This window comes from Callospermophilus lateralis, chromosome 3, assembly GCF_048772815.1.
Source record: "Callospermophilus lateralis isolate mCalLat2 chromosome 3, mCalLat2.hap1, whole genome shotgun sequence".
In the NCBI taxonomy this organism is placed as follows: Eukaryota; Metazoa; Chordata; class Mammalia; order Rodentia; family Sciuridae; genus Callospermophilus; species Callospermophilus lateralis.
Window position 1 is genome coordinate 117,528,092 of NC_135307.1, and position 72,089 is coordinate 117,600,180.

The 72,089-nt window shown below is 42.4% G+C and overlaps 1 pseudogene; it reads left to right on the top strand.

The window, feature by feature from the left end:
- The first annotated feature begins 16,321 nt into the window (after positions 1 to 16,321).
- On the top strand, positions 16,322 to 34,901 carry LOC143394790 (acylphosphatase-1 pseudogene; annotated as a pseudogene).
- Positions 34,902 to 72,089: the final 37,188 nt, after the last annotated feature.

A 72,089-nucleotide genomic window follows, 5' to 3' on the forward strand; every position in this document is an offset into this window, starting at 1 on the left:
TATCACTGTTAATTGCCTCAGCTTCTAAACAGTGGGACAGAGGGTTGTTTTTTTTTTTGTTGTTGTTGTTTTTTTGTACTGAGGTTTGAACCCAGGGGTGCTTAACTACTGAGCCATAGCCCCAGCCCTTTTAGAGACAGGGTCTCGCTGAGTTACTTTAAACTTTCTAAGTTGCTGAGACTGGCTTTGAACTCACACTTTTCCTGCTTCAGCTCCCAAACCCCTGGGATTACAGGTGTGTGCCGGGACAGAAGTTTTTATCAAGAGCAGAAGACCATAAGAACAGAATTCTGGGGCTGAGGATGTAGCTCAGTGGTAGAGTGCTTGTCTAGCATATGTGAGGTCCTGGATTTGATCCCCAGCATTGCTCATATAAATTATATTTTTTAAAAAAAGAACAGAACTAGGCACGGTGGCACACACCTGTAATCCCAGTGGCTCGGGAGACTGAGGCAGGAGGATTTCGAATTCAAAGCCAACCTCAGCAACAGTGAGTTGCTAAGCAACTCAGTGAGAACTGTCTCTAAATAAAATACAAAATAGGGCTGGGGATGAGGCTCAGTGGTCGAGTGCCCCTGAGTTCAATCTCCGGTATAAGTGAAGGAGGGAGGGAGGGAGGAAGGAAGGAAGAAAGGAAGGAAGGAAGGCTCTGAAGCACCCCAACTGAACTCTGTTTAAAAAAATTGTGGGGAAATTCAGATGGTTTTGAAAACAATGGAGATATTGATAAGCAATTAAGAGAAGGCTGAAACCTCGAGGATGCCACAGGCTGAGCTGAGCCTTAGACCTGCCAGGAGTTTACCAGAAAGAACCAAGGAAAGAGAACAAGAATAGCCCTTTGGGGGTCAGAACAGACCTGAGACTAGCATCAGAGACTATTCTTGCAAAGGGGCTTGAGTTTTATTTGAATTGTAGAGAAATTTATGCATCAGGTCGTTGTTGAAAACATTCGAGCAATCAGTCAGCAATTACTGTGGCCTGGCAGGTGGGTGTGATACCAACAGAGACAGCTTAATGGAAGACCCAGTAAAGAGAAAGCAGAAGAAAGTCCTCTTTTTTTTTTTTTTTTTTTTCTTTTTAACTAGGGATTGAACCAGGGGTACCTTACCACTGACCTATACCCCCAGTCCTTTTTTTAAATTAATTTATTTGTTTAAATTAGTCATACCCCAGTCTTTTTTATTTTTTATTTTGAGACAGGGTCTTTCTAAGTTGCAGAGGCTGGCCTCAAACTTGTGATGCTCCTGCCTCGGTGTCTAAGTATGTTGGGGTTTCAGGAGTGTGCCAAAGTGCCTGGCAGAATGCTATTTTTGTGGTTGAATAACATTTCATTGAGTATGTATACCACATTGGCTTTATCCATTTATCTGTGAGTGAACACTTAGGTTGGTTTCATTTCTTGGCTATTGTGAATAATGCTTTGACATTCTGATTTTATTTCCTTTGGATATATACCCACTAGAGGGATAGCTGGATCATATAGTTGTTCTAATTCTAGGATTGGTTTTTTTCAGCATTAGGGATTAAACCTAGGGGTGCTTAACCACTGAGCCACATTCCCACCCCCTTTTTATTGTTTATTTTGATATACGGTCTCACTGAGTTGTTTAGGTCCTCACTAAGTTGCTGAGACTGGCTTTGAACTCATGATCTTCCTGCCTCAGATTCCTGAGCTGCTGGGATTACAGGCATGTACTACCAAGCCTAGACCTATTTTCTAGTTTTTTGAGGAACCTCCATACTGTTTTTAATAATGGCTTTACTGATTTAAATTGCCAACAGCAGTGTGTAATGGTTTCTCTTTCTCCAAATCTTCAACATCTGCATATGTATGTATGTATGTATGTATGTATATGTATGTGTGTGTGTGTGTGTGTGTGTGTGTATTTTCCCCCTCAACAGTTGGTGGATTGAACCCAGGGGTGCTCCTCCACTCAATTACATCTCTAGACTTAAAAACAATTTTTTTTTAGTTGTAGATGGACAGAATACCTTTATATTATTTATTCATTTTTACGTGGTGCTGAGGATCGAACCTAGTGCCTCACACATGCTAGACAAGAGCTCTAACACTGAGCCACAATCGCAGCCTCATCCCTAGACTATTTTATATTTCATTTTGAGATAGGATCTCGATAAATTGGCAGGATGGCCTAGAACTTGTTATCCTCCTGCCTCAGCCTCCCAAGTAGCTGCAATTAGAGGTGTGTGTGTGCACGGTGTCTTTTCATTTATTTATTTTTTCTTTTTTTATAATAGTCATTCTAACTGGGGTGAGATGGTATCTCATTGTGGGTTTTCTGTTTTGTTTTGTTTTTAAGGTGCTAGGGATTGAACCCAGGGATTCACACATGCTAGGCAAGCACTCTACCTCAGAGCCACATCCCCAGCTCTCACTGTGGTTTTTATTTGCATTTCCCTGGTGATTAGTAATATTGAGCATTTCTTCATATACTTGTTGGCCATTTGTATATCCTCTTTTGAGAAATGTCTACTCAGGTCATTCACCTATTTTTAAACTAGATTGATGATTTTTTTTGCTGTCAAGTTGTTTGAATTCCCTATATTCTGTAAATTAATCCCTTGTCAGATGAATAGTTTGCAAATATTTTCTCCCATTCTGTAGGCTGTCTCTTCATTCTGTTGAATATTTCCTTTGCTATACATAGCTTTTTAGTTTGTAATAATTCCATTTATCAAATTTTGCATTTATTGCTTGTGCTTTGGGGATCATATCCAGAAAATGTTTGCCCACACCATTGTCCTGAAGCATTTCTCCTGTATCTTCTTCTAATAGTTTCAAAATTTTAGGTCTGACATTTAAATATTTTTGTTGTTGTTATTGTAGATGGACACAATACCTTTATTTATTTATTTATTTTTATGTGGTGCTGAAGATCGAACCCAGTGCCTCACACATGCCAAGCAAGTGCTCTACCACTGAGCCACAACCCCAACTCCTAACATTTAAGTCTTGAGTTGATTTTTTAATATGATGAGAGGGATCTGATTCTTTCTTCTGCATATGAATACCCAGCTTCCTCAGCACCATTTAATTAATTAACTAATTATGTTTTTATTCCAAATATATATGACAACAGAATTATTTTTTTAAATTCTAAATATATATGACAACAGAATGCAATTCAATTCATATTACACAAATATAGCATAAATTTTCATGTCTTTGGTTGTATACAAAGTAGAATCACACCATTCATTTTTTCATACATGTACTTAGGATAATGGTGTCCTTCTCATTCCAACATCTTTCCTACTCCCATGCCCCCTCCTTTCCCCTCCCTCCCCTTTGCCCTATCTAAAGTTTGTCATTTCTCAAACGCTGCACACCCCCATCCCTATTATGAATCAGCCTCCTTATATCAGAGAAAACATTTGGCATTTGGTTTTTAGGGACTGGCTAGCTTCACTTAGCATTATATTCTCCAACTCCATCCATTTACCTGCAAATGCCATGATTTTAATGCTTTTAATGCTGAGTAATATTCCATTACCCAGCACAATTTATTGAAAAGGCTTTTTTTTTTTCTGCAGTGTCTATACTTACTACCTTTTTGAAAATCAATTGACTGTAAATATGTGGGTTTGTTTCTGGGTTTTCCATTCTGTTCCATTGGTCTATGTGTCTGTTTTTTTTTTTTTTTTTTTTCCAGTACCATGCTACCATGCTGTTTTGGTTCTATCACATTGCAGTTTGTTTTGCTTTTTTTTGGTTTTGGTACTGGGGATTGAACCCAGGGCCTTGTGCATGCTCTAGGTGAGCACTCTACCACTGAACCACATCCCAGGCCTTTTTATTTATTTATTTGGTACTGGGGATTGAACTCAGGAGCACTCGAACACTGAGCCACATCCGCAGCCCTATTTTATATTTCATTAAGAGACAGGGTCTCACTGAGTTGCTTAGTGCTTTGATTTTGCTGAGGCTGGCTTTTAACTCAAGATCCTTTTGCCTCAGCCTCCTGAGTGCCTGGGATATCAGTCATGCACCACCACACCTGGCCTAGACCTTTTTATTTTATTTTGAGACAGATTCTTGATGAATTGCCTAGGCTGGCCTTGAATTTTTAATCTGTCTGCTCAGCTTCCCAAGTAGGTGGGCGTATAGGCATAGGACACCACACCCTACAATTTGTTTATTTCTAATAGTTGAGTGTACATCTTTCATATGACCCAGACATTCAACTCCTACATATTTTACCAAGGGAAATTAAAATATATGTCCATACAAAGACTTGTATACCAATTTTTACAGCAGCTTTATTTTTAACGGCCCCAAACTAGAAAAAATCCAAATGTCCATCAATAAGTCAATAAATAAAAATATTGTGGTGCCGGGACTGTGGCTCAGTGGTATAGCACTTACCTAGTACGGGTGAGGCACGGGGTTTGATCTTCAGCACCACATAAAAATAAACAAATAAAATAAAGGCATCCTGTCCATCTTTAACTACAAAAAAAAATTTAAAAATTGTGGTATATTCATGCAATGGGATATTACTCACCAATAAAAAGGAATGAATTATTGTGAATAGTGTATATCACTAGAGTGCTATACAAATATGGATGAATCTCAGAATGAATGACTTTCGAAACATTTATGACTGCATGTGGTGGTACACACCTGTAATCCCAGGAGGGATTACAACTCAGGAGGCTGAAGCAGGAGAATCATAAATTTGAAGCTAACCTGGGCAACTTGGCAAAAACCCATCTCAAAAATGAAAAGGGAATGTAAACTAATTAGAACAAATAAAAATTTTTTAATTAAATTTAATGTTAAAAAGGGGATGTAATTTGGTGCTAAAACATCCCTGGGTTCAATCCCCAGTACTGGAAAAAAATTATGCTAATTAAAAAAATTAGCAGACAAGAATACCATACACTATGATTCCATTTATATAAAATTCTGGAAAATGTGGTGGTAGAAAGTAGAACAGTGTTTGCTTGGGAACAGATTGAGAAAATAAGCTATAAATGAACAAAGAAGCACAAGGATAGTTCAGTGGTGATGAATATAATCATCATCTTCATTGTGATTATTGGTATGCATATGCAGAAATTTATCAACTGTATATTTCAAATATGTTCAACTTATTGTGTATTAATTATACTTCTGTAATGCTACCTTTTTATTTTTTGCAGTGCTGGGTATCAAACCCAAGTCTCTGCATATGCCAGGCAAATGTTCTATCACTAAGCCACATCCCCAGCTCTTAGTAGAGCTATTTTTTTGGTACTGGGGATTGAACTCAGGTGCACTCAACCACTGAGCCACATTATCAGACTCTTTATAGACAGGGTCTCACTGAGTTGTTAGGACCTCATTAAATTGCTGGGGCTGGCTTTGAACTCTCATTCCTCCTGCCTCAGCCTCCCGAGCTGCTGGGATTGTAGGCATGCACTACTGCGCCTGGCAGAAAAACTTATTTTTAATTTTTCTGATTGTGAGACTGTAACAAAAATGATCTTATTTATTTTTTAAAAATTGAGGAAGGATTCAGGGGGCTCCAAAGTGAGCTACGTAAATGGCCCTTTAGCTAACTTCCCACATCACAGCCAGCCAGAGGTGACCCTGCTCTAGCCTGCAGGTCTCCAACTTGTCCAATCCTGTCTTCTTGGAGATGAGAAAACAAAAACTCAATTTTTCTGCCTTCCCTGAAAATGTCCTTGTGAGACAGACTGAATTTGGGAGCCCCCATGTGAATCTAAGAGCAGCTTCTTCATGCTGCAATCCCCCGACTCTCACAGCGCCAAGGAAGCTGAGCAGAGATGCCCCTCCTCAGAACTGTGTAGCCCAGGCTAATTGAATCAATTCACGCACATGTCCTGCCCTTTGTCTCATAGGCTGCCTCACCTTGCTTCCTCTTTATTTCTTTATTTTTTGTACTAGGGATTGAATCCAGGGGTACTCAACTTATGAGTCACAACCCCAGTGCACCTGCCCCTGCTCTTTTAAATTTTTAGTTTGAGACCGGGTCTCGCTAAATTTGTTGATGCTTGTTTTGAATTGTGATCTGGGAGGCTGTGGCTGGCTTTGAACTATCAATCCTCCTGCCTCAGCCTCCTGAGTAGCTGGGATTACAGGCATTCACCACCACACTCAGCAAATGATTCCTCTTTTTTTTTTTTTTTTTTTTAAGAGAGAGAAAGAGAGAGAGAGAGGGATTGAACCCAGTGCCCTGCGTATGCCAGGCCAGCGCGCTACTGCTTGAGCCACATCCCCAGCCCCATAAATGCTTCCTCTTTAAAAGTCTGGCTTGCCTTCAGAGATTTTTAAAATGGAAATTGTGAAGCAGTAAATTTCTTCCATCTTTCCTCAAGAAAGTTGGTTTTAGCTGTAATCCCAATGGCTCAGGAAGCTGAGGCAGGAGGGTTGTGAGTTCAAAGCCAGCCTCAGCAATTTAGTGAGGCCCTGAACAGTTTAGCAAGACTCTGTATCAAAATAGAAAGTAACATTTGACCAAAAAAAAAAAAAAAAAGAATATATGAAGAATACCTACAAATTAATAATGAGACCAACAACTTGATTTTGTAAATTAATTATTTTTGTGGAACTAGAATTTGACACCCGAGGTGCTCTACCACTGAGCTGCATCCTCAGCAATTTATTTTTTATTTAGAGACAGGGTCTCACTACATTTCCCAGCCTGATCTGGAATTTGTGATATTCTTATCACAGCCTCCCAGTGACTTGGATTACAGGTGTGCACCATTCTGCCCCACAATAACTTGATTTTTAAAAAACAGGCAAAAGTCTTGTCAGGCATGGTAGCCCATACCTGTAATCCCAGTGACTTGGGAGGCTGAAGCAAAAGGATCAAAGTTCAAGGCCAGCCTGAGAAATTTAGTGGGGACCTAAGCCATTTAATGAGAACCTGTCTCTAAATAGAAAATACAAAAAAGGGACTGGGGTTGTGGCTCAGTGGTAGAGCACATGTCTTGCATGTGTGAGGCACTGGGTTCGATCCTCAGTACCACATACAAATAAATAAAGGTATTATGTTCATCTACAACTAAAAAAAATTTTTAAAAAAGAAAATACAAAAAGCTGGGGATGTGACTCAGTGGTTAAGCACCCCTGAGTTCAATACCTGGTACCAAATAAATAAATGAAAGATAAAAAGGGCTGGGTATTCGGCTCAGTGGTTAAGTACCAGTAGAGGGGCATGGTGGGGGAGGCAAATGTCTTGAACAGGGCTTTACAAAAGAATTTAAATGGCTAATTTTAAAATACTCAGCATCCTAAGTCATCAGGAAAATGCAAATAAAAGCCACAAATAGATACCACTACACACCTACCAGAATGACTAATATGAAGAGAATGAACAACTATAGCACTTCTTGGCAAGGCTGTGGAGCAACTGAACTCTCATACACTGCTGATGTGCATGTAAGATTGCACAACCCTAGAGACCTGTTTAGCAGCTGAGTATGAAGTTAAACATACATCTGCCGCCTTATCACTTAGCAATTCTGTTCCTAGGTATGTATCCAAGGGCAATGAAGGTGTAGGTCCTCAGAATATTCATCTTCAGGACCACAAGGAAAAAAAAAGAATGACCATAGAAAATCTACTCATAATGGCCAAAAATGACAACCAAAATGTCTATCATTAGGAGAATAAGCAGAGTATGTTATATTCATATAATGGTGTACTACTTAGCAAGTGACAAGAACAAACTGCTACAGATGCATAAATAATGTCAATGAGTCACAAACATTGTTGAGTAAAAGAAGCTGGATGTAGAGTTCATACTGTATATCATTTTTATGAAGTTCAAGAACAGATAAAACTACTAGATAGTTATGAAAGTTAGAATCATGGTTAGCTCTGGGTTAAGAAAATTGAGTGGTAAAGGTAGAAGAGAATTTCCTGATATGATGGAAATGGTCTATATCTTGAGCTGCGTGTCAATAACATGGTGTGTACAAATGATAAAATTTACTGTAACACACTCAATATTTGTGTACTTAGCAAAATTGAGAGATAGAAATTTAATATCCAATAAATAAACATTTAATGACTTTATAAACATCATGAAGTCAGAAAATGCAATTTAAAATTTATGATAGCAACAAAAAATAAAGGTATGATTCATGTGAATTAATTTAATAAAAGATGTTCAAGACTTTCAGCCAGGCACTGTTGGTGCATGTCTATAATTGCAGTGACTCAAGAGGCTGAGGCAGGAGGATTACAAGTTCAAAATCATCCTCAGCAATTTAGTGTGGTCCTAAGCAACTCAGTGAGACCCTGTCTCAAAATAAAACATTAAAAGGGCTGGGGATGTGACTCAGTGGTTAAGCGCCCCTGGGTTCAATTCTTGGTAGCAAAAATAAGTAAATAAATAAAATTTAATAAATAAAAATAAAAAAGGGCTGGAGGTGTAGCTCATTAATAGAATGCTTGTCTAACATGTGCAAGGGCCTGGGTTCAACCCCTAGTACTGGTGGGGGGAGTATAGGAAAGAGGAGAAAGAAAAATCTTAAAAAATAGGAACAGACATTTTACAGAGGAGAAAACACAAATGACCTGTTAAATATATGAAAATATACCCAACATCATTAATAAAAAGAGAAAGGCAAATAAATCCACAAGTTGCCATTTCATATCTACTAGTTTGGAAAAAATTAGGAGACAACATGTTAGTGAAATGTTACTACTAAACTGCATTAGGACTAGAAGTTAGTAAACCACACACTTTAGAGAAGACTTCTGCATTATTTTGTTCTTATGCCCTATGACCAATAATTCTACTTTGGAAACATGTACAGAATATACACAGAGCACATTTATAATAGCAAAAAAAAAAAAAAAAAAAAAAAAGAAAGAAAGAAAGAAAGAAAAAGAAAAAAAGAGAAAAGAAAGAAAGAAAACAGCTAAATGTCTATTAAAATAGAGTAAATGAATTGTTATTCAGTCATACAGTAGAATACTATTCTGTAGTGAAATAGAAAACCACAGCTCCAGATCTGGGGTTATAACTCAGTTGGTAGAACGCTTCTCTAGCATGTGTGAGGCACTGAATTTGATCCTCAGAACCACAAAAAAAGTAAAATAAAAGTATTGTGTTCATCTACTATAAAAAATTTTAAAAATAAACAAACCACAGTTCCATGCATCAACATGAATGCAGCTGATTATGTTTTCCAAAGATGGCCACTATAATATATCCCATTTCAGATGGTCTTGTCACTTTTTTTCCCCTGTTCTTTTTCTCAGTACTCAGGATCAAATCCAGGGGCACTCTACCACTGAACCAAATCCATAGCCTTTTTAAAAATTTTTCATTTTGAGACAAGGTCTCACTAAATTGCTAAGGCTGGCCTCAAACAACAGCGTCCTAAATAGCTGGAATTACACATGTGGAGATTCTGGATCTGATTTAACCTTCTCTCTTAGCTGGCTCCCACTGACACTGCTCCAGCAGAAGGCAAAGCGGCCACTTCATTACTGTGAGTGAGAAAGGGAAGGAGTTACTTCATTACATTCAGTACCCCACTCGATGGTACTGCATCTGCTGACCCTTTCTGTCTTTCTTATCTCCTTCCTTTGGATTGAACACAGGACCTCATGCATACTAGGCAAGCTCTCTACCACTGAGCTACATCTAGGCATACAGACCCTTACAGGCACTGATCTCTGCGGGGAGGGGATGGCCTTGAGGCTTCCACAAGCCCTCCACTGGCTGGGAGGGGAGGAAGGTCTCCTTGCTGCTCTCTGCTAGATTCCCATGTACACTATGCTATTCAGAATGCTTCTTCTGTGGAGAGAGAGGATGATTTGGGAGGAGATGCCGGAGGCTTCAGAGAATGTTTAATTTTTTCTTGAGTGATAGGTATGCAAGCGTTAGTTTTATTCTTTTTTTTTTTAAGAGAGAGAGAGAGGAGAGAGAGAGAGAGAATTTTTTAATATTTATTTTTTAATTATTGGCGGACACAACATCTTTGTTTGTATGTGATGCTGAGGATCGAACCCGGGCCGCATGCATGCTAGGCGAGCGTGCTACCGCTTGAGCCACATCCCCAGCCCAAAGTTTTATTATTTAAACTATATGTACAAGAGATACTCTTCTATATTTGACATATTACAGTATTAAATAGAAAAACTCAACTACAGCAAAACAGAAATATGGTCTCCAAACTTAGAATATTAATAAAGTAGTTGAGTTCCTCAAATAACAAATAGATAACTGGGTGTAGAGGCACATACCTGTAATCCAAGTTACTGGGGAGGCTGAAGCAGAAGACCCACAAATTCAAGGTCAGCCTGGGCAACTTATGCAAGACTCTGTCTCAAAATAAAATTTATAAAGGGCTAGGGGTGTAGCTAAGTGGTTGAACAACCCTGGGTTCAATCCCAGGGCCACAAAACAAACAAACAAAAACAATAGCCTGTCGGGTTTCTGATCTTACGATTGACTAAAAGGCTCAGGGGTCACTCCAGTTAAACTGGGCTAACTGGGCTGCAGGAAATAACCACACAAGGGACACAATACCTTTTTGTTTGGGGTGGCTATGAGGCTCCTCTGATCTTAAGGATCCACAGAAAGAAAGAGAGTGAGAGCACACGCTGACCCCTTTTATTGAGGAGAAGTTATTTAAATGAGGCAAGGGGTCAGGTTTCAGGGGGCTAAGTCTATCTTCATGATGTCCACTGTCAGCAGGTTGATTGACACCTGGGTAAGCCACACCCAAGGGCACAGTAAGAGAAGGGGACACACACAAGGCACTTCCATGGAAGATTCTATCCTAAACAGGACAAGGGGTTATATTACAAAGGAACTGGTGAGTGTAGCTTCACCCATGGGGCTGTAGCAAGACACACCCATGCATGAGACACTGACCCTCAGACCCAAGAAGGGTAGGGAAAGCTCTGCCACATTTCTGCGACTGAGCGCCTCAGCACCCAGCCATGGAGTGTGACTCAGTCACGTGTAAGGATGGTCTCCCACAATAGCCACCATGTGTAGTATTAAGCATTATTTTTGTGTTGGGCCTTGTGCTAAGCACTTCCATTTATCGTCTTATTTACTCCTATAATACTCTTTTAAGGGGTAGATATTAACCCATTTTTCAGATGAAGAAGTTCAGGTTCAAAGAAGTTAATTCACTTTCTCATAATCAGGAAGTAGTATGTGGCAGTGATGGTTTGGGGGCCCAGGCCTGTCTGCAGAGCCCAATCTCTTCAACTCAACATCTAGCCTTCTGGATGAGGTTGAAACGAATGATCATTTATTGTAATCATCACATGCCAGGCACCAGCCACAGCTGGTACAATCTGACAGATAACATAGGACTCAGACAGGAAGGTAATGTCCTTTGGGAAAACCTATGGTCAACATAAATACAACTGGTAGCTATATCCAAACTGTTAGGATCCACCCAGGTGAGCAGGGCTCTGGACTAACAGTCAGGTTAAGAGCGATGGATGAGGCCTGTCAAACCATATGCTGTTTTGCCTTCTGTTTTAGAGTAAGGGATGTCATGAGCGAGGCAGGAGCTGTTGGAGCTGGAGAGATGGAATGGCCTCTGGAGAAGGAGGAAAACATCAGAGCAACTGAGGCAGGGGCCAGAACCCATGGTCACAGAAAGTGGGGCCTACCCTATGCCACCACTTTTTCTGTGGCATAGAAGTTGAGTCATGATGTATTGAGGTTTATAACTCATGAACTGTGGCCTTCTCAGGGAGCTGTAGGCCCCGCCCTACACAGCCTGTCCAACAGTGGGTGACAAACACCTGCCTATCCCCCATAGGGACTCAGAAGCCCACGTGGTCACTATGCATGGATGGTGGCAAGGCCAATAAGATGGGATTTCCTAGGAGGGATTGTCAACTCCTACTGCAGGGCCACAAACCTGGGCTGGGAATCCCAAGTGGCCTGCAGCTCACAGGCAAACTCAGAGTATTTATGACCTCAGATCAAGCTTCATCCCCACTGCTAAGAGCCTGAGTAGGATGTGGGAGCATGGTCAGGCACCCCTGCATTCCTTTTCAGACACCAAAACCCTGGGAAGGCAGGAGCAAAGAAGAGAGAGTGGTCAGGATGGCAGGAGCCCCACACTTTTTCCTTCCTGGATGCTGAAAGGGCAGCTCTGCCAGCCCCAGCATGTCCAGGGATAGGAAAGGGTAATCCACAAGTGGTAGTGGCCTGTAATGTGGTCTGGCTATGGACGCTGGGCCAAATAGATGGTGCCTTTGGGATTTATTATAAAATATTACACTTTTCTTGTTAATGTTTTTTTTTCCTCCTCCTCCTTCTCCTGCTCCTCCTCCTCTTCTTCTGTTTTTTTTTTTTTTTTTTTTTTTTTTTTTGTACCAGGGATTGCCCATGGGCCACATCCCCAGCCCTTTTTAATGTTTTATTTTGAGACAGGGTCTTGCTGAGTTGCTGAGGCTGGCTTTGAACTTGTGATCCTTCTGCCTCAGCCTCCCAGCCGCTGAGTTTACAGGCATGCACCACTGCACCCAGCTCATAATGCTTCTTCTCTTTTATTATTATTATTATTATTATTATTATTATTATTATTATTATTATTATTTTTAAAGACTTTAAATTAGGGCTGGGGTTGTGGCTTAGTGGTAGAGCTCTTGCCTAGCATGCATGAGGCATTGGGTTCTATCCTTAGCATCACATAAAAATAAAATAAAGATATTATGTCCATCTAAACCTAAAAAATAAATACTAAAAAGACTTTAAAATTAATTAATCATTTAAATTGTCTCCATTTCCATGTTTTTATTGGTGTATTATAACTATACATAATAGTGGGAATGCATACAATATTACAATATATATAATTTGGTCAATATTTTTCCCAGTATTTTCCCTTTTCCTCTCCTCCTCTCCTTCTTGTCTTCAGGTCTGTATTTCTAATTTTAATGTGTCCTTATCGATTTTCTTTAGATAAGTGTTTACATGATATATTGCTTTCTAGCCTTTTGCCTTCACCTTTTTATATCCCATTTAAATTATGCCTTGGACACAGCAGGGTTTGATTTGTTTTATAACTTGTCTGATGATATTTGTGTTTTAATTGGTGTATTTATGGTATATACATTAATTGCAATTACTGATATAGTTGAGTTTATTTGCTCTTTTCTTTCTGTTTATCTTTTTTATTCCCTTATTCCTCCTTTTACACCTTCCTTTGGATTAGGCAAGGGTATACACACATACACACAGACAGACTAACACATACCAGGGATTAAACCCAGGGGCACTTAACCACTGAGTTACCTCCCCAGCCTTTTTATTTTTTATTTTGGAAAAAAAAAAAAAAAAGGGTCTCACTAAGTTGCTTAGAGCCTTGCTAAATTTTCGAAGCTGACCTTGAACTTGGGATCCTCCTGCCTCAGCCTCCCAATCCCTGTGATTACAGGTGTGTGCCACCACACCCAACTCAACCAAGTATATTTTTAATACATTATTTCATTTTGTGCTACCATTAGCATGTTAGAGGAAAGTGCTATACCCATGATCTATATCTCATGGCTTTTTTGTTTTATTTTGACTGGACTTGAGCTTGTGATCCTCCAACCTCAGCTTCCTGAGTCACTAGGATTATAAAAATACCACATCCAGTACTTTGTTGCTGTTTAAAATATTTGAAATTCATAATTAGATACATTTTTACATTTTCAACACCCTTCATTCTGCCTACAGTTCCATCAGGGACCATTTTCCTTCACCTGAAGAATTCCCTTAAGTATTTCCTTCAGTGCAAATGTGTACTAGTAACAAACCAAATTCTTAGTTTTTGTCCGTCTGAAAACATGTTTATCTTACCTTCTTACTTGAAAGATTTTTTGGTGACATAAAAATATAAATGTAGATTGGTAAGTTTTTTTTATTTTTTTATTTAGCACTTTAAAGAATCATTTCATTGTCTTCTGGCTTCTGTAGTCAGACACATGAATTGTGTTGTTTCTTCTCTCTCAATCTCTCTTTCTCCTGTGGCACTGGGAATTGAACCCAGGGTGCTCTACCTATGAACTACATCCCTAGCCCTTTTTATGTTTTTATTTTGATACAGGGTCTCCCTAAATTGCCAAGGCTGGCCTTGAACTTGTGATTCTCCTGCCTCAGCCTTCCAAGTAGCTGGGATTACAGGCATATGCACTTGGCCATATCTAGTGATTCTATATATCCTTGATTGTAGCTACATTTTAGAATCTCTAAATTGTATTATCATCCTGTAAAGAGTGCTAGGTCTTGTTCTAGTAGGCATTTAAATTGCCAATGGGTCCCCTTCATCTGTGAATATTTGATTTTAGGCTTCACTAGGGTGGGTCATTTTCCCTTTGCCCTTTCTCCTAGGGGAGAGGCTTTACCCTGGTATCCCTGAAGGATTGATTCCAGGACTCCTCAGATACTAAATTCCATGGAAGGTCAAATCCCTTGTGTAAGATGGTGCAGTAATTGCATCTAACCTGCACACATCCTCCAGGGTACTCTAAATCATCTCTATATTGCTTATAGATATAAATGCAATGCAAATAGTTATTATATTGTATTGTTTAGGGAATAACGATGAGGAAAAAGAAATCAGCACATGTTTAGTACAGATGCAAACATCAGAGGCTTAACTGCATTTGTGATTCAGTTTGTGGTTGAATTTGGGGACGCAGAACCTGCACAAGGAGGCCACCTGCACTCTGAGGGTGCTGCCTTTTTGGAACCCTAACTGAGGCCCTGAGGTCTCCACAAAGACCTCTACTCTTTGCCTAAGGATGAATTCCATGTCCCTCTAGCACTCTCCCAAGTCCGTGCCCAGCTCCCAGCTTCTCCATGGTCATTCTCTGCAGGATCTTTCAAAGTCTCACTCTAAACATGTATGGTTAGGAGTCAGCCAAGGAACCAAATGGAAACTTCACACAGATTTTTGTATCCTGCTCTCCAAACCAATTGCAGATACCTATTATTTTGGCCAGTGAGACTGTCACTTCCTGCTTATCTACATCCCTGAACCTCTGCTTAGAATCTGGCCTGAGGGAGAGCACTAGTTAAATGTGGGCTCACCTCACGTGTGCTCCTCTCAAGGGCCATGGTGCTGCATTGGCTGCCGTCCAATGCCTACAAACTGTTGCTCTATTTATTTTGCACACTTAGTTGCTCACCATGGAAGGGTAAATCTAAAATCAATGACTCCACCATAGCTGGAATCAAGTTCCTCCCTTAGGGATTCAAGAGGTTGAGGCCAAGTCAAAAGGGTGTGTATCAGGGAGGCCATGAGATGTCTGGACTCTGAGGTCATGCCCAGGGAGCTAAAAGCTGAGGAAATGGAAACAATGAATTTGCGGAAGTTTGAGGAAGAAAAAAGCTGAACAAGGGTGGTGGTGAGAGAAGGGAACAGACCACGAGGGAACTCAGGAAGCGCCAGCCCTAGGACCACCCACCAGGCCCTGTGTGCCCACTCCATGATGCCCTACACCCAGTAGCACCCTCCAGCCCCTGGGTCCCTGCCTGGTCAAGGTACAGATCCCACTTTTATCTCCCTTACTAGCTATAATTTCCCAGATTCGAGGAACCTGGTGGGAGCCGACTATCCTAAAAGACTCAACTTGTCTACAGCCATACCACCCTGAAAGTGTCCAATCTTATCTGATCTTGGAAGCTGAACAGGGTCAGGTCTGGTTAGTTCTTTGGTGGGAGTCAAAAAGACTCAACTTGCCAGGCACGGTGGCACATACCTGTAATCCCAGCGGTTCAGGAGGCTGAGACAGGAGGATCTCAAGTTTAAAATTGGCTCAGCAAAAAGTGAGGCACTAAGCAACTCAGTGAGACCCTGTCTCTAAATAAAATACAAAATAGGGCTAGGGATGTGGCTTGGTGGTTGAGTGCCCCTGAATTCAATCCCTAGTACCAAAAAAAAAAAAAAAAAAAGACTCGACTCAACTGCTCATCACCCCAACAACTAAAGAAATCAAGATACAGAGAGGTTAGTCGGCCTTTTGAGCACCACACAGTAATAAACTGAATAGGCAGGATGAGTACCTAGATGATCTAAACTGGCTCTCCTACCTTCTATGAACAAGCACCATGCCAGTTTCTTCTGAAAGAAGACCCCCTGGATTTACCACTCCTCAGAAGCTGCCTCTGAGATGGAACTTCTTGTGTTTCTTCATTCTTGAAAGGCATGGGCTGCCATGGGCCTAGACATGAGAGGGAGAGGTTATAACAGGCAGCTGCAGGCCTGGTTATGGTTCCCGTTTTGTTGATGATCTGCTAGGCAACCCCAAGAAAGTCCTTCCTCAAATACCTGCAAGGCTATTGTGAGTTGCTGATAAACCCACATGGGCAAGAGCCCTGAGGGGCTGCTGATGCCCAGAAGCACAGGGCCTGCCACTGACATTGCCCTGGATGATTCCACAAGAGTATGGTGGGCAGCCAGAAAGCCTCTGGCCTGCAACAAGGAGAGCAGCCTGGCTGGGCAGCAGCAGGGGTATGAAGTGCCAAGCCTCAGGGACCCCGGGGAGGGTGGGGCTCAGTAGGTGACTGGGAAAAGGGAATTGGAAAAAGACACACTCTTTTGACCTGGGTCTTGCAACCAGAAAGACTGTGAGGGAAACACGGGGAGGAGGACTGGGTCTATGAAAGGACAAGGGTCCATGTCCACCAAGGAGCAGCAGGACCCTTGATACTGTTCTCTCTTCTGTTTATTTACATCTTTTTGGGTGCCATTTGTCATTCAAGTGGGGTTTCATTAAATAACAAAACAAATAAGAAAACAGGAGAATTTTGGAACCTCCCAGAAGGACGACTCCACAGTGACATGAGTCTTCACTGCTCTACGCTCCTTCAGTTTTCTTATTGCTTTGTCCAAAGCATTAGACCATCTTTGAGGAAGGTGTAAAAGAAGTCTAAAGGCATTTTCTTTGCTTGTTCTGTTTTGTTTTGTTTTAAACTCTCATTGTATACAGCTGAGGATTGAAAATTTTTCATTTTCCTACAGATGAAAGAGAAGAAGACTGACAGAGGGAGACATTTCACAGTTGGAGGAACCAGGAGACAGATGTAGTGTGACAGCAGACTCTAGACCGTCATGAAGATGGTAAAATTATCAGATGAGCAGCATCACACACTGTGAGTCTTCAGATGATGATATCATAGGTGAATTTTATCAAACTCAAGAATTACCTGTGGCCAGGCTTGGTGCGCCCACCTGTAATCCCAGGGACTTGGGAGCCTGAAGCAGGAGGATCGTGTTTGAGGCCAGCTTTAGCAACTTAGTGAGACCCTGTTTCAAAATAAAAAAGGAAAAAAGGGCTGGGGATGTAGCTCAGTGGTTGAGAACTTGCCTTCAATCAAGAGGCCCTGGATTACATCCCCAGCATAGAGCTGGGGCAGGAGTGAAAGAGAGAGAGAAGCAAGAAGGATAAAGAAATAAATAATAATTATCCCCATTTTTTTTTTCTATAGGGAGTGGTGGGGTAGCAGAGAGGGACGGTTCTTTGCCAAAGATCATCTAGCTCTTGCTCTGTCCTGTTGCACTGAGTCAGTCTTTCCTGTGGTGTATAGTAGGTGCTGCCCCTACAGGGTAGGACCCTGGGCTGGACCTTAGCTGAGGAGGAGTCCAAATCCCCACTCCCCTCCTCAGTGCTTGCTCTTGGCTCAGCTCACCTGTCACCTTTCTTTGGGCCTTGGGCTCCTGAAGTTGTGGTTTTCCCCTGGGTGGTGACTCAGTGCCCACAGCCTGCCCTGCATGCCATCCTCCCCTCCCCTGGGCCTCACTGACTGCCCTGAGCAAGAGGCAGCTGCGCTTCCCCTGAAACGGCAACCACAAACTGCCAAGTGTACTCACCTACCCTCTACCCCCACCCCACCCTTCAGTTGGGGTTGTCCTCACCCCAACCCTGGGCATCAATTAAAAGAGAACAGGGGGTTTTTCATACATCCATGGGCTTGGTGAAGTTTTGTTTTGTTTTGTTTTCTGGTACTGAGGATTTACCCCAGTGGTGCTCTACCACTGAGCACTGTCCCCAGTCCTTTTTGTTTTGAGACATGGTTTCATTATGTTAGCCAGGCTGGTCTCAAACTTGCAATCTTCTTGCTTCAGCCTCACCAATTGCTAGATTACAAGCATATGGCACCCTGGTGTTTATGAGCTCAGCCTTCCCAGCATGAGGGTAGAAGATATTCCCATTTCATTGATGGGGAGAGTGAGGCCAACATGTTTTAGGGGCTATTTTCAGAGTCATTCATTCATTCATTCATTCACAAGTATTCCTCAAAGCTTTTTGAAACCCAGGATGGGGGACACAGAGACACAATGTCCAGGTGTTCCTCAGGGAAGGACTCATTGTTCTACCTGTGGGAGAGCCATGGGTCTCCACCCTCCAGTATTGCCTCTGCTGCAGGGATTACCTCCAGGGATTGCCTCTGCTCCTTACCAGAGCTCCTGCCCTTCCTTGGATGGCCTATATCCTAGGCCTAATCCAGGTGGGATATAAAGGCCCGGCTAGGAGTTGGGGATGTGGCTCAAGTGGTAGCATGCTCGCCTAGCATGCGTGAGGCACTGGGTTCGATTTTCAGCACCACATAAAAAACAAAATAAAGATATTGTGTCCACCTAAAACTAAAAAATAAATTAGGCTATTCCTGCTTCAGAGCTCCCATGAGGCAAGCAAGGCTAGGCTGAGCCTGCACCACAGCTCAGCTTTTGCCTCTGCTCAGTTCTGCCTCTTCCCTTCTTCAGGCTGTGATCACCACAGTTCCCCCCATAACCATCCTGCATGCTACTTCCAAGCCAGAGTCCTCTTCCCAGAGAACCCGCCCTGCAACTCCAAAACACTGTCATAGCAGAGAGGCACCGAAACAACCACAGTGGGGAAGAATGGTGACACAGCCCCTAGAAGTCCAAGAAGCGGTTTTCTTGTCTCATTGGGTGCATGGGCCACAGCATTCAGGACTGGGGATCAGCACCAAGGCAAGAGCTCATGTGCCTGTTTCCATCTGAATGCTATAGCCCATCATCCTTGGTTAGAGGAAGAACAGGCTCTCCCCTTGTCTGCCATGAAGCTCTCATACCCAGATGGCTCCTATAAGCCCCCATGAGACTGCACCCTCCCCAGTTTCTTCTCTAAATACATACCCTGACTGTGGGTCTAGACGCCATCTGCATTCTGAGCGACCAAGTGCCATCCAGAGGCAGTTGCACCCCTGGGGTTGCCCAAGAGAGTTGCTCTGGATCTGGAGGGCTCTGAAGGGAGAGCAGATGCTTAGGCTAAGTAAGGAACCCCAAGATTGTGAGGGACACATCTGGGTTCCAGACCCACAAAGGAAAACATTTCTAAGACAGCCACCAATCTCCACCCACCATGGGGCTGACCAGGCAGCCGCTCTATACTAGGTTCTGGATTGTGCTTGCTATGCCTCTGGTGATGAGGAACTCATCACCCTATGCCCCTCCAAGAGGTCCCTGGTTGGATACTTGATAATTAGGGAGATCTTCATCCCTGGAACCCCATTCCTGTGTGTCCCTGGGCCTTCCCAGGCTCCTCCTCTGGAACTTGGACCCACGGGGCATGCTCCCTTTGTCCAAAGCTGTTTTTGAGCACCAGACATCCATACATGGAGAGATCACCATGGGAACTTACCATGGGGTCTTAGGAAAGTTCCTCTGCCAGGGCCTCAGTTCTCCATCTGTCCAGCTAGGGGGAGGGGGAGGGCTCATTTTTCCGCTTCCTGCCTGTCCTGACATTTGATGGCTCAGCAATAAAGCAATGCCATGATCCTCTGCTTGTCTCTACTGCCCTACTTTACCCTTGTCTTCTCCCCTCCAGGTCACCCAGCCCCAGTACCCTCCATTATCCTCCTGACCTGCCACCTCTCCTGGGCTGATGAGAGGTGAGAAGTAGGCCTTGATTCCCACCTGTCTGGGGAGGCCTGCCTGGTGCAGGTGCTACTCACTGAGCCAGGCAGCGGCTGCAACAAGCCAACATATGGCAGGACTTGGAAATCACATTGTAGAAAGCCTGGCCTGGCCAGGGGCAGGAAGGAAGGGTCCAGTGCAGGGAGCAGCCAGTTCAAAGCTGTGCCTACAAGTTTGGATTGGAGGAGCTTCTCACTTGCGGTAGAGAAGCCAGGACAAGTGCCAGCCATGCAGACTGCTGCATTCTGAGCAAGAGTGACTCATCGCAGACAATCTGCACAAAGTGCCCATTACTGCAAAACCCCCACTGGCACAAAGTCAGGTAATGGGAGTCAGACAGACTGAGCACAGGTTGTAGCTTTGAGTCTGGTAGAGGATGGAGGGAAACTGTCGGAGAATTTAGCCAGGCCACAGTCATGCAAATTCTGCCCCCAGAGACAGAATTTATGCAGCACTGGGGAGGGACAGCACCCAGTCATCCACATCCTCTGGGCCAGTCCAACCTATGTTCAAGTTTATATAATATTAAGGGAGTTGGTGGCAAGGGAGTGGGGCTCAGACTACAACCAAGTTTAGCACCTCATCTAGAATAAGGATCAGGGTTCAGTCTGTCACTCAGTTAAGCTCACTCTCCAGATGGGATTGAAAGCCAATGCTTGGGTAGCATCATGGTGGGGAGGGGAGGGGATAAAGAGAGATAGGGAAGCATGAGAGCTAAGAAGTCCCTGGGTCTGAGGATAGCTGAGGACAGAGAATCAGAAATCCAACTGTGCCACTAACTACTTATGTGATTTTGGAGGATTCTCCCTTTTGGGTGGAAGGGCGGGGGTGTCTCTCTTTTCTTGTGTATAAAATGTAATATTTACTCATGTCCTGCCTGATAACAATCATATAACTTCATATTTCACAAAGCACCTTCTCTTTGACCTTCACAAGAACCCTTATCAATACCATCACCCAGGACCACCTAAGAGGATGAGACTGCATTTCAGGTGATGCCTGAAGAAGTGGACAGGGTTATTTGCTGAATTCATTGGGTTTTTGTTGTTGTTTGTTTGTTTGTTTGCTTTTGGTACCAGTGATTGAACCTAGGGGCGCTTAACCACTGAGCCACATCCCCAGCCCTTTTTTATATTTTATTTAGAGACAGGATTTCACTGAATTTCTTAGGGCCTCACTAAGTTGCTGAGGCTGGCTTTGAACTTGCGATCCTCCTGCCTCACCCTCCCTAGTCACTGGGATTACAGGCATGAGCCACGCACATGGCTATTTGCTGAATTCTTAAAGGGGAATTGCTTCAGCAGATGGAAAAATCTGAAAAAGAAGAACCCTAGAGTTGTCATGGTTTCTCCTCATCTGTCTTTAATTTTTATTTACCAAAGTAATGCAGGCAAATCACTTACAGAGTCTGTGTGCATATGGATTATAGCAAAAATAGCACTCTTCCTCTCTCCCTCCAGCCTGCTCTCCCAAAAGCAACTGCTCAACATCCTTTATTTTTTCTTCTGGTTTTTACCTTCTGCATAAAGCAGTCATCACTATTACGCCTCTCATACTGTCTCTTGACCTTCCTATGGTGATGGGCGAAGTTGTACCCTGTCTCCTGCCCTGGCATCAGCATCGTATCTCCACATTTTCTGTTTCTTCTTTAATCATAATAGTGTCCACAGCTAGCCAATGGCTATGCTGTGACCACCTTTCCTTTCTTTTTTCAGCTACTTTTCCCCCTCAGATTTCCTCTTGTCCTTTAATTTCCATCATTTTAACATTTTCACCTATGGGTTATTTAGAAGTGCCTGGTTTAATTTTTTCTAATTTAATTCAGTTGTGTGGAGGGAACATACTCTGAATGTTTTCACTCTTTAAATTTATGTAGTCTTGGTTAATGGTTTAGTATTTTTGTTGTCCTAGAGAATATCCCATTTTGGCTTGAAAATAATGTATAATCCAGTGTTATTGAATTGAATGTTCTTTTTTAAAAAAAAGAAAAAGATTTATTTTGAGACAGGATCTTGCTAAATTGCTGAGGCTGGCCTCCAACTTTCGATCTCTTGCCTCAGCCTCCTGAGCCCCTGAGATTGTAGGCATGCACTACCATGCCTGCCTTGCTCATTTCTTTCTGGGGATTTGAGTTATTTCCTTTCAGCATGAGGAACTTTTAATATTATTTCTAATAGGGTGGACTGCAGACAGTGAATTCTCTGAGGGTTTTTTAATTTGTTTTTAATCTTAAAAAGTCTTTGGTTTTACCTCATTTTTGAAGAATACTTTTGCTGGTATGGAATTAGTGGTTGGGGTAGTTGCCTCACACACCTTGTCCTCTTGCTGCCTCTGAGCTCTGCCATTTCCAGGAGGTCAGCTGTTATTTGTGTTGTTTTCTTCTCTATACACAGGAGTTACTTTTCTCTTCCAGTGGTCACCATTTCCAGCTTTCAGCAGTTTGACATGATGTATCTTGGTGAGGACCTCTGGCTTTATCCTACTTGGGGTTTGTTGAGCTTCTTGGATCTGTAGATTGATATTGCATGGATTTGGCAGTTTTCAGCCATTATTTCTTCAAACATTTTTTTCTGACCTTTCTTTCACTCCTCTCCTGAGAATTCCACTACATGTGTGTTCACATGTTGGATGTGGTCCCACAAAATCTCTGAAACTTTGTTCATTTTTCTTCATTATGGCCTCCCTCATGCCTACCCCCCAAGATTACATCATTTCTATTGACCTATTTTCTTTTCTTTCTTTCTTTCTTTTTTTTTTTTTGTAATACTGTGGATGAAAACCAGGGACACTACCACTGAGCCACATCCCCAGCCCTTTTTATTTAGTTTTTATTTTGAGACAGAGTTTTGCTAAATTGCCAAGATTGGCCTGGAACTTTCCATCCTCCTGCCTCAGTCTCCCAAATCCCTGGGATTATGGGTGTGAACCACTGCACCTGGCTCTTATTTTCAAATTCATCATTTTTTCTGCTATCTGAAATCTGTAGTTTAGTCTTTATAACAATCAATTTTTTCAGTTTTTATCCTATTAAACTATAAAATCAACATTTCATTTTTAAGTTTCAATTTCTGTATTGAGAGTCACTGTTGAATTGTTGTCATCATATTTTCCTTTAGTTTTTTAAAAATATATACAGTAGGAGCTTTAGCTTGGTGCTAAATTGGTGCTAAATCTGACATTTGCACCAATCAGTTCTTAACGATTTCTATTTTCTTCAGTGTGATTCTCATTTCCATGCTTCTTTTCTTACCTTATAATTTTTATTGATCGTATTTTATAGTGTATCATCCTTAAAGAAAAAGGGGACAGTAAAACACATGTCCCTGATTGCCACCTTTGTGTCCCAAAAACCTAGCCAAGTTAAGGAAATAGTGAGATGGAGCCTGGGCCAGAATGTCCAGACACCTATTATCTTGAAGGACACTGGCTTTCTCTTATGCCTACCGGGAGCTAGGGCGAGTTGATGTTATCTGTAGACAGCTACTCCCTCCTTGTACACCAGCTCCTTGGGATGCTGGCCTTATTCACAGAGTAAGGAAGCTAATGCTGATGGTGTCACTGCTTCTGCAGCCTAACATACAAAACTCCTCTCTCTGTGGCAACTGGTGTGTAACTGAGGGCACTGTGGGAAGGATTCTGTCACTCATTCAGCTGGCTGCCATGGGACAGAACACCCTGAGTGAGGGAAAGGAGGCACTGCTTGGTGAAGCTCCATGAGGAGCGGGGTGCTATCTGTCCAGCCTGTCGCCACCGAGCTCTTCTTGGAGCAGCCACTGATGTCTTGCAGGTTTTCTCCAATAAATCACACGTCTCATGTGCTGACTTTGGGCACTTTCTTTGGCTTCTCCCACCTACCCCACAGCTCTGGCACAACTGGACTATGCTGTGGATATGACAATAGAAATTTAAATTATGATTTTATTTTTATTTATTTATTTTTTTTAATTGACCTGGACTTAAACTTCAGATCCTGTCTCCTCTGTGACATACTTCCACTGGTATCTCTAATTAGTTTCTTCTTCTTTTTTTTCTTTCTATTTTTTTTTTTCTTTTCTGTTTTCTTCATGGGTGAGCGCGTGCATGATGCTGGAAACAAACACAGGGCCTTGTACATGCCAGACCAGCGGCACTCTACTGCCGAAGAGCCTCCTCCCTGACTCTTTATTTACATTTTTATCCTAGCTTCCTGGAGATTGCCCTGAGTCGGCATAGCTCTGTGTTCAGTCAATGATTTGGGAACAGTGTTCTAAATATTTACAGGCTTTTGCTTATAAGCTGTCCACTCTCTGCCAGTTGATCTGTGTGTGAGGTGTGGGTTTGCACAAAATTCATCCAGTGTTCAAGGATCCCTTGGCTGTCACATTCCAAAGGTTCCTGTGGATCTCTCCTTTGCACTTGTGTAGTTTCCCAGCCAGAAAATCCCGTACAGATGACTCACTTAGTCCTTCTATGCCTCTCATTTCTAGGCTGTTCCCCTGTTCCCGAGGGGCTTGTGTATACTATGTAACTACTCTACCACTGAAGTACATACCCAGCCCTTCTAAAAATGTTGAGATGGGGTCTCATTAAGTCATCCAAGCTGGCCTCAAACTTATGATTCTCCTGCCTCTGCCTCCTGAGTTGCTGGGATTACAAACACGTGCCACCATGCTGGCTTGTTTTCTACTTTTACTGGTGCTGCTGCTGGCTTAAGTTTTCAGCTTCTTCCTCAGTTCAAGTATATCTTCTTTCATGAATTCACTTCTGGTTTTCACATTGAGCCTCTCTTAGTCATTATCAGTGACCAAGCTGGGAGACAATAGGGACAAGACAAGATAAGCCTGCAAAATTCCACTATTCTTTGATATCTTGTAGTAGGGGTTCACTTGATGCTTTGACTAAAACCCTTATAGCTTTGAAACTTACATGTTTTTTTTTCTTTTTCCCAATCTTCTTATCCCTAAACTTCTTTTTTTTTAATCGATACCATTATCTTTTAAAAAAAATTTTTTTAATATTTATTTTTTAGTTTTCAGCGGACACAACATCTTTGTTTGTATGTGGTGTAGAGGATCGAACCTGGGCCGCATGCATGCCAGGCGAGCGCACTACCACTTGAGCCACATCCCCAGCCCTTCCCTAAACTTCTTATCCCTGATCTTTTCCCTAAAATTCTGTCCTCTTATATTCTTGTTCCTAAACTTTTCCTCCATGATCTTCTTTTCCCTGATCTTCTCCTTCCTGATCCTTTCTCCCTAATCTCATTTTTTTCTGAATTACCTCTAGAAAAGCCTCCTATTCCTATGGATGGGCAGAATCTTGAGGTGTCTCTCTGGAGAGTGGCCAAAAGTCAAGATAACTACTTTCCAGGAGAGCCCTCACTGGGAGAGTTGGTTCAGGGGTGCTGGCCAGATGAGATACAAAGGAGTTGGCAAAAGAAAAGACACAGGAAATAACAGAAGCATTTTGTTACTGACAGAGAGAAAAGGTGTGTCCATGAGAGCCAACAGAAAGTCTGAAGACAGCAGGGTGCTCAACCAGCAGCGTGTGTGGTGGGCTAGGCCTGTGGACCAGTGCCTTACTGGCAACCAGGGCATTACTCGTGCAGGTATCCCACAGGATGTTCCAGTTGGTGGGTTTAGAGCACAGAGTAAACAGGGCTCAAGATCTGTGGAATTACACTGTGACGACATTACCATTTCATATCTTAGCAGATCATGCAGGGCTTCAGAGAGTCAAGTGGGCTCTATTTGCCTGTCCCATGGGGAGGTGGTCACCACAAACAGCTGAATAAGGTAGATAATAGAATGGGCCACACCAAAGACCTGGGCAAAGGCAAAAAAACAGGAAATGGTGTCAAAGTGACCAAGCTCTGCTTCTGTATGAGAAAGTCCAACTTATATCCAAAATGGCTGCTGAGACACCATAAAAGTATACAAATTAACTATAGTCGTTTTTGAAAAGTTTGTCCAGTGTTATACTTTTTTGTGTGGGCGGGGAGGGAATATTTGACAACCGCTTCATGCCATCTCTACTGTCACTGCTGCAAGTCCCTGGCCTACAACTATGCTTTTTTTCTTTTTTACAACTTTTGAGAATTCTTTATGTATTGAGATACTTAGTCCTTTATTATGCCCATATTTTCACCCAGTCATGGCTTGCCTTTTCATCTACTTAATAACTTAATAGTGTATTTTGAAGAGCAAAACTTTTAACTTTAACTTTTTTTTTTTTTTTTTAAACAGGTGATTGAACCCAGGGGCACCTACCCACTGAGCCACATCCCCAGCCCTTTGTATTTTTTATTTTGAGACAGTATCTGTGCTGTTGCTTAGGGCTGTTATAAGTTGCTGATGCTGGCTTTGAACCTGTGATCCTACAGCTTCAGCCTCCCAAGCAGCTGGGATTACAGATATGCGCAACTTCACCCTGCTGTCTAGTAATAATGTCTGTTCCTTTCTATTCTTCCTATCCCCACATCCCCTCCCCTCCTCTCCTTTCACTTCCCTCTATCTAATCTAAGGTAACTCCATTCCTCTCTAGTGCCCCGCCCCCCTTATTGTGAATTAGCATCTGCCTGTTAGAGAAAACATTCAGCCTTTGGGTTTTTGGGATTGATTTATTTCACTTTGCATGATATTCTCCAACTCCATCCATTTACTGGCAAATGCCATACCCACTTGATCATGGTACACTGTCTTTTTAATATGTTTTTCTATGCAATTTACCAGAATTTTATTGAGAATTTTTGCAGAAGTTTTCTTTCTTTCTTTGAGATGGGGTCTCATTATGTTGCCAGGCTGGCCTTGAACTTCTTGGCTCAAGTGATCTTCCTGACCCATCTTCCAGAGTTGCTGGGACTACAGATTCATACCACCACTGCAGCTTCTTCTTCCTTTTTTTTTTTTTTAGTGAATGTCCAATTGTTCCAGTACAATTTTTTGAAAAATATTAGTGTTGCTCCATTGAATTAACTTAGCATCTTTGTCAAAAATCAATTTATGGGGGCTGGGGTTGTGGCTCAGTGGTAGAGCGCTCACCTAGCACGTGTGAGGCCCTGGGTTCGATCCTTAGCATCACATAAAAATAAATAAATAAATAAAGCTATTGAGTCCAACTACAAATAAAAATAAATTTTAAAAAATAAATATTAAAAAATCTATTTATATGATTGATATATGTGTGATTCTGATTCTGGACTTTCAATTCTGTTCCATTGATTTATGTGTCTATATTTTTTTAATTAATTTTTATTGTTGGTTGTTCAAAACATTACATAGTTCTTGATATATTATATTTCACACTTTGATTCAAGTGGGATATGAACTCCCATTTTTACCCCGTATACAGATTGCAGAATCACATCAGTTACACATCCATTGATTTACATATTGCCATACTAGTGTCTGTTGTATTCTGCTGCCTTTCCTATCCTCTACTATCCCCCCTCCCCCGCTCCCCTCTTCTCTCTCTACCCCCTCTACTGTAATTCATTTCTCCCCCTTATATTTTTTTCCCTTTCCCCTCACTTCCTCTTGTATGTAATTTTGTATACCCCTGAGGGTCTCCTTCCATTTCCATGCAATTTCCCTTCTCTCTCCCTTTCCCTCCCACCTCTCATCCCTGTTTAATGTTAATCTTCTTCTCATGCTCTTCGTCCCTACTCTGTTCTTAGTTACTCTCCTTATATCAAAGAAGACATTTGGCATTTGTTTTTCAGGGATTGGCTAGCTTCACTTAGCATAATCTGCTCTAATGCCATCCATTTCCCTGCAAATTCTATGACTTTGTCATTTTTTAATGCAGAGTAATACTCCATTGTATATAAATGCCACATTTTTTTTTATCCATTTGTCTATTGAAGGGCATCTAGGTTGGTTCCACAGTCTTGCTATTGTGAATTGTGCTGCTATGAACATGGATGTAGCAGTGTCCCTGTAGTATGCTCTTTTTAGGTCTTTAGGGAACAGACCAAGAAGGGGAATAGCTGGGTCAAATGGTGGTTCCATTCCCAGCTTTCCAAGAAATCTCCATACTGCTTTCCAAATTGGCCGCACCAGTTTGCAGTCCCACCAGCAATGTACAAGTGAACCCTTTTCCCCACATCCTCGCCAGCACTTGTTGTTGTTTGACTTCCTAATGGCTGCCAATCTTACTGGAGTGAGATGGTATCTTAGGGTGGTTTTGATTTGTATTTCTCTGACTGCTAGAGATGGAGAGCATTTTTTCATGTACTTGTTGATTGATTGTATGTCCTCCTCTGAGAAATGTCTGTTCAGGTCCTTGGCCCATTTGTTGATTGGGTTATTTGTTATCTTATTATCTAATTTTTTGAGTTCTTTGTATATTCTGGATATTAGGGCTCTGTCTGAAGTGTGAGGAGTAAAGATTTGTTCCCAGGATGTTTCTTTTGCTGAGAAAAAACTTTTTAGTTTGAGTAAGTCCCATTTGTTGATTCTAGTTATTAACTCTTGTGCTATGGGTGTCCTATTGAGGAATTTGAAGCCCAACCCCACAGTATGTAGATCGTAGCCAACTTTTTCTTCTATCAGGCGCTGTGTCTCTGATTTGATATCAAGTTCCTTGATCCACTTTGAGTTAACTTTTGTGCATGGTGAGAGAAAGGGATTCAGTTTCATTTTGTTGCATATGGATTTCCAGTTTTCCCAGCACCATTTGTTGAAGATGCTATCCTTCCTCCATTGCATGCTTTTAGCCCCTTTGTCAAATATAAGATAGTTGTAGTTTTGTGGATTGGTTTCTGTGTCCTCTATTCTGTACCATTGGTCCACCCTCCTGTTTTGGTACCAGTACCATGCTGTTTTTGTTACTATTGCTCTGTAGTATAGTTTGAAGTCTGGTATCGCTATACCGCCTGATTCACACTTCCTGCTTAGCATTGTTTTTGCTATTCTGGGTCTTTTATTTTTCCATATGAATTTCATGATTGCTTTCTCTATTTCTACAAGAAATGCCGTTGGGATTTTGATTGGCATTGCATTAAACCTATAGAGAACTTTTGGTAATATCGCCATTTTGATGATGTTAGTTCTACCTATCCATGAACAGGGTATATTTTTCCATCTTCTAAGATCTTCTTCTATTTCTCTCTTTAGGGTTCTGTAGTTTTCATTGTATAAGTCTTTCACCTCTTTTGTTAGGTTGATTCCCAAGTATTTTATTTTTTTTGAGAATATTGTGAATGGAGTAGTTGTCCTCATTTCCATTTCAGAGGATTTGTTGCTGATATATAGGAATGCCTTTGATTTATGCGTGTTGATTTTATATCCTGTCACTTTGCTGAATTCATTTATTAGCTCTAATAGTTTCTTTGTAGACCCTTTTGGGTCTGCTAGGTATAGAATCATGTCATCTGCAAATAGTGATAATTTGAGTTCTTCTTTTCCTATTTTTATGCCTTTAATTTCTTTCGTCTGTCTAATTGCTCTGGCCAGTGATTCGAGAACTATGTTGAGCAGAAGTGGTGAGAGAGGGCATCCCTGTCTTGTTCCAGATTTTAGAGGGAATGCCTTCAGTTTTTCTCCATTCAGAATGATGCTAGCCTGAGGCTTAGCATAGATTGCTTTTACAATATTGAGGTATGTTCCTGTTATCCCTAGTTTTTCTAGAGTTTTGAACATAAAGGGATGCTGTACTTTGTCAAATGCTTTTTCTGCATCTATCGAGATGATCATATGGTTCTTATTTTTAAGCCTATAGATGTGGTGAATAACATTTATTGATTTCCATATATTGAACCAGCCTTGCATCCCAGGGATAAATCCTACCTGATCATGGTGCACAATTTTTATGGTATGTTTTTGTATCTGATTCGCCAGAAGTTTATTGAGGATTTTTGCATCTAGGTTCATTAGAGATATTGGTCTGTAGTTTTCTTTCTTTGAAGTGTCTTTGTCTGGTTTAGGAATCAGGGTGATGTTGGCCTCGTAGAATGAATTTGGAAGTTCTCCCTCTTTTTCTATTTCCTGAAATAGCTTGAAAAGAATTGGTATTAGTTCCTCTTTAAATGTTTTTTAAAACTCTGCTGTATACCCATCCGGTCCTGGGCTTTTCTTAGTTGGTAGTCTTTTGATGGTTTCTTCTATTTCCTCAATTGATATTGGTCTGTTTAGGTTGTCAATATCCTCCTGACTCAATTTGGGCAGATCATATGACTTAAGAAATTTATCAATGCCTTCACTATCTTCTATTTTATTGGAGTATAAAGATTCAAAATAATTTCTGATAATCTTCTGTATTTCTGAAGTGTCTGTTGTGATATTGCCTTTTTCATCCCGTATGCTAGTAATTTGAGTTCTCTCTCTTCATCTCTTCGTTAGCATGGCTAAGGGTCTGTCAATTTTATTTATTTTTTCAAAGAACCAACTTTTAGTTTTGTCAATTTTTTCAATTGTTTCTTTTGTTTCGATTTCATTAATTTCAGCTCTGATTTTAATTATTTCTTGCCTTCTACTTCTTTTGCTGTTGTTTTGCTCTTCTTTTTCTAGGATTTTGAGATGAAGTATTAGATCATTTATTTGTTGGTTTTTTCTTTTTTTAAGGAATGAACTCCAAGCAATGAATTTTCCTCTTAGAACTGCTTTCAATGTGTCCCATAGATTCCGATATGTTGTGTCTGTGTTTTCATTTATCTCTAAGAATTTTTTAATTTCCTCCTTGATGTCTTCTATAACCCATTGATCATTCAGTAACCTATTGTTCATTCTCCAAGTGATGCATGATTTTTCCTTACTTCTTTTATCGTTGATTTTCAGTTTCATTCCATTATGATCAGATAAGATGCATGGTATTATCTCTACTCCTTTATATTGTCTAAGAGTTGCCCTGTGACATAATATATGATCTATTTTTGAGAAGGATCCATGTGCTGCTGAGAAAAAAGTGTAACTGCTTGATGTTGCGTGGTATATTCTATATATGTCAATTAAGTCTAGGTTATTAATTATGTTATTGAGTTCTATAGTTTCCTTATTCAACTTTTGTTTGGAAGATCTGTCCAGTGGTGAGAGAGGTGTGTTGAAGTCTCCCATGATTATTGTATGGTGGTCTATTAGACTCTTGAACTTGAGAAGAGTTTGTTTGATGAACATAGCTGCACCATTGTTTGGGGCATATATATTTATGATTGTTATGTCTTGTTGGTGTATGGTTCCCTTGAGCAGTATGTAGTGTCCCTCTTTATCCCTTTTGATTAACTTTGGCTTGAAATCTATTTTATTTGATATGAGTATGGACACTCCTGCTTGTTTATGAAGTCCATATGAGTGATATGATTTTTCCCAACCTTTCACCTTCAGTCTATGTATGTCTTTTCCTATCAAATGCGTCTCCTGAAGGCAGCATATTGTTGGGTCTTGTTTTGTGATCCATTCTACTAGCCTGTGTCTCTTAATTGGTGAGTTTAAGCCATTAACATTTAGGGTTATTATTGAGATATGGGTTGTTCTTCCAGCCATATTTGTTTATTTATGTTACTAAACATGGTTTGTTTTCCTCTTTGATTATTTCCCCCCCCCTTTACTGTACTACCTCCCGCTGTTGGTTTTCATTGATATTTTCCATTTCCTCTTCCTGTAATATTTTGCCGAGGATGTTTTGAAGAGATGGTTTTCTAGCTGCAAATTCTTTTAACTTTTGTTTATCGTGGAAGGTTTTAATTTCATCTTCCATCCTGAAACTTAATTTCGCTGGATACACAATTCTTGGTTGGAACCCATTTTCTTTCAGTGTTTGAAATATGTTATTACAGGATCTTCTAGCTTTCAGAGTCTGTGTTGAAAGATCAGCTGTTATCCTGATTGGTTTACCCCTAAATGTAATCTGCTTCCTTTCTCTTGTAGCTTTTAAAATTCTCTCCTTATTCTGTATGTTGGGCATCTTCATTATAATGTGTCTAGGTGTGGATCTCTTATGATTTTGCACATTCGGCGTCCTGTAGGCTTCTAGGATTTGGGATTCTGTCTCATTCTTCAAGTCTGGGAAGTTTACTCATATTATTTCATTGAATAGATTGCTCATTCCTTTGGTTTGGACCTCTATACCTTCCTGTATCCCAATGACTCTTAAGTTTGGTCTCTTTATGTTATCCCATATTTCTTGGACGTTCTGCTCATGGTTTCTTAACTGTCTTGCTGAGCTGTCTATGTTCTTTTCAAGTTGAAATACTTTGTCTTCATTGTCTGATGTTCTATCTTCTAAGTGTTCTACTCTGCTGGTAGTATTCTCAATTGAGTTTTTAAGTTGGTTTATTGCTTCCTGCATTTCTAGGATTTCTATTTGTTTGTTTTTTATAACCTCTATCTCCCTGTATAATTGATCTTTTGCTTCTTGGATTTGTTTATGTAATTCATTGTCGAAGTGGTCGAAGTGGTCTTTGATTGTCTGATTTTGCTGTCTAATGTCTTCCTTGAGACTCCAGATCATCTGAAGCATGTATATCCTGAATTCTTTATCTGACATTCCATCTGCTGCAGATATTACCTCTTCTAAAGTTGAGTTGACCTGCATTGCTTGTGGTCCTTTCTTTCCTTGTCTTTTCATACTGTTCACATTTCTTTCTGCTTGGTGAAACTGTTGTGTTATTGATTTTTCCCCCTATGTATTTATATTGCTCTTGTATAGTTGCAAAGTCTCCCTCGCAGGCGCTGGCGGTGGCTCTGCCCCTCCTCCAATTGGGGCAATGTGCCTACCATGCCAGCAGGCTGCTGGGCCTGTTCTTTCGGTGGTCGCAGGTCTGCCTACCTTGCAGGCGCGGGCAGTGGTTCTGCCCCTCCGCGGGCCGCTAGGCCTGTTCTGTCTGTCGGTTGCAGGTCTGTCTACCTAGCAGGCGCTGGTGGCGGCTCTGCCCCTCCCCCAACCGGGGCGATGGCGGGCCACTGGGCCTGTTCTGCAGGTGGGTTGCAGGTCCGCCTACCTTGCAGGAGGACCTGTGGCTCTGCCCCTCCACGGGTTTCTGGGCCAGTTCTGCTGGTGGGTCGCAGGTCCGCCTACCTTGCAGGCGCATGGGGCGGCTCTGCCCCTCCGTGGGTTTCTGGGCCTGTTCTGCCGGTGGGTCGCAGGTCAGCCTACCTTGCAAGCGTGTGGGGCGGCTCTGCCCCTCTGTGGGTTTCTGGGCCTGTTCTGTCGGTGGGTCGCAGGTCCGCCTACCTTGCAGGTGTGGGGGGTGGCTCTGCTGCTCGCGAGTTGCTAGGCCTGTTCTGCTGGTGGGTCGCAGGTCCGCCTACCTTGCAGGCGCCCAGCGGCTCTGCCCCTCCCCCAACCGGGCTGATGTGTCTGGCAGGCCACTGGGCCTGTTCTGTCAGTTGTCACGGTTCCGCCTACCTTGCAGGCGTGTGGGGCAGCTGTGCCCCTCCGTGTGTTGCTGGGCCTGACCTGCCGGTGGGTCGCAGGTCCGCCTACCTTGCAGGTGCGGGGGGTGGCTCTGCTGCTCCGTGGGTTGCTAGGCCTGTTCTGCTGGTGGGTCACAGGTCCGCCTACCTTGCAGGCGCGCGGCGGCTCTGCCCCTCCCCCAACCGGGGCGATGTATCTGGCAGGCCGCTGGGCCTGTTCTGTCGGTGAACATGATTCCGCCTACCTTGCAGGTGCGTGGGGCAGCGTGCCCCTCCGCGGGTTGCTGGGTCTGAACTGCCGTTGGGTCGCAGGTCCGCCTACCTTGCAGGGGCGGGGAGCGGGGGGGCGGCTCAACCCCTCCGCAGGCCGCTGGGCCTGTTCTGTCTGTCGGTTGCACGTCTGTCTACCTTGCAGGCGCTGGTGGCGGCTCTGCCCCTCCCCCAACCGGGGCGATGGCGGGCCGCTGGGCCTGTTCTTTCGGTGGTCGCAGGTCCACCTACCTTGCTGGCAGGGGCTCTGACCCTCTGCAGGACGCTGGGCCTGTTCTGCTGGTGGGTCGCAGATCCGCCTAACTTGCAGGCGCGTGGGGCGGCTCTGCCCCTCCTCGGGTTTCTGGGCCTGTTCTGCCGGTGGGTCGCAGGTCAGCCTACCTTGCAGGCGCGTGGGGCGGCTCTCTATGTGTCTATATTTTGTTAACACTATACTGTCTTAAATATCATGTCTCTGTTGTAAGAGTAGAAATCAAGTAGTGTGAGTCTTCCAACTTTTTTTTTTTCAAAAGTCATTTTGGATATTCTGTTTTCTAAAATATTTTGAAATCAGCTGTATTGATCGGTATGAAAAATCCTGCTAAGGTTTTGATTAGGGTTGCATTAAATCTATTAATCAAGTTGGGGAGAAATGGCCATTTAAGAACACAGATTTTCCTGGCTGGGCATGGCGGTGCACACTGGTAATCCCAGTGGCTCAGGAGGCTAAGGCAGGAGAATCATGAGTTCAAAGCCAGGTTCAGCAATTTAACAAGGCCTTAAGCAACTTAGTAAGACCTTATCTTAAAATAAAACATAATAAAGACTTCTGGGAGGGCTGGGGCTGTGGCTCAGTGGTAGAGCACTTGCCTAGCATGTGTGAGGTGCTGGATTCTTTATGCCATTGTAAGTGGTATTATTTTTTAATTTTACATTTTATTTATTATTATCCTCAGCATCACATAAAAATAAACAAATAAAATAAAGGCATTCTGTCCGCCTACAACTGTAAAAAAAAAAAAAAAAAAAAACTTCTGGGAGCGGCCATTTTCGTGACTGTGGGTGGTTGGCTTGGTGGCCACCAGTGTAATTCAGCCCACTGTTGGCGGAACAAAGAAGGTTTCAGCATGGCAGAAGGGACAACTTGATATCAATGGATTATGACATTTTTGGGAAGGTGTAAGGGGTGTTTTTCTGCAAGTACACTCAGGCTGAGGGTACAAAGCTAGGATTGGTAGACTGGGTCCAGAACACTGACCGAGGCACAGTGCAAGGTTGATTGCAAGGTCCCATCTCCAAGATGTATACATGCAGGGATGGCTTGAGATAAGAGGAAGTCCCATATCATACACTGACAGAGCAAATTTCAACAATGAGAAAGTCATCTTGAAGTTGGATTACTTTGATTTCCAAGTTGTGAAATAATGGCCTGAATTTCAATTTTCCAAGAAAAACTCAGTTTGGGTTTTATTACTAATAGAGATAGAACTATTCTGTGTTAAATATTAGAATCAGTTATTTTTATGTCAGTGCTGGGAGCCATCAGCCAAGTAGGTATGACAATTTCCTTGCCAACGTACCCCCATGTTTCTTTAGTGGAAGGACTCGTGGAAATAGGACATTTTGCAGCGACATTGCATGTAAGGTGACCTTGCTCAAGGACCAGGGCGGATCCGTGTTTAGGGTGTTCCCGGTTTAGCATAATATATCCTGCTGCCTGAGTTCCTCTTGAGTTCTTAGGGTCAGACAATATATTTGGGAGACAGAAGCCCAGTGGAGGTGTGGATTTGGGCAGAGAACGTGGATTTCCCCAGAATGTGTTTGTAGAAGGCCGGTGTGAGATCGAGAATAAAGAATTGCTGCTTGAATCTACAAGCTGTGTGGAGGCTTGTGATTTGTGCCCAGTCAGAGACTGCGGCATTTGGCGGTCCGTACGGGGAACATCTGAAAAGAAGGTAAGTGAAATTGTTCGCCCCTGAGGAAGTGTGAAAGAATGGGTGAGCATTTCAAAAAACAATGCGTTCTTGTTTTGATTTATTTTGTTTTTATTTCAAGTTGCCTGTTCCTAGAACTTTCTCAGGCAAACTGGGGAAAATGGTTGACTCAAGGTTTTAAGTTGTTCGCCTCCGAGGAAGAGAAATTGTTAGAGAAAAAAGGCACCCCATTAAGACCAAGAACAGCTAGGGCATATGTTGATACAATACAAAAATGCAGCCCATGGCTTTTAAACGAGAAGTTGTTAAATATATCAATGGGACCATCATGGTATCCTGTAGAAGGATTTTTCTTCAACAAGAAAGAGATGGCTAATTCTGTTTACTACATTTGTCTAAGATCTTGGTTTTTACAGACATCTGATTAATTTACAAAGCTAAAGTGTTAAAATATCAACCACTAAATATAAAATCAAGTACTCTTTACTTATTAAGTTCCATAAGGTAATATATTTAAACATTATGTGTGTTTTCATAAATTGGTAAATGGAAAAAAGTTTAATATTGCTTTGGTCTGTATCTTTGCTGACACAAGGTTACTAAGTGTTAAGATTCTATCAGGTGTAATTTATATACAAAGAGTATAAGAAGTTTCAGTTGGGTTTCAATTACAGTATTATAGTACCATAAAAAACATGAAAGTATATCATCCTATTAAGTGGAGTAATTTGTCTAAATCAGAAATTTTATAAGAGTTGTTTCAGAATGTAAATTTATAAAAAGGGTTAATGGTCAGAAAAGAGATATTAAAAGATTGAAGATGTGAAAATATATTTTAATATGGAAGGTTAAAAGAAAAAGAAATGTTTCTAGATGAGATAATCTCTGTTTTAAAGTAAAAAGTTGTAAAATGCCATTTAAAAAGATTTTGAGGAAACTAGACTTACCTTAAAAGCTTGAGAAAGGAAGTAAGAAGAAAAAGGTATTTGTACATGGCAGATTGAGACAAAGCTTCTTAATGGAGTAAAAAAGGCCTTTGGTTGAAGGGCAGCCATGTAAAATAACATTAAAGTGATTTAAACAGAATCTAAGACTCATTTAAATAAGAGTGAAAAAGTACATTTAAAAGTACAGTATAGATGATAATTGTAAGACTTTAAAAGGTTAAATTGAAGGTGGTTAAGATGCCTTCATGAAGGAGGAAAGATTGTGTCATTCGAAGCCTAGTTAATCTTAAAAGCATTACTTAAAAAAAATAAATAAATAAAAAACACGAAAATGGGAAGATAATAGGATAAAAGATATTTAGATAAAGAAGATTAAAAATTTGAAGTGAAAAACTTTAAAGACAGAAGTATAGAAAGTTAAAAAGAAAAAAGTTAGAAAAGATGTAGGAAGACAAAAATTAGAAAATGGTTAAAAATGTCAAGTAAAGGTATTTCAGATAAAAAATACAAAAAGCTAAGACAACTATTAGATACAGATATTCAAGATAGAATTAAAATGTACTTATTAAAGCAAAAGAGGGAATTGGAAAGGGGTATATATCCCCCAAAGATAAACTTAAAATAACCTTTTTTTACTCTAAACTTTTTAAATTTGGATTCATCAGGACTTAGTGCTGCGGAAAGACATATGTATCCAAAAAATGTTCATAAGCCTAAGGTACTTTGGAAAGATATTCTAACAGGACAATGGAAAGGTCCTGACCCAGTGATTGTCTGGAGTCAGGGTTCTGTTTTTGTTTTTCCACAGGAAGAACAGCAGCCAATTTGGATTCCAGAAAGACTAACTAAAGCAATTTCTACAGATCGAAAAGAAGATGATTTGACTCAAACCCATAACAGCTGATATCCAGAACTCCAGCTTGGCCATTCTTACATCTGCGACAGTGATTAACCAGGGTGCTTTTTTCAATATCTATTTTATTATTGCATTTTTCCACATCATAAGGTTCTATTTTTATTTTTTGAGCTCATACAAATCTAGGTTAATGTTTTTCTGATCAGTTTTATTTTTTGACTGGAGTTTTTAAACATTGCAATGGAGATTTCACCTAGGTAAAGCTACAAGGCCTTTATTATTATCTTATGTGTTGTACGTTTGTTTGCACATTTGTGTTTTGTGTTGTATGTCTGTGTGTGCGTATGTCCATATTTCATACATGAGGAGCGCTCATGAAAAATGGATCCAAATTATTTTTTTTTTATTCACGTGATTTAAATGGCTTAATTTAAATTAGGTAAACAGCTGTTAAGGATTGTTTTTAAAGGTGGTTAACAGATCTGTTTGTTTACTAATTTAAATCAGGTAAACAGCTGTTAAGGATTATTTTTAAAGGAAGTTAACAGATCTGTTTGTTTACTTTCACCTTTCCTTTTCATTACATTTAATAATTCTTTTCAGGATAATGTCTCTTTAGCATCATTGCCAGAATTCCTATCTTCATCCCAGTGCCAGTGAAGACAAAGATAAAACCAAACTACAGCTTCTATATTAGCTATCACAGTAAACTGTATAAACTGATGCATCAATGAATATAACTCAACAAGTAATGCTCAATCAAGGAGTCAACTTACTTTGGGAGGAAAACGGACTTTGGGAGGAGACGGACATATTGATAGATTCCTCCACTTTGAACTGCTTACAGAACTTGCCTGGACTATGTAACTATCCTTTGGTGCAGAGAATTGTGGTAATGCTGGCATATCTTTGCTGATGGTGTCACCAGTGATGCAATTTTTCCAAAGGAGCTGTCAATTGGCTTGGTGTCATGGCATTTCTGTATCCTCCTCCCTTCTGCTAGTGATGGTCTAAAATTTGGGGGCCAATGGCTATATGCTGGACCGGTAGTCAGTGAAGGGTATGATCTAATTGCAGTGGTATCAACCTAAGACAGGAGGCTGACGCCTAAAGGTCAGTTTTCCGATGACGGGTAAGAACCATATGTTGAATTGGACAACCTACCAGGCACGGTCCTTAAGCCACATTAACCTCACTCCCCCACTGGCACTAAGGCCAAATTTGGGGGCCAACAGAGGTGAGGCAAAGAACCTCATCCCCCCACTGGTGCATAGACCTATCCACAAGTATGGCTGTATGCTGGACCGGTAGTCAGTGACGGGTATGATCCAGTTGCAGTGGTATCAACCTAAGACAGGAGGCTGACGCCTAAAGGTCAGTTTTCCCATGACAGGTAAGAACCATATGTTGAATTGGACAACCTACCAGGCACGGTCCTTAAGCCACATTACTTGTTGTTTAATTAATCAGAAGGGGGAGATGCTGGGAGCCATCAGCCAAGTAGGTATGACAATTTCCTTGCCAGCGTACCCCCATGTTTCTTTAGTGGAAGGACTCGTGGAAATAGGACATTTTGCAGCGACATTGCATGTAAGGTGACCTTGCTCAAGGACCAGGGTGGATCCGTGTTTAGGGTGTTCCCGGTTTAGCATAATATATCCTGCTGCCTGAGTTCCTCTTGAGTTCTTAGGATCAGACAATATATTTGGGAGACAGAAGCCCAGTGGAGGTGTGGATTTGGGCAGAGAACGTGGATTTCCCCAGAATGTGTTTGTAGAAGGCCGGTGTGAGATCGGGAATAAAGAATTGCTGCTTGAATCTACAAGCTGTGTGGAGGCTTGTGATTTGTGCCCAGTCAGAGACTGCGGCATGTCAGATATTTAGTACTGCATGTTACATGTGTGATATAACACAACTTTACACAATTCTAATGAACAAAAACACATTAGAAAAAATAAATAAATAAATAAAAAGGGCTGGGGATGTGGGGATGTGGTTCTGTGTTTAGGCACCCCTGGGTTTAATCCCTGGTACCAAAAAATAAATAAATAAAATAAATACATATTTTCCAATCCACAAATACTATGTAGATATCTTTTAGTCAATATTTTGTTGTTTTAGCATACCGATCTTAAGTGTTTTATTAAATTTGTACAAAGTATTTCATGTTCTTTATGCCATTGTAATTGGTATTATTTTTAATTTTCCATTTTATTTATTATTATTATCTTTTTAAATCAGGCTTTTTTTAGTATAGTTATAGATGGACAGAACGCTTTTATTTTATTTTATTGTTTTGCTTTGTTTTTTCATTTTTATGTGGTGCTAAGAATCAAACCCAGTGCCTTATGCATGATAGGCAAGTGCTCTGCCACTGAGCTATAGCCCCAGCCCCCTTCTTTATTATTTTTTAGGAAATTTTTCTAATCGTAGATGGACACAATACCTTTATTTTATTTCTTTGTTTTTATGTGATGCTGAGGATTGAACCCAGGGCCTCACACATGCTAGGCGTGCTCTGCCACTGAGCTATATAACCCCAGTCCCCCATTTTATTTATTTATTTATTTATTTATTTCATTTTTTCATTGTACTGGGGATTGAAACTAGGGCCACATGTATGCTAGGCCAGTGCTCTAACATGGAGCTACATCCCCAGCCTTTTTAAATTTTATTTTTGAATTTTAAGACAGGGTCTTGCTAAATTGTCCAGGGTTGGCCTAAAACTTGAGATCCTCCTGCCACAGCCTTCCAAGTAGCTGGTATTAAAGGCATGCAGCTTCATGCCCAGCTAAAATTTTTCATTTTAGTTGTTCATTGCTAATTATAGGAATATAATTGATTTGTTTTTCTGTGTTGACCTTGTATCCTGTAACCTTGCTAAGGTCATTTATTATGGTAGCTTTTTTTACAGTCTTTGTGATTTTCTATGTAGACAATTATATGTTCTGCTAGCAGAAATAGCCTTTCTTTTTCTCTTTCCACTTTTTTAAATTAGTGCATTGTAGTTATACATAATTATGGGATTTGTTGTTTCATGTTTGTAGATGTATATATATACCAATATAATTTGGCCAATATCATTCCTCAGCACTTGCCCCTTCCTTCCCCACATCTTACTATCTGGTCCCTTTCCTCTACCCATTTCCCTTTGTTTTTCATCAGATCCTTGCCCCCTCCACCTGACACATATCCTTCTTTTCCTTTTTCCTGTCTAGCTTCCATATGAGAGAAAACATACAACTCCCGACCTTTTGAGATTGGCTTATTTTACTTACCATAATAGTTTCTAGTTCCATCCATTTTCCTACAAATGACATAATTTCATTTTCTTCATGACTGAGTTAAACTCCATTGTATATGAATACCACATCTTCTTTATCCATTTATCCATTGGTGGACACTTGGGCTGGTACCATAGTTTGGCTATTGTGAATTGTGCTGCTATAAACATGGGTAGCGTGTATCAGTGTGATGACTTTAATTCTTCAGGATCAATACCAAGCAGTGGCATAGCTATGCCCATATGGTGGTTCCCTGCCTCGTCCTTTGAGGTTTTGAGGAGCAGAGACTGTCTTTTTTCTTCCCTTACACTCTGTCAGTCCTTTCATTTATTGTTCTTGACTCAGGCACTGTTTAGGACTTCCAGTAAATGCTGAGTAGTGTGGTGAGAGTGGACATCTATGCTTGTTCCTGAACATGAGTGAAAGCATTCAGTCTTTTACCAGAAATATGGCAATAGATGTAGGATTATTGTTGTTGGGGGTTTTTGTTTGTTTTGTTTTGTGACTGTCTTTCATTGAGTTGAGGAAGTTCTATTCAATTCTCAGTTTACTGAGAGGTTTTATCATCAATAAATGTTGAATTTTTTTCCATGCCTCTTAACTTCTCTTTCATAGTTCATCTTTTTTAAAAATCTTTTTTGCTGAATTCTTGGTAATTCCTTAAACTTTACATTTCTTTTTTTTTCTTTTTTTTTTTTAAAGAGAGAATGAGAGAGGGAGAGAGAGAATTTTTTTTAATATTTATTTTTTAGTATTCGGCGGACATAACATCTCTGTTTGTACGTGGTGCTGAGGATCGAACCCGGGCCGCACGCATGGCAGGCGAGCGCGCTACCGCTTGAGCCACATCCCCAGCCCTTTACATTTCAATTTACTATTCTCTCTTCAACTTTGTCTATTCTGTTTTTGACTTCTCTTTTGAAGGTTTTAATTTTAATTACTTCAGTGTCATTTCTAGGAGTTTTGTCTGGTTTATCTTCAAATATGCCTACCTAATTTTATTAGTTTCTTTTTCTGACTTCATATTTTCATCATCCTCTTTCACTTCTTTATAAACATATTAAAATACTTTCTTTTCTATTCTGTCTCATCATTCTATTTTATGTGGTATTTGCGGGTCTTATCTTGTCATTCGTTGTTTCAGCTAATTCATGTACTCTGTGGTTTATTTCCTCATGAGCTTATTGATCTTTTATTATGAGCTCATGTTCCTTGTAATTCTTTGTGGGACTTCTTTGAATCTGTGTTTAAAATAGATTCTTCCGCAGAGGATTTTTGTTTACCTCTGCCAGGTGTCTAGGAGCAAGAGGGGAGATATCTTTGATAACCTCTTTTCTGGGGTCAGATCTGAGGCCTTTTCTCCCCTTTCCCGATTTCTTTTCATTCCCCTAAAAGCAAAGCCTCGGGCAAAAGTTCCATGTAATTAATTTGGGAAGTGATCTCAAGGAGCAAGAGTGAAAAATGGACAGAAAGAAACAAAGAATGAGGAAAAACCAGTACAAGATTGTCTTATCAAGGAGATCTTTGATAGGTCTGTAAGGCTGTAAGCAACCTAGTGAGACCCTGTCTCAAAATAAGAAATAAAAAGGGCTGGGATGTGGCTCAGTGGTAAAGTGCCCCTGGGTTCAGTCCCTGGTACCAATAAATAAATAAAAATAAGATAAAAATAAAAATAATAAATGAAAAGAGCTGAGGATATAGCTCAGGGGTAAAATGCTCCTGGGTTCAATCCCCCAGTCCTCCCTTTCACCAAAAAATAAAAATATAAAATAAAACAGTGCCTAGGAGTTACCTGACAACATGACCATCTATCACTCAGACTTTCAAGAGAGCATGGACTCTCCTATAGGCATACCCTGAAGGATCCTGCTCTATTGTTATTCTGGTTTCTGAATGACTGCTTATATAGCACCAACTGGGCTGAGCATGGTGGCCACGCCTATAATCCCAGCTACTCAGGAGGCTACTAAGGAGGTCAGCCTTAGCAATGCAACAAGACCCTGTCTTAAAACAAACAAACAAATAAACAAACTTAAAAAAATACACAACAACAGTAACAACAAAACCTCCAGTTTGTCTGTGCTTTAACATTATATAGTTTGTGAAGGATATGGAAACATACATATGATATGAAATGATAACATACCCTCCCACACACTGAAAGATAGTGTGTGATCCACAAGGAGGGAGCAGAGAGAAGCCAAAACTTTGATCCTTCCAATAAATAATTTCTCAATGACAAAACACAAACCCTGGAAAGGAGATAACTATCAATCCAAAGATAGCAGTCCCTGGGAAGATGGATCCTTTCCCAAGTAAATTCTCTCCCAGTGACAGTGAAACTACACATCAATCTTGTCCCTGTGACAATACAATGACCCCTGAAGGTCACTTGAGCACTGGTCCCTGAACTCTGAACCCTCCGTCACTGCCTTGTAAAAACACTGCCTAATAAAAATCCGTGCCTAGTAAAAACAAATTCCAGATGTTTACAACCTTTTGCCCACGTCCTGTTAAAGTCTTCAAAGACTAGGTCGCCTCCCAATGTAACTTATATAAACCCTTACCTCTCCTGTAATCAGGGGCCATTTTCTTTCTTTCTTTCTTTCTTTTTTTTTAATTTTTTTAGTTGCCAATGGACCTTTATTTTATTTACTTATATGCAGTGCTGAGAATTGAACCCAGTGCCTCACACATGCTTGGCAAGCTGTCTACCACTGAGCTACACCCTCAACCCTCAGGGGCCATTTTCTACCAGAAAGTGAGCCCCTCCAATGCCTGACTCCACTACTGAATAAAAAGCATTGCTGATCCATGAAGTCTGCTCCCGTTCCTATTGTTTGTATTTTCATTATGGTGCCAAGACTGTTTTGGTTATTTTTGCTTACAGTTTGAATCTGGAATGTTCCTCAATGGCCCACATGTTAAATGCTTGGTTCCCAGTTTGGCACAATTAAGAGTCAGTAGAAACTTGAAGAGCTATGTTCTAGTATGAGGCTTTAGGTCATTTGAGGATGTGTCCTCGAAGGAGATAATGGGACTCCAGACCCTTCATTCCCAGCCATGGGTGAATGGTTTTCCTCCACTACACACCTCTACCATGATGTGCTGCCTAACCACAGACCCAACTGACCATAGACTGAAATCTCCAAAACTGTGAGTTATCATAAGCCTCTCTCTCTCTCACCAAGGATTGAACCCAGGGGCACTTAACCACTGAGCCACGTCACCATCCCTTTTTTATATTTTATTTAGAGACAGGGTCTCACTGAGTTGCTTAGGGCCTCTCTAAGTTCCTGAGGCTGGCTTTGAATTTGAAATCATCCTGCTTCAGCCTCCTGAGCTGCTGGGATTCATGGCACCCAGCTAAGCTTAACTGTTTATAAGTTAATTATCTCAGGAGTTTTGTTACAGTAATGTTTCCATTACTGTATCTGACTAATACAGACAAGTTTTTGATGTTTTGGTATTTTAGGGAGTAGTTTCTCTACTCAGACAATTTGCATATTATCAGGTACAGGGAAAAAAATGGTCATTTAAAAAAATATTTGATTTTTAGTTGTAGGTAGACACAATGTCTGTATTTTTATGTGGTACTGAGGATCAAAACCCAGTGCCTCACTCATGTTAGGTAAGCGCTGTATCTCTGAGCCACAACCCCAGCCCCAAATGGTCATTATTATCAAAATGCTTACACATGCACTTTAATAATTTAAAATTATTTTTCAAATTTTCCTGAGTATTGAAATCAAACGTCCCTTTTGCAGAATTCACTTTTATGTACTGTTTTGCAATATAGGCCCGTTAATCATAATAACAGCAGCAGCAGCAGCTACAAGCTTTTGAACACCTACTATGTGTCAGACACTTGCTGTATTTTTCATAGTCACTATCTCAGTGAGTCCTCAGGATCATCACAGGATAGTCACTCTGGTTCTCACTTTACAGATGAGGAAACTTTGCCCTAGGGAGGTTGCCCAAGGCCACAAAGCATGTAAATTGTTCAGCCAGGATTTATTCCAAACCTTCCCTACTTTCACTGGGTAGTATGCTTTTCTTTGGAAAAACCCTCCCTTCTCCTTTATCTTTACAGAGTTGGTGACTGTCTCTGCTGGTGCTTTGTAGAAGTGGGTAGAAACCCAGGCCTAATCACAGGTTACCAAGTCAGAGCTATCTGCCCCTGTTTCCCAGCCTGGGGGCCACCCAGTGGGCATTTCACTCTTTTTAATTTTTTTTTTTTTTTTTTTTTTGGTGTGTGTGTGTGTAGTGGTGGTGCTGGGTATTGAACCCAGGGCCTGTGCATGCAAGGCAAGCACTCTTCCAACTGAGCTATATCCCTAGCCCTTAAAAAAAAAAAAAAAAGTTAATATATATTTTTAGTTGTTGATTTACCTTTATTTTATTCATTTATATGTGGTACTGAGAATGGAACTCAGTGCCTCACACATGCTAGGTAAGTGCTCTACCGCTAAGCCACAGCCTTGAGTGCTATAGGTAAAAAGCAAGTTGTAGTCTAAGGGCATCCAGAAAATATAGGGTTTCTTTTGGTTAAAATGTGGGGGATGGGGAGGCTGGGAAGAGGTCTCTCCAAGACTCTGGGGGAACTGGGCATAGCTGGCATAGTCCTTTTGCAGGACGATTGAGTAGGTGCACCTATTGTCAGCATGGACAAGGATCCTGGAGACAGAGGAACATCAAGGCCAACATCTTGTTTAATAAATTAGTGAACTGAGGTCCAGAGATGGGTGGCCTAGTGAAAGAACCCAGATTCAACACAGGTCTTCTCTGCTCAATGCAGGGCCAAATCTTCTCTTCTGTTAGCTCTGTGTGCCTGGGTTAGGTGTCTGCTGTGTGTCACTGCATATGTAAATGTGCTTATTTATTTGAGCCCATGCACTGTGCTTTCCATGAGCAAGTACCCAAGTGTGTGTATGTGGGGCTCTAGGGGTTGCATTCACAGGCTGAGCAGCCTGCAGCAAGAGGACACACATGGACTAGGGATGTAGCTCAGTGGTAGAGCACTTGCCTAGCAGGCAAGAGATCCTGGGTTTGAGTCACAGTACTGTAAAAATAAAATAAATAAATAATAAAATTTTAAAAATAAATAAATAAATAAATAAAAGGCATACATTCCTCATCTGGCCACATCCATTTTTGCAGAAGACAGGCGTTTTCTCATGCAGAGGCACAGAGGGAGGAAAGTGACCCCATGATTCTGCTAACTTGTGCCTTGAACTGTGCGAAAGCTTGAGGTTGGCTGGGTCCTTGGTAGTGTCATTGTCTTTAGACACCCATGGCTACCAGCAGCAATGTTGATTATCCTTCCTGTGTGCTGGGGCTGCACTACTAAAGTCCCCAAGGCCCTGTAGAATGGCCAAAATTGTCTGCCCTCGCCTGGTACCCTCCACGTCTTCTCCCGCCATGCTCTTATCATTTCAGAAGGAGGAACTCATCTGTCCACCTCAGAAGCTCTCAGAAGCCAGAGAACTTCTCTTATGGCCCCACAGACCTGCATTTTACCCAGGATGTGTTGATAAAATTGTACAGAACAAGGGGGCAAGGGCAAGTGGAGCTGCAGAGACACCAGGCAGAATCTTCTCCAGGCACCTGGGCCTCATTGAAAATCCCTAATCTGCAAGTGACATCACGATCTGTGTGGCTCTGCAAGACTCAACAGGAAGTCAACATTTTTCCCACTACCGATGAACTTCCACCAGTCACCAAGCACTCATGGTGCAAAAATGACTTCAGAATGTGGATAAGGAAATATAGTGAATGAGTCCTAGATATCCTGTTATACCATGAAACAGGATGCCAAGAAACACTGAGAGGACGTGTCAAAAGGACACAGGAAACAGTTTCACCAGCTAAAGGCAGAATTATTTGAGCATTAGCAAAATTAATAACTGCAATAGATTGACACCCATCAAACAGGTTTAAATCCACTAGTTCATATACATTTAAAGGAATAACTCACTTGTCATCTCAGGAGTAAGCAACCAGTAAGTAAGGGAAAGCATTAAGTACTCATTCTTTTATCAGGGTAACTAACTAATTATGAGGAAAAGTTTCACTTTGCAGAAGTATGCAGGCTAGCAAAAGATACAGCTGGGAATGTTGCTCAGTGGTAGAATACCTTGGGTTCAATCCCCAGTACCGCCAAAGGAGACAGAGAGAGAGGGGGGGGGAAGAGAATGCAGCTAAATATTATTTTGCAACCCTTTCTGAAGCTAGGCAATAGCTGTGAACATTGCAAAAAGAGACACGATCAAAAATTACATGTCCCCCATGGAAGCACATCACCCCTAGGAAGCTTGAGTTTGCTTCAAAATAACCCAAGGGTTGAGGGATGAGTGGGTGACACAGAGATAAATAAGGCTGATCATGTGACACACAGGTACTCAGAGATTCATTGTATTATTCTCCATTTTTGTTTATGCCTGAGATTTTCTGTAATAAAGTTTTCCAATGCCCCTGTCTCTGGGCAGGACATATGGCCTGTTCCTGAAGTCTCATTCCTTGACGCAGGCTAAAGGGGCAGCAGTTCTGTAGTTCTGCAGAACAGTTCTGCAGCCTGTTCTCACTCTGGCAGGCTGCTGCTGGGTGTGAGGGCTTGACTGACTGATCAACCACATTTCAAAGCCTCAAGAATTTCCTACAGGCCAAAACAAATCACATGGCTAAGTGCAAAGTCAAAAGGTGGAAAAATTTGGTCCACCCACCCTGATAAGGGAGTGGGTGGATAATTCTATCGCTGGGGAGCAAAGATTTAAACCAGCAACTGTATCGCAACCTTTTCAGCCCCATGCCACTGCCTTGATTGAGTCTCAGCATTTTTTGCCAGGATGACAGGAGCATCCTGCTAGGGGACCCCTCTATCTCTGGTCTGCTCCCTCCAAATCTCACTGTGACCATGATGACCTTCCCTCCCTCTCAGCTAGCTTTCCTCCAGTTTCATATGTGTGTGTGTGTGTGTGTGTGTGTGTGTGTGTGTGTGTGTTTAATATATACAACATAAAATTTATCTTTTTCTTATTTTTTTAGAAATATTTATTTATTTATTTTTTAGGTGTAGATGGACACAACACAATGCCTTTATTTTTATGTCGTGCTGAGGATTGAACCCGGGTCCCACCGGTGGTAGGCGAGCACTCTACTGCTGAGCCACAATCCCAGCCCCTGTATTTCTTATTTTAATTTTTTTGAGGGTCTGGGGATTAAACTCAAGTCCTCATGCATACTAGGTGAGTGCCCTAACATTGAGCTACGTCCCCAGCCAAAGTTTATCCAATTAACCATTTCTGAGGATACAGTTCAGTAGTGTCAAGTATATTCACATCATTGTGCAACAGATCTCCGGAACTTTTAAATATTGCATAAGTGAAACTTGATACCTGTTGAACAACTCCCCATCTCCCACTTCCTCCAGCCCTGGCAACCACTATTCTATGTTCTGTTCCCATGAATTTACTTTAGATATGAATGGAACCATAACATTTGTCTTTTGGGGGTTTTGTTTGTTTGTTTAAAGCCATTTTTCTAAAAACACGTTTTTATTTTAATGTCTACACACACAGCACACACACGTATATATTGTATTTGTCTTTGTGACTGGCTTATTTCACTTAGTAAATGTCCATGTTGTGCCATATGTCCGAATTTCCTTCCTTTCTAAGGCTGAGCAATATTCTATTGTGTGTGTATGTTGCATTTACTTATCCATTTATCCCTTGATGGGCACCTGCATTACTTTCTGGTCTTGGCCATCACAAAGAGTGCTGCTGTGAACATGGTGTGCAAATATCTCTTCAAGTCTTGCTTTCAGTTCTTTTGGATTATGCATCCAGAAGTGGTATTGCTGGATCATATGATTATTCTGTATTTAGTGGTTTTTCTCCCCTCAGTGAAGGAGGTTGACCTTAGGGCCACTATACCACTGACCTATAGCCTCAGCCATTTTTATTTTTTTATCTTGAGACAGGGTGTCACTAAGTTGCTGAGGCTGGCCTCCAACTTGTGATCCTCCTTCCTCAGCCTCCCAAGTGGCTGGGATTACAGATGTGCACCATCCAGCCCACCTCTATATTTAATTTTTGGGGAACAGCCACATTGTTTCTTATAGTGGCTGCACCATCTTACATTCTCATCAACAGTGCAGAAACAGTCCAATTTCTCCACTTCCTCACCAACACTTGTTATTTTGATAATAACTTCTTACTGGGAGTCAGTTTTTTTAATTAAGCTTTTTGTGTTGGAATAATTATAGATTCACTTGCAGTTACACAAACTGGAAAAAAAAGAAAGAAAGTATAAACCTGGAACTTTGGTACACATCTGTACCAAAGTGACTTGGGAGACTGAGGCAGGAGGATCACAAGTTTGAGGCTAGCCTCAGAAACTTAGCAAGTCCCTGTCTCAAAATAAAATTGAAAAAAGTGAGGGGGTGCTGGGGATGTAGTTTATTGGAAGAGTGCCCCTGGGTTCAATTTCCTGGGTTTAATCAGCAGTACTTCATGAAAGAAAGAGAAAGAGGGAAGGAAGGAGGGAAGGAAGGAGGGAAGGAAGGCGGGAAAGAAGGAAGGGAGGAAGGAAGGAAGGAAGGAAGGAAGGAAGGAAGGAAGGAAGGAAGGAAGGAAGGAAGGAAAGGGAATATAGAGAGATCCTGTGTACCCTTCACCTGGTTTCCCTCTTGTTTTCTCTAAAATAGTACAATATCCACAACCAGGAAATTGACATTGATCCAACCCACAGATCTTCTTTGGATTGCAGCAGTTCACATGTTCAGAGAGACCTTTTGAACAAACAGATATGAAGATATCACTTACCTGCTTATAGTTTTTCCAAAGATGCCCATTGCATCATTGTTTGAATTAGTTAAAAGAAATCAAAAAAGCTGAAATGTTCAGCAAGAGAGTAATGGTTTAATAGATTACATTATATTTATATAATTGGCACATTTGCATGTTGGGGAGGCTGAGGCAGAAGGATCCCAAGTTCAAGGCCAGCCTGGGCAATGCAGCAAAACTCTGTCTCAAAATAAAACATAAAAAGGACTGGAAATGGAGCTCAGTGGTCAAGTACCTCTGAGTTCAATCCCCATTACTGCAAAAACTAAACTAAAATTAAAATAAAAGGAAACCAATGACATTTATATTATCTGACATTAAAACCTATCATCTTGGGGGGCTGGGATTGTGGCTAAGTGGTGAGTGCTCACCTAGCATGTGCGAGGACCTGGGTTCAATCCTCAGCACCGCATAAAAATAAATAAAATAAAGGTATTGTGTCAACTACAACTAAAAAATACTTAAAAAAAAAAAACTATCATCTTGGGACTGTAGATGTACTTCAATAGTAGAGAGCTTGCCTAGCATGTTTGAGGCCCTGGGTTTGATCCCCCGTACTACAAAAACAGACAGACAAAACAACCACAAACTATTGTCTGTCTATACTTTGTGTGAATCTTTTATGTGTGCATGATTTTATAACATCATACATTTGTCATTTGGAAAGTTTTGATTGACTAAGTTATGCAAATCTTACAAATTTTGACACATTTCAGTATACAATATTGAAAAATCACATATGTTAATATCACTACTAATCACAAAGTCTTTCAGTATTGGGAAGCTTGTCAAGTTCACAGTGATGGATACAGTGTTCCAAAGTTTTGACTTTTGCTTGAAAGCTCAGATTTTTGTTATCGGCATCCAGTACTACCTGTTCTTTCACATGAAGTGACAGGTGTACTTCATTCATTGTTGAGAAAATATCTGCTAACTATCTGAAAATATATCTGAATTACCATATTTTGTCAGTCTTTCAGATAAAAATGATAATGGTGTTCCTTCAAAAAAGCAGCCATAGGGCTGGGGATGTGGCTCAAGTGGTAGTGCGCTCACCTAGCATGCATAAGGCACTGGGTTCGATTCTCAGCACCACATAAAAATAAAAATAAAGATATTGTGTCCACCTAAAACTAAAAAATATTAAAAAAAAAAAAAAAAGCAGCCATACACTGGGTGTAGTGGTACATGTCTGTAATCCCAGTGGCTCAGGAGACTGATGCGGGAGGACTGTGAGTTCAAAGCCAGACTCAGCAACTTAGCAAGGCCCCGTCTGAAAATAAAAAATGAAAAGGGTTGGGGACATAGTTCAGTGGTAAAGCACCATATTTGGTACCAAAAGAAAAGACAAAAGCAGACAGTTCAGGTGATATCTTAGCCAATCACAGAGGCACTTTTCCTGGAGCCCATCATCCTCCTTTGGTAAACAGAAGTGCATACTTCTCCTTTTGTCACTCAAAATATTAAAATAACAAAGGTGTATACATCTTATAGGTTAAGAGTTAATAAAATTAATACTTTTTACTGCTCTGTCAAGGTCATTCATAAACTAAACTTTTCTAAAAATTGCAAACACATGGCAATGAAAAGTACTAGTACTTGGCACTCTGCCCATAATTCCAGCAACTCAGGAGACTGAAGCAGGATGATTGCAAGTTCAAGGCCAGCCTCAGCAACTTAGTGAGGCCCTAAGCAACTTAGCAAGACCCTGTCTCAAATTTAAAAAAAAAAAGGGCTGGGGGTGGTGGTGCTGGAATTGTGGCTCAATGGCAGAGCACTTGCCTAGCATGTGTGAGGTCCTGGATTCGATCCTCAGCACCACGTAAAAATAAATAAATAAAATAAAGATATTGTGTCCAGCTACAGCTAAAAAATAAATATCAAAAAAAAAAAAGGTCAGCTTATTTTTTTAAAAGGGGGGTGGGGGTGTGGCTCAGTGGTTAAGTGCCCCTAGGTTCTCCCACCCCACCCCACCCACCCCCCAAAAAAAGAAATGAAAAATAGAAAAGTACTAGAGACTACTAGTACAATTTGGTGTCAGGGGAGAAAGACTTTTATTACCCACTTAGGGTCATTAATGAAGACCTACAAATAAAACTAATAAAAGACAAATTAACAGGGGAACACAGCTTCATTAATATTTATGTGCATGGGCATTCACAGAACAGAACTGAGGCTCTATGAAGTGACTGGTCTTGGGGACTTATACCACTGAGACAAAGGAAAGAGAGTTTGGGCTACAAGGGTGATAATTTGTGGGAAGTGGCCAGGACATCTATGGGGGACCCAATGGAAGATAAGGGCTATTTTACTAAGGACTGTTTATGCAAACTCATCTCACTGCCTGCTCTCCATCCCTGTGGGGAACTGCTTTTCCCTTTCTGGTACAGGGACAAACATCTTCACAGAGGGAAATTTATGCCTGGTATTTTGACATATAAGAGAGCAGAGAACTCTTCCTGTAGCAGTTGGTTGTTCATTGCCTTCAGCTGGAAATAATCCTCATGCCGATTGGCTTATTTTGACCCCCTTCAGGTGCTACTGTCTTAACTTGTGCTAAAGTGATAACACATTCACTATTACTTTAGAGCCATCAGTCAAGTGAGAAGAGTATATAGGGTCTCAGTATTACTATGAAAATAGTTTTGACATTGCAGATCGCCTCAAAGTATCTTGGGGACTTTCAGGTTCCACTTAGAGAACACTGCGCTCGGGGCTGGGGATGTGGCTCATGTGTGTGGCCGGGGTTTGATCCTCAGCACCACATACAAACAAAGATGTTGTGTCCGCCGAAAACTAAAATTAAATAAATATTTAAAAAAAAATTTCTCTTTCTCTCTCTCTCTCAAAAAAAAAAAAAAAGAGAGAGAGAGAGAGAACACTGCCCTCTCTCTTGATTTACTTGTTTACCTGAACCAACAAATTTACCATTTAAAAGAATCCTCTCAGTCCAGTATGGTGGCACATGACTGTAATCCTGGCAGCTTAGAGGCTGAGGCAGGAGGACTCAAGTTCAAAGCTAGCCTCAGAACTTAGTGAGGCCCTAAAGCAACTCAGCAAGACCCTATCTCTAAATAAAATATAAAAAAGGGCTGGAGATGTGGCTCAGTGTTTAAGCACCCCTGGGTTCAATCCCTGGTACCAATAAAACAAATAAACAAACAACAACATCAAAAAAAAAAACAAAACAAAACAACCAAACCCAAAGCCAGCCTCATCAATTTAGCAAGGCCTTAAGCAACTTACTGAGACCCTGTTTCAAAATAAAACATAAAAAACGCTGGGATGGCTCAGTGATAAAGCACCCCTAGTTCAACAGGGGTACCCCCAGAAAAAAGAAAAAAATTCCCTTCTACAATTCCCCACTGTTTCGTGTAAAGTACAAAAACCACTTTGGCCTAATATCCAAAGCCCTAAGAACCCGGCCTTGGCCTCCCTGCTCCTGTATCACCCTGTATTCAAACACCAGGCCTGCAAGGAAGTTACTTGGGATTCCCAGAATAGAGGGGCATTTTCTCCCAAGCATTCTTTTTTTGCACTACTAAGAATCAAAGCCAGGGCCTTGCACATGCTGGGCAAACACTCTGCCCTGAGCTATTCCTGAGCCCCTCCCAAGCATTCTTTTTTAAAAATTTTTTAGTTGTAGTTGGACACAATACCTTTACTTTATTTATTTTTATGTGATGCTGAAGATCAAACCCAGTGCCTCACACGTATGAGGCAAGCGCTCTACCACTGAGCCACAACCCCAGCCTCCTCCCAAGCATTCTTTAAGCCCAACCCCACAAGCCTCTCCCCTGACCTCCACCTGGATAAGTGTTGTCAGTGGATGGCTGTGTGTGCTAGTGGGGAGGGATACCGAGCAATTGGCCAAGCATTCTGGGCTTAGTTTGCCTTAGGATCCCTGGTGTCAGATCTAGAATTTTGTGCAAGGGGAATGGTGGGGTTAGGGAGACAGACTGTTAGAAAGCAGTTAGATATAAGCAGTGGGTCAGGAGTTTAAGAAAATACTTACCATAGAGCAAATCAGTTCATCAACAATCCTGCCTCAGGGGCACCTCAAGGTCAGACAAGATAACTGTTGCAGACCCTTGTCTGATCTCAGCCCTACAAACTATTCCTCTTACAACAGGAGGAAGATGGATAAATTCAGGGGGTAAGAAGCAAAGGACAGGATATGTTTGCTCAGAGTGGCATAAACGCTAAAAAACAAGACCCTATGCAAACAACACAGACCAGAATCTCAGACCTAGGAAAGCACGATGATTAAGACTGGAGCCCACTGACCATAAATTCTGAAAAACCAGTTTCAATTAGGACCTGTCAGCCAGGCCAAGATGATCGAGAGTTGCCCTTAGGTTCTTAGCAATGTAGTCTGCCCATCCAGAGCCCAGAGGTGATACTTGAGTGGGACCTTATAACAATTTCCCTCCAACTGCAGTAAAAACTGAGACATAAAGAAGTGAGTTGTCCCCCTCGTCTCTGAGGGACCTGTTCACTCCTTTGGTGCACACACCCTCTCTCCCCGCTTTCCACTGCCATCTTCTTTATCACTTTTTTAAAAAGATTTGTTTATATTTTAGTTGCACACAATACCTCTATTTATATGTGGTGCTGAGGATTGAACCCAGGGCCTCACACATGCTAGGCAAGTGCTCTATCGCTTAGCCACAACCCCAGCCCTCCTTCTTTCTTTTTTAATAAACCTTGCTATACTTTGAAATCTCTTGCTTGAAATCCTCTCCTAGGAAGATTTCAGCAATCTCTGGTAAGATCTAATCTCAAGTATGATCTTATCTCTGTTATCAGGGGGACCTGTCAGGCCTATACTGGCAAATTTAATTAAAAGTCCCATATTTTTGTTTGCTAAATCTGGTAACCTTAGACAGGTTCCTTTCTGTTGTCAAGATCCTGGCTCTGTTTTCAGGGATGGACTTGAGAATGTCCACTGGGACCATAGTGGGACAAGCCTAGGGATGTCTGATAAAATGTAAAAGCTCAGTTAAAATTGAATTTAAAGATAAACAACAAATAGAAGCTCCAGTTGGGCAAGCAGTTAGCACATGGTTTTTATAAGATGAACAACAATTTTTTAGTATTAACTTGACCCACATATTTCATGGAATGGGACATAGTTATATTTACAAAAAATTCATTGTTTAGCTGAAAGTCAAATTTAATTGAAAGTCCCATATTTTTGTTTGCTAAGTCTGGTAACTTTAGACAGGCCATTACTATTCAGCATTGGAAACAAAGTAAGCCCCTTTCCACTCACCTAGCCACCTGCCTGCCTTTCTCAGACGGAGTCCCTACTGCCTGCAAAAAGCTTATACAACTCAGGAAATTTGCCCTTTCAGTCCCAAAGCTGCCAGGGTAGGAGCAGAAGCAATCTGTGGGGTGAGACTGCGCCCTTGGATAACTAACTCGTCCCACAGAGGGGACTCTCACAGCCTGGACCTTCTCAGGGTGCCTGAGACACCGCCCTCCACCCTTGACCCACATTTTTCCTGCTCCATACCCCCACCCAGTCCTCCCTCTAGCCTTCCTGGGCTGGTGCCTCTGCAGCCCCTCCCCTGAAGAAACCGAAACCCAGCTCTAGCCCTGCAGAGGCCCCTGGAGTCCCCTGGGGGGGGGGGCTCTGGTCTGAGGCTGGGGACAGGATAAATTCTCCCTCCCAGCCTGTGGCTCACTACCAGCCACAGCTGTCTCAGGTCCTCTCCTTTTAAGGACTGGAGGGCTAACTCTCCCCCCCTCTGGGAAGATTTCCTCCTTCCAAAGGTCCCAGAGTGGGGGTGTCCTCCAGCCTGATTGAGGCCCTCAGTTTCCTCCACTCCCAGAACCTTGACTCTTTTCTCTGTGGGGAGAATAGACCCAAAGGCACCTTCCCCGCTTCCTGTAGGACCATCTGGTCTGGCTCAAATCTGACCTTTGTCCCACCTCTAGCTTCTTCCCCCAGAAGGAGCCACAGGGAAGAGGTTTAGAAGAGGCTTGGAGAGTCTGCAGAGACAGGCAGGAGACCCAGGTTAAACTGCCCCCAAACCGTGAAGTCAGGAACCTTAGAAGCCCTCACTGTTTGTCCCAGTGGGACAGAGAACAGGCAGAAGAGGACCAGAATGAGGCCCTCTTACAGCGCAGGGCCACGGTTCAGGGCAGTACTGATTGAGCCCTTTATAGCCATCTTCTCTTGCTCCTCACCTAGTCCTGCCCCACTGGGCTCACCATCTTCAAGGCCCAGATGAGAACACTGAGGCTCACAGAAAGTCAGTCGGTTGCTGAGGGCCACGGGCATGCCATCTGAAGCCACGCCCAGGTGCTCCTGTTACTGGCAGCCTAGCCCAGGGAACTGCCTGGACCCCAGCTGGCTGGATTCAGCCAGTGCCCACCCCAAAAATATGTGGTGGCGCACACCTGTAATTCCAGCGACTCAGGAGGCTGAAGCAAGAAAATTGCAGGATTGAGGCCAGTTTGAGATACTCAGTGAGACCCTGTTTCAAATTGAAAAAATAAGTAAAAGGGCTGGGGCTGTAGCTCAGTGGTAGAGTGCCTGGGTTCAGGAAAAAAAGAAAGAAAGGAAGGGAGGGAGGGAGAGAAGGGAAAACAAGGAATGAGAGACAGGTAAATGAGAAATGAAAGACGGAGACCAGGCAGAGATACACAGCAGAGTTTATTTGTCAAAGCTGACAAATAAAGGCCATCTCTCTATAGTGGAGAGAGGCAAAGCAGGCTTGGGTTCCGCCGGCTCAGCAATCAGAGCTGGGCGGGTCCTAATGCAGGCGGTTAGAGGTTGGGTTGGGATGAGGGAGTGGTGAGCCTTTCTCAGAAAGGCCCTTGGGGGGGAAAGCGAAACTTTTTCCTTAAAATGGTGCCTATCCCTGAAGATGGTAGTCCAAATGCTAAGCACGGACCTTACAGAAAGAAAAGAAGGAAGAAGGAAGGAGAAGGGGAAGGGAAAGGAAGGGCAGAGAAGGGAAGGGAGGGAGGAAGAGAAAGAGGGAAAGCAAGCAGCCACCTTACCTTTGTTTAAAAACAACACCCAAAGGCCAGGCAAGGTGGCGCAGCGGATAGGGAGATCCCTGGCAGGGAGCTGAAAAGATAATGAGCTCCAGGAGGACTCAGAGGGCTCCTGGCTGAAGGTCAAGCCCAGGCCCTCCAGGCTCAGCTTTTTAGGCTAAAGTGGTATGGTTTTGGTGTTTTTGTGGCTCGGGAGGCTGGGCAGAAAGATCGCGAGTTCAAAGCCAGCCTCAGCAATTTAGTGAGGCCCCAAGCAACTCAGCAAGACCCTATTTCTAAATAAGACATAAAACAGGGCTGGAAATGTGCCTCAGTGGTGAAGCACCCCTGGGTTCAATCCCCGGTACAAAAAACCAAGAACACCAAAACGGTAACACTTTAGCCTAAAAAGCTGAGCCTGGAGGGCCTGGGCTTGACCTTCAGCCAGGAGCCCTTCCAAGTCCTCCTGGAGCTCGTTTATCTTTTCAGCTCCCTGCCAAGGGATCTCCTATCAGCTGCCCAGATTTTAAACCCAATGTCCACACCAAGGAGACTCTTCAAGCCACTTGGCCTTGGAAGAGGTGGGTGCTCCTTATCTCTGTTTTGTTCTGTGTTGGTTGCCTAGAGGGCTATCAAGGGAGCCTTTGGTTTCTGTCTTCGGTTATCTCAGTGCTGGGCTTGACGCTGCCCTCTCAGAGCTCTCAGCTCTCAGCTGGAGCTCCTGTCTTACTCTATAGAGCACAGCTGGGGCAGGACAGGGCTGTGCCCGGGGGAGCACCCATCCCCAACTCCTGGAACTTGCCTGGCTCTCTTCAGCCTTGACTGTCATCAAGGCTGCTGGGTGGGCTGGGGATGTGGCTCAAGCGGTAGCGTGCTCGCCTGGCACGCGTGCGGCCCCGAGTTCGATCCTCAGCACCACATACAAACAAAGATGTTGTGTCCGCCGAAAACTGAAAAATAAATATTAAAAAATTCTCTCTCTTTAAAAAAAAAAAAAGGCTGCTGGGTGTCACAGGTGGCTTCTCCAAGGATACATATCATCATAAGGAAAGGCCTCTGGATCCTAGATGTGGGGAGTTCACACAGCAGTCAATTCTTTTTTAAAAAATTAGGGAAACCGGGGCTGGGGTCGTGGCTCAGTGGCAGAGTGCTTGCCTAGCATGTATGAGGCACAGGTTCGATTCTCAGCACCACATATCAATAAATAAAAATAAAGGTCCATTGACAACTAATAAATAAATAAATAAATAAAAACTTCAAAAAATTAGGGAAACCAGCAGGGCTTCTTGGCCTTCATAAGTTTACTTGTTTGCCAATTTTGTTACAAAAAGCAACTTATACTATTTCATTAATAGGAAGAACATTTTAACTCTCAGTGAGTGTTATCATGTCAGATTAAAATGATCATGTTCCCCTACTCACACCCAACATCTTGCCAAGAAGGGACAGCTGGCAACCTCATAGAATCCCCAAACCTGGACAAACCTTGCCTGGGCTATCTGTCCCTGTGCAGGTATTCAGACCCAGAGCTGAGGAAACAGGGCTTCTGGAAGTCCACAGAACTGCCAGGTCATCCCACACATCAGGCTGTCCGCTCGCCAGGCTCCCTGTCACCTTCCCTGGCGCACTCACAGACTCCTCAGCTCAGCTGTTCCCTTCTTCCCACAGGGTGGCTTCCTGGGGATGAGAGCAGGCACCTGTAGAATCCCAAGCTTGAGAAGGACCCTGAACTTGGTTTAAGACATGTTAGTGCTGTCTTGAAATTTGAACAAAAGAGACTTGCATTTTCTTTTCGCACTGGGCCATCCAAATTACAAAGCCAGTTAGCTGGGTGCTGTAGTGCACACCTGTAATCCCTGAAGCTCAGGAGGCTGAGGACCATGAGTTCAAAGCCAGCCTCAGCAAAAGCAGGGCGCTAAGCACCTCAGTGAGACCCTCCCTCTAAATAAAATACAAAATAGGGCTGGGGATGGGGCTCTGTGGTTGAGTGCCCCTGAGTTCAATCCCCGGTACCCACCCCCCAAAAAATAAAAATTTAAAAATTACATAGTCAGTCCTTCCTCATGGCAGGTTTTTGATGTCACCCTCAAACTCAACTGAGTCTGTTACCTTCCCTGGGCTCACAGAACCCCTATGATCACTCCCTTTCTTAACAGCCTTGATTACTCTGAACCGTGTATCTCAGCCAGCTGTGGTGGTGCACACCTGTAATTAATTCCAGCAGCTCCAGAAGCTGAAGCAGGAGGATCATGAGTTGAAAGCCAGCCTCAGCAACTTAGTGACACCCTCGCTCAAAATAAAAAAATAAAAAGGGCTGAAGAGAAACAAAACAAAAGAGTGTACCTTTACTCACTTATCTGTCTCCCACCAGACACTGAGTCCCTTCAGGGCTGGGGCAGAGTCTACTTATGTCCTATACTGTACTTAGCACAAAGCAGGGTCTCAGTTAAATATGTCCTGAAATAAACGGTCCAGATGGGGGAAGACCTGGTGCAGTTCCCTTCAGGATTCTGGCCAGACTAGGCTTCAACCCATTTTTCTTGCTTTAGGGCCAAGACAACCCTCCCCATCCCTCTTGCTATCCTGACTAGTGGCCAAAGGCCAAAACCAACTCAGGCCAAAGACAAATATAAATTTGTTTTTCTGACCTATGACCCAAATTAATATATTTTGTTTTTCTCAAAGGTATACCCCATATTCTAGAAGTTAAAGCTGACTACTTCAGAAGCCCTAACAATCAAAGAGGACTTGGACCCTAGTGGATCACTGGAGGCTCACTCTGGATCCAGAAGTGAGGTGCTGGTGAGCTGTGTTCAGTCCACACCTTTATGTGTGTATTGGGGTGGGGGTGGGCACTCTGAGCCTGGATTCTAGAGGGGTCGGCAAAGGAAGGGTACAGGGCTGGGGTTGTAGCTCAGTGAAAGAGCACTTGCCTAGCATGTGTGAGACACTGGGTTTGATCCTCAGCACCATGTAAATAAATAAAATAAAGGCATTGTGCCCATCTAAAACTATATGTATATGTATGTGTGTGTATATGTATATATGTATGTGTGTGTATACGCCTATGTATATATGAAAGGGTATGGCCTAAACCAGTTCTGCCAAGTTCACCATTCAGCCATCATCCACTAGCCATCCACCCGTCCATACAGAAGCACCCATCCATACAGATGGTGAAGACGACAAGCAAGTTTCCAGTCTTCATGATGCTCATGTTCCAGTCCTCTTTGGAATAAAGCAAAGCCCATCAATAACACAGGGGAGAATAAGTCAAAGATGTCACCTGGCTCTTTGCACTAGAAAGAGACTTCACAGAAGCACCTTCTTTTGCTGTCTTTAATAGCAGCCACCTTCTTGGCTATGGGTCCCCAGCCCAAGTCCACAAGCTTGTTCAGGGCCAGTGATTGATCCAAGTGTGCAACAGGTCCTTCAGACTGTTCTCTGAATTTCCACCACTGAGTGGCCCAAAGCCTCTCAGTTCTCTCCTCCCTCATCCAGCAGGCTCGGAACCCCATCTGACCAGGGATACATATCATCATAAGGAAGTCAGACCTACAGCCACCAGGAGGTGGAAGTATAATGAGCCATCACCCCCAATAAACACTTCTAGAACACTCTCTGGGTGCCCACCTCTGGGCTCAATTACCCCCTGTTGAATGTGTCCAGCACCTGAAGGGAAGGGCCCTGGTCTGCCTTCTAGAGTGCTGTTCTCAGAAAGAGGTGTTGAAGGAATGAATGGCCAGTCCTGAGCTGATTCTGGAACTTGGGTACAGATGACTAGTGCCTCCCTGGTCCAAGAGGAGGGAAGTCAACTGTGTGTGGGGGAGGAGAAAACAAAATATTTCTATTCTGTAAATTTTAAAAAGAGGGGAAAAGACTGTTTCAGGAACCAGTTCCAAGCCATGAACAAGTCATACAGACCAAATTTAAACCTGGCCCAATCAATCACTGACAACATTACTCAAGGGCTTCATTCCAATGACCACGCTTCTGAGAGCCAGCCAATCAGCAACCGTCTTACTCCAGCGATTGCACTTCTGAAAGTCAGCCAATCCCTAAACTCCAAGGCTGAAAGTCAGCCAATCTGCAAACACTCTGGCTTCTAAAACTCGGGCCAATTGCTGAATGCCATGCTTGCCGTACCCTACAGATCATCTCTGGGCTTGTTTTCTATGATATTTTTGTTAAGAAAAGTCGGCTTCCCCCACTCCCTCCAAGGAATGACTTCAGCTTCATTCCCCACCCCACCCCCGCCCCCAACACATCCTGAAGGAAGAGGTCTTGCACTTTGAGCATGTCACTGCAGCCCCAGGAGGGGGTCCGTCGTGCTTAACTGGGCAACACCACATACACACCCATATCAAGGCTGGCGCAGGCTCCCTAGACCACCCCTACCCCCACCCGGCCACAGCGGCCCGACTTCTTTTGTTGCTGAAACTCCGTCCTTGTCCCTGATGCCAATGCAATAACAAAGACAAGATTTTGAGAAAAACGGGGGAAAAAAAAAAAAAAAAGTTTTACTGCTTTGCTAGCAAAAGAGAAACACAGGGGCCTCCTGTCCCAGAGTCTGTGATTCTTCTCATCAAGGGAGCAGGGTTTTTTTGTTTTTGTTTTGTTTTAAGAGGTGATTCAGAAATCCCATGTCCTGAGATTAGGAAGGAGAAATTGGGAAGAGAAAATCAGGGAGAAGAATGTCAAGGAGGAGAAGGTTGGGAAAATGGGGGGGAAAAATGTCAGTTTTAGAGTAACAAGAGATAGTCAAAACATAATGTGAACCACGGTTACACTATCAGGGCCGCCTGGCCTCCTCACTCCAGTCCCCCTTCTTCTGTGGTATTCTGAGAACTTGAAGGGAAGCTGTGGCTGAGGCGACTGGGTGGAAGGTATGAAGGGATTTTTCCACAAGGTATTCTAAGGGACCCCAGGTAAGGCAATGAGAGTCCACTGAGGGACAGATCCATCTCTGAGCCTTAGTCTGGTTGATGGGGACACATTCCATGAGATTACCTCTGATTGGGGTGACAAAGTCCGATGGTGGAGGTAGTGTTGTAGGGACAAATGAGGCAAGGTACCGAAGATAGCAGGAAACAGTTTTATTTGGCTGCAGCCAGGTTCAGAGGGCACAGCTTTTGCTGTAAACAATTAATCCCCCTGCCAGCTATTACCACAGAGCCCATTTGTAACTTATCTTAAAAATGTAGACATCTCTGTGAAGCCCAGCTCAAGGCCAGAGGCCTTGTTTGCACAGTTCTACAAAGTACTATACTGGATATGTTTGTGAAAAACTAGTGAGGGGGTGTCCAGCATCTGGAGTGCTGGTATCTTCTCGGCCAGTGGCCAAGTAAACAGGGCTACACGAAAATAGGAAGTTTATCTACATTGAACTCTTTCTCAGAGACTCTTTTGCTGACAGTCCTAAAATCAGCATGGTGAAACGGGCTTTTCTGTGGAGAAAGGGGGTGCCACTTCAGTAGGATATCTAAGAGCACCCAGAAAACAACTCTGGAGATCCTGGGCTCATTCTCCAGGTCCATCTTTCTATGTATTGAGGTGGCTGGGGGCGGGATACAGAGGGACACTTCCTTTTGGAAGAGAGGCTTGAGAGTCAGTGTCTGCCCCATCCTTGCCACATTACTCCCCAGCACCTTGGATCAGAGAGTTGGGCAGGACAACATAGCTCTTCCCTCTCTGTTTTCCCCTAATCCAGTCCCCAATATGGCCCACAGGCCATGACTCTTGATGGAATGAGCCCCAAATGGGAGATCCTCTTCTTTCTGCTTCTTAGGTTGGTTTGGAAAGAGGACAGGATGAACCACTTTGAGTGGCTGGAACAAAAGGCAGAATCAGCCTGCTGCGTATTCCCACAAAAGGACTTCAGGGATCAGCAGAGCCTTTATTCAGTGGTGGATTCATGCATCTGATGGACCCAATTTCCTGGTGGAAAATGAGCCACTAACTAAAGGGGGAGTCTGTGCTTATATAGGTTACACTGAGAGGTGATTTGATTAATGAGCATATCAGTTGGGCACTGGGTTTGCGATCGATTTTTACTAGGCCAGGATGGAGGTTCTGGGGTCAGCGGTAAGTATCTGGGAAAGGGTTTATCTTGGGAAGGATCAATGCTTTGGCCTCCTCCCAGAGACTGTGATTCTGGGCTTGATGGATATCTCCTCCCAGGGCTTGTCTAGTAACTGGGAAAGAGCATATTGGGAAAGGATCAATGTTATCAGTGTGTTGCCCTCTTCCCAGGCCACACTGGTTGGAGGTTTGACGTTTTTCCATATTTAATACTATGAGAATTCTGGATCCTCTGCCTGCTTGGCACTGTCCCTTCATTCCTCTTCCTCCCCTCCCCTTGAACACCTGTCTCCACATCTTTCCTTCCCATCAGAGCCTCAAGCTTTCTCTTTGTGCAGTGGGTACAGCACCCACCCATGTCCTCTTCCTGAAGTCTAGCCTCAGGTGCTCCATCCATGGCCTCCCCTCCCCACTCCACCCCCAACCGGATGCAAAGCTCAAAGGTTGGTTTGCATAGCATTTTGCCTGGTTGCTGCTGGCCTTGTTGGAGCCAGGCAGGAACTCCTGAGTTCTGATTCTATGGAACTCTATCTCTCTGTGCTTGCTAGAGAACTAGGCTCCTCAGTTCTCCTGAGGTCAGGCTGGGAGGGTCTCTGGTGAGGTAAGCAAGGTGTCTAACTGCCCTGAGGGCAAGTGCGTCCTCATACGGCCACGCCTGCCCCACCCCCACCCAACACACCCAGCCCTGACACTGCTTGAAGCATTCCAGCCTGGGAGATCTGAATCTCATTGAATATTCCCTGAAATAGAAAATAGAGACAGGAGGATTCAAGTATGCAGCCAGCCTGGGCAAATTAGTGAGATCTGAAACAGACTTAATTTGGGCCCCTGCTGTGAATTGGGAACACATTCCTCCTGCTGAGAAAGAAAGCTGAAAGACTGTCCCCTCTCCCTCCAGGCACCAAAGGAGATTGTCCTCACACCTGCATAATGCAAGCTAGATAACTACAGCTACATCTGTACATCTCCTGCTTTTGTCTCTAAATCCTACCTTTTTCTGGGGGCTGGTGGGCAGAAGCAGCTAGATGGCTTCTCCCCAGTTTAATCAAACTGCATTAAGATTGCTATTTATTTTTCCATCTTTTGCCTATTTTGCATGCAGGTTGGTGGCCAAATCCAACCAACCAGGACCCAGGTAGGGTCCTTGGGTTAGGCTTCTGGTAACAGAATAATGACCATGAAGGGACTATAGTCCCAACAGATGTTTGCCACTTTTTTTTTTTTTTTTTTTTTGTACTAGGAATTGAACTGGGCGCTTAATTACTGAGCCACATCTTCCGCCCCTTTTTAATATTTTATTTAGATACAGGAGGGCCTTATAAAATTGCTAAGGCTAGCTTTAAACTATTGATCCTCCTGCCTCAGTCTCCCGAGCTGCTGGGATTACAGGTGTGTGCCACTGTGCCCAGCCATGGCTAAAAAGCCATAGCCAATTTGGAGTCTCTTTGAAATCAGTTTGGAGTTCTTCTTGAACTAGTTGACAGGAAAATTTGACCTTGTCTTTGGTGTTGTCTGGGGCTAATTTGTTTTGAATAGGTACTAAGAGGAGTAGAGACCTAGAGTATTTGTTTGGGAGACTTTTGTTATGAAAGTGAAAAGTGCTAATTATATTTCAGAGCTCCTGAGAGAAGTTTTGATTACAACAAGGCCTATATTTCCAAAAGTAGAAGCTGATTTAGTACAATTATATGTTTGTTAACTTGACAATTGGCTTAATAGGCAAATTCTGATGTCTGTAGCAACAGATTTCAAAAGCATAGTTCTTGCTTCAGTCATCAGATGGGTTTCTATCAAAAGAAATGTACTGCTGGGTACGGTGGTGCAGGCTGTAATCCCAGTGACGCAGGAGGCTGAGGCAGGAGGAATGCAAGTTTGAGGCCAGCTTCAGCAATTTAGCGAGGCCCTAAGCAGCTTAGGGAGACCCTGTCTCAAAAACCAAAAAGGATAGGGATTTAGCTCAGTGGCTAAGCAATCCCCAGTGGCAAAAAAAAAAAAAAAGAAAAGAAAGAAAGAGATGAAATTTACTTGCAATTGCTTTATTTTGAGCTCATGAGTTTTCTCCTGGTGAATCTGCTTTTTAAAAAATTCTGCACATTTAAATTATTGTTTGCCGCAGTCTGGCTGGGCACAAATAACCGAGCCGCCACAAAGCCTTGTAGGTTCAAACAGCAATTCTTTATTCCCGAACTCTCACCGGCACTCTACACACACTTCCTGGGAACACACTGCCTCCACTGGCTCCGTGCCAATTCTCTCAGAACTTGGGGAGAACTCATGGGAACTCCAAAGTAGCTCGTGCCTGAAGCAGCAGGATCCGCCCTAATCCCAGCAGGATCCGTCCTAATCCCAGAGCCGCCCTAATCCTGGAGCAGGTCACCTTTCAACCATTCCCTCTAGCAAAATGCCCTGCGTCATTCTGACTAAACTGTGGCTCTCAACAATTGTTATTTTTGTTTTGGCTAGTGGAGGCTTTTAATTTTCTCTTTCAAAGGCATTTTCTCTCTGTGAAGAGGAAACTTGCTCTTTAAGTTTCGATAACTTTAGTCTTTAAGATGTAAATTTTTTACCTAGACTCAACTTTGGGAATACAAATTTAAGATTTACCAAACTGCTTTCAAATATCCTGTCAATGGCTGGGTGCTGTAGCTCAGTGGTAGAGCACTTTCCTAGTACCTGTGAGGCACTGGGTTCAATCCTCCGCACCACATAAAAATAAGCAAATACAATAAAGAAATGCTGTCCATCTACAACTACAAAAAAATTTTTTTTTAAATCCTGTCAAAAGTCTGACTTTTAAAAATAGCAAATATTAAATCTTCTAAGTTTTAAAATTTTCTTGTATGCTCCTATGTGCTTATGTGCTTAAGTAATTTGTTTGCATGGTATTATATTGACTTGTAGAAAATTAACCCAAATACCTTTTTTAAAAAATATTTATTTTTTAGTTGTGCCCAATACCTTTATTTTGTTTATTTATTTGTATGTGGTGCTGAAGGATCAAACCCAGGGCCTCACACGTGCTAGGCGAGTGCTCTACTGCTGAGCCACAATCCCAGCCCCACCAAATACCTTAAAAAAAAATTTTTTTTTTTTGTCCCAGAGATTGAACACAGCAGGGCTTAACCACTGAGCCTCATGCCCAGCCCTTTTTATTTTTTATTTTGAGATGGGGTCTTGCTCCATTATTAGAGCCTTGCTGAGTGGCTGACAATGGCTTTGAACTTGAGATCCTCCTGCCTCAGCCTCCTGAATTGCTGATATTACAAGTGGGTGTCACCATGCTCGACTCCCAAATGACTTTTTTTTTTGTAGTTGTAGATGAAAAGCATGACTTTATTTTGTTTATTTTTATATTTTATATTTTATGTGGTGCTGACAATCGAATCCAGTGCCTCACATGTGCGAGGCAAGCACTCTGCCACTGAGCTATAGCCCCAGCTACCAAATGATTTTTAATTCACATGACTTTAGTAAATTTGTAATAAGTAATTTAATTTGTTCATAATAAGAATGCATCTAATAACTCATCTATTTCTGGCCTGTTAACCAATTGAGATGTTTGTAGCTATTAGAGACATAGTGTTCGGTGTTTTCAATGTACAGTCACCTCTTAGTATGATGGAGCAAGACTGACCTGCAGAGCCAAAGCAAGCGTGGAGGTCTGTGACTGGTTCCTTGCAGTCCCACAGGACGGATTTCAAATAAGTCCACAGAGTAGCAGGCAGGAGTTCATTAAAAGGGAAAGGAAAAGGGGGGAAAGGACTCTCTTAAAGTCCTCTCAGAGAGGAGAGGGATGTTGTGCCTCCTTCTTGACCTCCAGTTCTACTGAGGGTCATGGGGACCCAGATCTACATCATGACTTTATATATATGTTTATATATATATATATATATATATATATATATATATATATATATACCTTTATTTTATTTATTTATTTTTATGTGGTGCTGAGGCTTGAACCTAGCACATCCTAGGCAAGCTCTCTACCGCTGAGCCCCAGCCTGAGCCCTACATCATGACCTGTGACTGACAGTAGCATTGCATCATACTTTCAAGTCCCCACTGTATATAGTCTTACCCCAAGGAGGGGGATTTTTTTTTAATTTTATTTTTTAGTTGTAGTTGGACACAACACATTTATTTTATTTATTTATTTTTATGTGGTGCTGAGGATCAAACCCAGGGCCTCACATGTACTAGGCGAATGCTCTAACACTGAGCCACAACCCCAGCCCAAAGGATTTTTACTTGCCGGAGTACGGCTGCAGCAAAATAACCAGGGGATGATGAGGAACTTGTGTAGATTGATACAGCAGGAGTGGAAGCCGTTTATTGTAGGACAGGAGCGGTATTTATACATTCCACACAGCTTATCTTAATTAACATAAACTCCATACAGCAGTCAACCAATAAGGAATCTCCACACTTAATGGCTCACTGGCGCCACCTCACAAACCACTCCCGCTGGCAAAATGCCAGGCGCCATCCAGACTTGTTTACAGACTCTAACAATTCCCCCTTTTGTTTAATTTAAATAAGGACCATAGTGGTTTTTACACAAACACCATAAATAATCTGCTACAAGCAGAAGGGGAGGATACAAAATGCCACAATACCAAGCCAAGTGATGGCTCCATGCAAGAAGCCTTTGGAAAAATTATACCAGCAATGACACCGTTAGCAAAGATACTGAGTTACAATTTGTTGTAGATTACAGTTTGTTGTCTCAGTCCAGGTAAAGCAGTGTCTCAATAGATTAACTCACAGTCCAGGTAAGTTCTGCAGGCAGCTAGCTTGAATCATAGTCCAGGTAAGTTTTGCAGGCAGCTAGCTTGAATAACAGGCCAGGCAAGTTCTGCAGGCAGCTAGCTTGATCCGAAATCTCGTCCGTTTTTCAGCCGAAGTCTCGTCCAGTTCTCAGCAACACTGGAAATTCTTCCACTGGGACGAAGGCAGGAATTCCAGCAATGATGTTAAAGAAAATCCTGTAGTATTCCAGCAGTCACTAAGAAAACAAACTTCTGGAAAATTCAGTACATTATCTCAAGGTTTTTTACATTTGAAATAGGCCTTAATGGTGCTCATTATTCATTAGCTTCCAGGTGTGGGAGAACCATTGTAGTTACTGGCCTTGGAAATGATCAAACTTTAGGGACGCCATGTGTGTCCTCCACCCAGCTGCAGCGTCCTCGGATAGCCCCAGGTGGGGAGCATCCCAGACTCAAACTGCCACCGGGTAACAGGGAGCAAAAGATTTCGAGACTGGGCCTCCGGGTCAGGTCTGGATTTGGGCTCTCGCAGTGGCATCCCGATCCCCAGGTGGGGGGCAGGGAAGAGCCCGCTGCCATTGCTTGGAAAGTCCTTGCTGCGCCATGACTGGCTTGCGCACGTGGCAGCCGCGATTCGTGCGCCCTTCGGTAATGAAAAGTATTCAGTAATAGCCTTTTGCTGCAACTTTTTTCCTGATAATCCTTCCTCCTCTGAACTTTCTTCTTTCTGACTAGAGTTCCTGGGCTTCCATCAACACATGCCCTAACTGCTCTTGGTTCCACTGGGGTGCCTTCTTCCCTTAGTAATTTACTTAATACCCCTTCTATATTTTCATCACGAAGACAATACAACATTAATACACAAACATATTGTATCAATCTTCTCCATTTTCTCAAAATGGCCATTTTTCCTCTTGCCCTATCTGTCTAGGGACGAGCAAATTTGCTCCCGTCCTATCTAGGGACGGGCAGCTATTTTTTTTTTCGTCACTTACCCCCGAGTGTCCCAGGGCTCCCCGTACGGGCCACCAATTGCCGCAGTCTGGCTGGGCACAAAATCACGAGCCACTCACAGCCTTGTAGATTCAAACAGCAATTCTTTATTCCCGACTCACACCGGCACTCTACAAGCCTTTCTGGGGAAAATCCACACTTCCACTCGGCTCTGCATCCCAAAATACTCTCTGAATCCTGCGAGAACTCAATGGGAACTCAAGGAGTGGGCGGGCGCCTGAGGCAGCAGGATGCACCCTATTCCCAGCAGGGTCCACCTTAAACCTGGAACCGCCCTAAACCCAAGGAGTGGGATACTCCCTATTCCCAGCAGGATACACCCTAAACCTGGACCCACCCTAATCCAGCAGGATCCTCCCTAAACCCGGATCCATCCTGGTCCTTGAGCAGGGTCACCTTACTCAAACATTCATGCAATGTCACTGCAAATGACCTGGATCCAAGGCAAGCCCATTCCACAATGGAGAGTCCTCCCTCTAAGCAACATGGGGTAGGCTGACAAGGAAATTGCCATGCGTCATTCTTGTATACATTGTGAACTATTGTTTGGTGCGGCGAATTGTGGTAGTGCTGGCATATCTTTGCTGATGGTGTCACCAGTGATGCAATTTTTCCAAAGGAGCCGTCATTTGGCTTGGTGTCCTGGCATTTCTCTATCCTCCTCCCTTCTGCTAGTGATAGTCTAAAATTTGGGGGCCAACAGAGGTGAGGCAAAAAACCTCAAAGAACCTCACCCCCCCCACTGGTGCATAGGCCTATCCACAAGTATGGCTATATGCAGGACTGGTAGTCAGTGACGGATATGATCCAATTGCAGTGGTAGCAACCTAAGACAGGAGGCTGACGCCTAGAGGTCAGTTCATCCCATGATGGGTAAGAACCATATGTTGAACTGGACATATGGTCCCTAAGCCACATTGCTTGTTGTTTAATTAATCAGAAGGGGGGAGATGCTGAGAGCCATAGCTAAGTAAGAATGATGCATGGCAATTTCCTTGTCAGCCTACCCCATGTTGCTTAGAGGGAGGACTCTCCATTGTGGAAATGGGCTTGCCTTGGACCCAGGTCATTTGCAGTGACATTGCATGAATGTTTGAGTAAAGTGACCCTGCTCAAGGACCAGGGTGGATCCTGCTGGATTAGGGTGGGTCCAGGTTTAGGGTATATCCTGCTGGGAATAGGGAGTATCCCACTCCTTGGGTTTAGGGCGGTTCCAGGTTTAAGGTGGACCCTGCTGGGAATAGGGCGCATCCTGCTGCCTCAGGCGCCCGCCCACTCCTTGAGTTCCCTTTGAGTTCTCGCAGGATTCAGAGAGTATTTTGGGATGCAGAGCCGAGTGGAAGTGTGGATTTTCCCCAGAAAGGCTTGTAGAGTGCCGGTGTGAGTTCAGGAATAAAGAATTGCTGTTTGAATCTACAAGGCTGTGAGTGGCTCGTGATTTTGTGTCCAGCCAGACTGCAGCATTTACTATTGGAATGACATGTTAAAAATTCAAAGCACCGCTAGGAAGCTGTCCTTCTGTTGAATACTGTACCTTCGCTCGCTCTCAATTCGAGTGGATTGTGCTTTAGTGTATTTATAAATGATGGATTCAGTTTCTGAAATTAAACTTTTTATTTGTGATTTTCAAAAAAAACAAATTCAAAGCAACTCTGAGACAGCCCATACTGATTGGTTCTGATTGGAATTTATTCTTTTTTTTAAAATATTTATTTATTTAGTTAGTTAGTTAGTTTTCAGCAGACACAACATCTTTGTTTGTATGTGGTGCTGAGGATCAAACCTGGGCCGCACACATGCCAGGCAAGTGCGCTACCGCTTGAGCCACATCCCCAGCACCTGGAATTTATTCTTACAGATTTTATGGTTGGTGGCTTTTGCTTCTAATAATCCTGTCTTCCTGAGTCCTAAAATCTGGTCTGCATAAAGGTCACAAAAGTCCCCCTTCAGGGTAACTTGTGTTCTTATTGGCAAGGAGGAGTTTTTGGACCTTCATTTTTCCCGCAATAACAGGTTATTTGCTGAGGAATGTAATATATCCTATTGGCCTAAGCCAGGGCAGGGCCAGAGTAGCCTTAGGTAAATTACTTTTTAAAAGATAGTATGGGGGTGCTGGGGTTGTGGCTCAGTGGTAGAGCACTCGCCTAGCACTCATGAGGCACTGGGTTTGAGCCTCAGCACCACATAAAGATAAAATAAAGGTATTGTGTCTACCTACAACTATATATATATATATATATGGGTGGGTCAGCACTGTAGGCCCAGTCTATAGAATTATCCCCCTAACCTCATGTTCCCACCACCTAGGTCTATCTGCTTGTATCATTAGGAATTTTTTGGCAAAGAAATAACTTAAAATGTTAACTATGGGGCTGTGGACGTAAGTCAGTGGTAGAGCGCTTGACAACTAAAAAATATTTTAAAATGTTGACTATGTTTGATTTCCATGAATAATCTAAAATATAGCTATAAAATTAAATAAATTAAATAAATATATAGGACAGACATTTTGGATTTATAAAAATGTAGCTTTTTAAATTGTTTTGTTTTTAAGAGGAAACCTTAATACAGAGCTAAAAATCTTTGATTTTTTTTTTTGTACTGGAGATTGAATTCAGGGGCACTTGACCACTGAGCCTCATCCCCAGCCCTATTTTATATTTTATTAGTGACAGGTCTCACTGAGTTGCTTAGTATCTCACTGTTGCTGAGGCTGGCTTTGAACTCACAGTCCTCCTGTCTCAACCTCTTGAGCCACTGAGATTACAAGCATGTACCACTGCACCCAGAAAAATCTTTGATTTTTGACACCTCACAAATGTTTTGCTTTCCTTTAATAAGTGTAATGCTTATATCTATATATTGTTTGGTTTTGTTTTATTTTATACCAGGGATTGAACCCAGGGGTACTTAACCACTGAGCCACATTCCCAATCCTTTTTATATTTTACTTAGAGACAGGGTCTCACTGAGTTGTCAGTGCCTTGATAAATTGCTAAGGCTGGCTTTGAACTCGTTATCCTCCTACCTCAGCCTCCCAAGTCGCTAGAATTACTGGCATGCACCACCACACCTGACTTCCCTGTCCTTTTTATGTTTTATTTTGAGACAAGTTGTCTAAGTTGCTTAGGACCTTGCTAAGACGCTGAGGCTGGCCTTGAACTTTTGATCCTCCTGCCTCAGCCTCCTGTATCACTGGAATTGCAGGTGTGTGTGGCTGGTGACTCATGGATTTTCTTAATGCAATATCTGATGTCTTCCCCTCATTGTCCTCCTACCCACCTGCTCATACCTGACTAACCTATTAACATGTATGACATTCATGGTTTGTCTAATATATTAATTGTTCAATATATTTGGAAATTAACAAGGGAGTCTTGCTTTCTTTGTTCTAGGCCTGAGATAGCTCTGAGTTCAATCCCCAGCACCAGGGGGAGGGGGAAGATTTACTAGAATGATGATTACCTACATATAGCTTCTGTTTTTAATTTCTGAAATGACATCATTTTATAATGACCTAAACCTGTGAAATTTTTGTGGTTGTTATTAATTGATCATAAATCCTAGCAGTGCTTTCAAAAATTAGATATCAGTCAATAAGGTGCTTCATGGTCTTCTTAAAATGTTTACTAGATTTTGTGTTATCTCTGAGGCAAAGGTAAAGTAACTTTTTTTATGATTTAGAGTTATTTGGGTTTTGCTATTTTTTATTCTTTTTGGAACTAAAATAACCAACCTACACACCCTCCCTCCTTCCCTCCCTCCCTCCCTCCTTCCCTTCCTTCCTTCCTTCTGTACCAGGGATTGAACCTGGAGCCCCTTTCCATCATTTTTCTCAATTGAACTGTTTATATTATGTTGTGACTTAGTTTACCAAGTATATTTCAAT